The sequence below is a fragment of the Pinus tabuliformis genome, chromosome 1_1, assembly GCF_031772625.1.
Source record: "Pinus tabuliformis cultivar Carrire ecotype Pingquan chromosome 1_1, CPIR1, whole genome shotgun sequence".
In the NCBI taxonomy this organism is placed as follows: domain Eukaryota; kingdom Viridiplantae; phylum Streptophyta; class Pinopsida; order Pinales; family Pinaceae; genus Pinus; species Pinus tabuliformis.
Genome location: NC_142297.1, coordinates 454,882,551 through 454,954,639, shown reverse-complemented (window position 1 = coordinate 454,954,639; position 72,089 = coordinate 454,882,551). Strand labels below are relative to the sequence as shown.

The 72,089-nt window shown below is 39.1% G+C and overlaps 3 protein-coding genes and 1 pseudogene across 4 annotated transcripts; 3 read left to right on the top strand and 1 right to left on the bottom strand.

Annotated features, from left to right (window-relative positions):
• Positions 1–22,574: 22,574 nt before the first annotated feature.
• LOC149213703 (uncharacterized) lies at positions 22,575–23,915 on the top strand (annotated as a pseudogene).
• A 7,441-nt stretch (positions 23,916–31,356) lies between these two features.
• LOC149213702 (uncharacterized) lies at positions 31,357–32,494 on the bottom strand. The gene has a single exon (XM_089392096.1). It carries the CDS (start codon positions 32,163–32,165, stop codon positions 31,560–31,562), a length of 606 nt encoding a protein of 201 aa, XP_089248222.1. The 5' UTR covers positions 32,166–32,494; the 3' UTR covers positions 31,357–31,559.
• Positions 32,495–32,854: 360 nt separating this feature from the next.
• LOC149213701 (disease resistance protein Roq1-like) lies at positions 32,855–34,736 on the top strand. Its single transcript, XM_089389118.1, has 2 exons — positions 32,855–33,638; positions 33,740–34,736. Exons 1-2 carry the CDS (start codon positions 33,070–33,072, stop codon positions 34,734–34,736), a joined length of 1,566 nt encoding a protein of 521 aa, XP_089245244.1. The 5' UTR covers positions 32,855–33,069.
• A 28,260-nt stretch (positions 34,737–62,996) lies between these two features.
• Positions 62,997–65,867, top strand: LOC149213700 (uncharacterized). Of its 2 annotated transcripts, XM_089390794.1 has the most exons (5): positions 62,997–63,245; positions 63,346–63,639; positions 63,764–63,878; positions 64,692–64,993; positions 65,130–65,866. In XM_089390794.1, the coding sequence occupies exons 1-3, from the start codon at positions 63,042–63,044 to the stop codon at positions 63,869–63,871; spliced, it is 606 nt and encodes a 201-aa protein (XP_089246920.1). In that variant the 5' UTR covers positions 62,997–63,041; the 3' UTR covers positions 63,872–63,878; positions 64,692–64,993; positions 65,130–65,866. The 2 variants fall into 2 exon arrangements, with proteins under 2 accessions (XP_089246920.1, XP_089246919.1); XM_089390793.1 differs by having other exon boundaries at positions 63,764–64,993; positions 65,130–65,867.
• The last annotated feature ends 6,222 nt before the right edge of the window (positions 65,868–72,089 follow it).

Below are 72,089 nucleotides of genomic sequence, written 5' to 3'. Positions count from 1 at the left end.
ACACATTTAGCAAGGGGGTGATGATGAGCCCCAAATTGGGTAACTTGTTGGGCTCATTTTGCCTAATTGTTCTTGATCAATCCGCCATTTTTCATAGTTTATGCATGTTTTTTTGAGTATGTTTATGTTAGTTGAACAAATGAGGGTGATCACTTTACCAAGATGGCTAATATGTGGTTATTTCAGGTTTTTTGGACAAATTTTGGAACAAAGCCAAGCAATTATGAGCCAAATGACAGCCAAGCATGAAGGAGCAGGGGTGAGGATTTGTAGGGAGGTTGTCTTTTGCAGTAAATGACCCTTCCTCGAAATCTCCACCCTCAACTCAGAGCTCAGCAGGCCACCAAAACGAATCCTAAAGGCAACCGAGCAGCTTTGTGAAGAGTGACTGTTCACTGGTAGTTTGAATAGCCGAGTCCCTTGAGTTAAGGAGGGCTGCTAGGACCCTCGTAGTGCATAAATAGGAAGGCCTCAACCTTCGTACTTTACTTTTGGAACTGTTGGGTTTTGCACTATAGTGCTATCATTATCTCAGCTCATTTTTATAGCTACTGTTGTATAACTTTCTTGTGACATGATTATTTTTTAGGAATGAAGAGCAGCTTTACTTGGCATCAGTTCTGAGTTTTCTTTAGGAGCCTGTAGCTCTTGGGGTTGGGCCCAACCCAAGTGCCAAGGCTTCCTTTATGTACTGTTATTTGCTTTTTATGTCTTTGCAAAATAATTTCTGTTAAGTAGATTAAAATCTTGCTGATTACCTAGGTCATTGTTGATGATTAGAAAGGCTTTTTATGTTTAGATTGAGTTGATAGGTTATTAACAGGGAAGAGCTTCAGAAAAAGGCCATCAAGCACCTCTGATTTCACCTCTCCCTCAGTGGGATCAGGAGCTGGGATCAAGGTGACCTTGCTGCCCCCAAAAACACTGTCTTTGCTTCGCCATGCAATCATTAGTGTTTGATTTTTATTTGCAGAAGTTGGTTACATGTTCAGATTCTTGATTGCTTCATTGCATAGTTATTATACATGGTTTCATTGCAAATAAGCTTTTGTTCATTCTCTTTACTGTTAGCTAGATCAGATTAGGTTAACGTAACTAGGTCTTTGATTTTCCAAGTCTTCGTTGGTTCAATTGAAGAAACAACTTGGAGAGCACCCGTGCCACTTCTCTATCTACCCATACTCCATGAATCCCATCTCCTCCATCCCCTAACGCAGATTCTTGCCTCACGTTTGCCACATTTGCTCACATAACCCTAATTTTTGTCCAACATTGCTTCACTCCTCCTTGAACAAATCCAGCCATCTTCATCTCTCCTCAGCTCCATCCACCAAGTCTTGGACCCCCTCACACCCTTATCCTACCTCTATACTACTTCTCCACCTTTCTCCCTCCATCCACCCTCCAAAATCCCATTTCTGAACATCCTGTAGAAAATACAGAACACCCTGTAGAACCCCCGCAGACTTCCTGTAGAAGATCACGAACGCGGTTTCTTGATAGCCAAACTTTGTGAAACGCTCTGGAAGGGTGCTAGGGACCCCTTAGGCCCTCTTTGAACCTTCCCAACTGTCTGCAAGCATTTCCTCTCGCCAATCCACCTCTGCACAGTCAATCCAGTCAAAGCACATGCATGATAATTCTGACAACTTATTCAAAAATACAAAAAGATGTTTCTTTCAAATGTTACTGTAGAAGTAGCTTAGACACATGCATTTTACCTTCCGAGAAGTCAATGGCATCTCTTTCAGTAGCTTGCGTCCTCTTTCTTACATCAGTAGGGCTAGCTGGTAAAATTAGGGTTTGCTAGGGTTTGCGTTTCCTTTCAGCTTTCCAGTTTCTTTCTGCAAGTAGATTAGCCTTCTTTGAGTTAGCTTTCGTCCATCAGTTAAAAATATTCTTCTAAGAGCTCATAGAAGTTGGCTTAAGCTCCTAGCGGACTTGTGCTAGCTGACCAAGTGACAGCCGCAACAAGAGCTAGTATTCATGCATACAGCACCGTCGCTTCCAAGTTTGTTACGAACTACCGAGTTGATAAGATTAAAGAAGGGAGTCCCAGGAGTTGCAGCATTATTGCTGCAATACTGGAGCCCACCACCTGGGGCATCTACTATATGTAATTTTTCTATTTAATGAAAGATTGCGATTTTTCCTTTGGAAAAAAAACATGAAAGTTTATTAGAAGGACATTATTTATTATAAATATTTTTTATATAAAAGAATTTTTATATTGAAAAATAATTAAGGGTTTATTTATAAGGATTTTAAAAAAAAAGGGAGTTTTGCAAGCTTATAGAAAAAGAAATTTAGGTTTTTTCTAAGAGAAATTTTTTGAAGGAAGATGGATTTATCAAATTTCCAGCCCCAATTTCATCTTTCATAGGGAAGGATTATGATGCGTGGGCCATGAAGATGGAAACCACGTTGCAAGCTCATGATGTTTGGGATTATGTCCAGTTTGGGTTTTCAGAGCCTAAGGATGACGTAGAAGAATGATCTCTCACTAATGCAGAAAGGGAACAACCAAAGAAAGACAAGAAGGAGAATGCACAAGCATTGTAGCTTATCCAACGAGGAGTGGACCGAGTAGTGTTCCAGAAGATTATGATTACTTCTTCAGTAAAGGAATCATGGGATACTTTGGTGACAAACTATAAAGTTATGGACAAAGTGAATACTCTTAAGTTGCGTAATACTAGGAGAGATTTTGAAAGTCTGTAGATGAACGAGACAGAGGACATCGATTCTATCATGAATCAGGTCATAAATGTTGTAAAGATTTATGGTGAAGAAACCAAATATCAAACAGTGGTTGAGAAGGTCCTTATATCTTTGTCTACCTAATTTGATGTTGTGGTGGTTGTTAGCCCCTGAGGTGTAGCGCTGCTATTTTTAGCATAAATGTCCCCTATTTCAACTCTGAAGGCCACATCTCCTCTTGCTCCACTTTGGCCATAATCCAAACTTCCAAATATTACTCTCGCATTTCCAAATGGGTCCAAATATGCTATTTAAGTCTTCAAAGGCCAGTAAAATCATGCCAAAGACCAAAACCAATGCAGGAGAAGAACCCTTGGAATGGTGGAAAAGCACTATCGGGAGGCAAAAGCACATAAAAACAGTGAAAAGCCAAGTATCGGAGGCATAAACACTAAAATGCATAATAGCTATCCGATCTGGCCGATCAACGGTCTAGATCTAATCGGTGGGTTGCAATCGACCAAGGTAGTTGGAGGATATCGGAGGCGGACACACGATAGGACCGGGCCGACGCAATATCGGCGAATCACAATCCGCAGAAAGGCCATTTTTAATGCATTTTCGCAGTTTTTCGTTATTGAACGAAATACAAAGGGAACCTTGGGGTAGTGCCATAGCGATAAGACCCGGACACGAAAGGGTTCGGGAATGAAAATATATAAAATTTGAAGTCTGCAGAAAAGGAATTTTCCTTTGTATTTGTGTATTTGGTTTATTAAACGAAATACAAAGGGATCAAGCATCGATGCGATAAGCCAAACCCGAAAGGGTTCCTTAAGGCTAATGGATAATATTTTAAGGTCCGCCAAAGCCAATTTTTCATGATTTTTAGTGTCTTTCACGTATTTCAAAATCCAAAGGGAAGCCACGGAAGGGGCATTGCGGCTTGTGATAAGCGATCACAGGCAGACCCGATGGGAGAATAGATCATATTTAAGGACTTTTGAAGTCTGGATGAGCAGTGTTTTGGGCAGGATTTCACAGTGTTACATTGTTTTCTATGTAAAAACATAAAATAGACATTGGAAACATTTAGAGGGAGAACAAAGGCCCGAAGACCCATTCCACCACATAACAGAGGCTGAAAAGGGAAAAAGGGAGCCACAGCATGATGCAGCCCGAAACAAAAGCGATCATGGAGCATCAACAGCGCAACACAGTCAAAACCGACAGAAGTGATCGTGGGGCATATCTGGCATGAGCAAGTTCCCTACCAGCGCAACAAATTACCAAAATGAGGTTACTCTGCTGTTAGAGAAGAAACCTCTGAGCCATGTGTGCCTAGTTAGGGCATAAAGTTGTTGAAAAGATAGAGAGGATAGATTAAGACACTCCGAGCCTTTGAGATCTTAGGAGCATTGTAAAAGGCCTATAAATGGCTGAAAGTTAAATGTATGAAAGGTTCAACTTTTGGAGACAGTGGAGACTCTACTCCTCTAGCTTCTCATCTTCATTCCAACAATATAAGCTTCTTTTGTTGTTACATGTTCAATAACCATTTTATCTTCTGACGTATGCTTGCACTTGAATAGTTTATTCATGTTTCTTCTATGTTTAATGCCAGATAATTGTCATCTTATCTCTGCATTGATAAATTAGATTTGCAAGCATCATTTTCTTTCTGTAGCTAGCCATTCATATGTGTTTATGTATGCATCTGCTGGTACAGTCAGTATTGTCCATTTATCCATTGAATCTATAAACCATTGAGTATTAGTGGTCTAAAGTATTATATTGTTGAGGGTGTTCATGCATGTCTTGAGTGAGAATAGAGCTGAAATGGCTATCTAACTTGATCCAAACCATCATCCATTCCAATAGTTCCGAGAACAATATTGAAGATTATATGTTACCAGGAATCTCCGAGCTACAACCTAGGAGAGCTTCCTGGAGTGATAACATAATTGGCACCATTGCCGGGGAGAGGAGATTGAAGCTCAGCTTCCCTAGGAGACGACACAGATCCAGCTTTGATGATAGACAAAGTCTGGGCACTTTTTCGGTTGTAATCATCTATCTGGAGACTCTACTGAAGGGTGAACCTCTTGGTGACTCCACTTCATAGTTCTGGCTCAATTTGTGAGGCATACTAGGAGAAATCCTCAGAAGCCACAGGCTGACCCAATATCTGATCCTAAAAAAATCATCAAAGAAAGAAAACTATTACAGAAAGGAGCATCAGGTTCAGGTAAATATAAACAATATTCTATATCTCTTCAAGAAAATCTTGTAATAGAACAAATACATGTTGAGAGTATAGCTTCTAATACTATCAGTGAAGAAAAAATCTCAGAAATTCATAAAGCTCCCTATTCTTTAGGTTCTCCTTTTGTTGTAAGGCCAAAGAAAACCTCACCTCCTATCCATCATACTCCTTTAGTCCTATCAATCACTCCTCAGCCCTCTGTCATTCAGACTTCCAGTACCCTTATAACCACCACAACTACGACAGGTCCACAAGCACCTACCAAAATGGAAAGAATCATAGCTGCTAGGTATGGACCTCTAAAACTGCCCACTCCTTTAAATGCCATGCCTACTAGAGACTATCAGAAGTATAGGCCTAAGTTCACTGGGACTGAAGGTGTTACAGCTGAAGAACACCTTGAATCATTCTATAGCTATGTTGATAACTTGGACATTAGTGAAGATGATTGTCTGGATGAGAGTCTTTGTCTAAAGCCTAGATGGAGAGGCTAGAAAATGGTTCAAAGAACTGACCCCAAGATTTATAGCAGATATTGAGGCTTTAGATGATGCATTCCAATAGCAATGGGGGGATAATAAGGATATACTTTACTACCACACCGAGTTTGGAAACTTAAAGAGGGAAAATGGTGAGTTGTTGTCTGATTTCAATAAGAGATTTAACCACATATACAACAAAATACCAGTTGAAGTAAAACCCACCACTACCTCTGCTAAACTTGCCTATGCCACTGCCTTTGATTATGACTTCTATCTACTATTGAGGGAAAGGTGATGTGCTACTTTGGCTAATATGCGGGATGCAACCTTGGAAGTAGAATCAAACATCATGGCTGCAAAGAAGCTCAAGGGGAATGTTGATAGAAGGAGGCAGAGGGGGGAGTGTTCATCATCTTCATATCCCAATATAGATAAAATGACAAAGATGATAGAGTCATTAGCCTCTGAAATCTCCAAATTGAAGGTTGAGTAGCAATCTGGGAAAGGAAGAGTTCCTAATACCTTTGCTCCTAGAAATCCGAATCCATATAGAAGAGCTAATGATCAGTTGCAGATTTTGCAAAGAAGCAAAGATGCCAATGAAGACCAAAGGGTGAAGACCCCTTTCCAAGACATAGTCATGGAAGAAGAGCAGTTTGAAGAAGATGATGAGATCCATTGTATGGAAGACAAAGGGAGTGCTTCCTTTTTTACCTTAGCTGCCTATGAAAAGTCATTATTCAATGACCAGATCAGCCAAGAGTGGGACGGTGAAGCTGTTCTGCAAACTGAAGGTTAGCACAGATATAATCTAAGGCCAAGATGAATAATACCAAGGAAAATCTTGTTCAAAGAGCTATTGTCCCTACAGTACAACAAGCTAATAAGTAGAAGCAACTAGCAGTTGATCCCATCATACTCAAAGCTCTAGCCCATGAGGTAAGAGGCCTTGACAAGTCTCCTTCTCCTTTCAGTTTTCAATCAGAAATTTAGAAGCTGAGAATACCCATACCTCTGATTGAACTAGTGAAGAATGAGTCCTTCAAAAGATCCATCCTCGAGGTCCTTGAGCCTAAAGCCATCTAAGCCTCCACTGACTATGTAAATCTGCAAGATGACAAACCAGCTATTATTCTCAGCCCAATGATTGAAAATTGTGAAGACAGCTCCCAATTCATTCTATGTCTCACTAACTATTCATGAGAAAATCCTTCATAACTGCCTTCTGGACACAAGAGCCAGCCATAATCTAATGCCCAATGTTGTCATGGATGAAATGGGTCTTGACATTACCAAGCCTTATCATGACATGTTTTCTTTTGACTCTAGAAAAGTGAAATGTTTGAGATTAATCAAGGACATAGCCATCACTTTGTCTCAGCTGCCCATGAAGAGCATGGTGATGGATATTGTGGTAGCAAATGTACCCCCCAAGTTTGGCATGCTGCTTTCAAGAGGTTGGATCAAGAGATTAGGTGGAACATTGCAAAAGGATCTGTCCTATGCTACTGTCCCGGTTTTTGGACGTGAGAGTAAGAGATTATACAGAGAGGCTTAGTTGGCATATATCATCAGTGATGAGAAGAATCCCACTAATAATCCCATCTATGCTGTTGACACTGATTTTGGGGCCTGTATTCTTCATATTGAAGAATCCCAGTTGGCCTCCATGCAGCTTAAAAAACCAATTTGCCAGATCGCAGAGGAAGAAGGCCCACAGATTTGGGACATGTTCTTTGATGGAGCTTGCTCTAAGGAAGCTGTAGGGGCAGGTGTAGTCCTTGTGTCCCCCACATAGGAATGCATTCATTTATCTTTCAAATTAACTTTTCAAGTCACAAATAACATAGCAGAGTATGAAACCTTAATATTGGGCTTAAACACTGCTAAAGAAATGGGCATCAAAGGTCTGAAAGTGTTTGGAGATGCAGACCTTATCATTTAGCAGGTCAACAAAACTTTCCAAGCAAAGCATCCAAGGCTGAAAGCATACAGAGATGAGGTATGGAAGATTATGGACGCTTTTAATATTTTTAGCATTTCTTACATCCCCAGAATGAAGAACCAGCTTGTTGATTCCCTTGTTCTGACTACTAGCACATTTATTCCTCCTTTGCCTCCTAAATTGACTTATGAAGTTCAGGTGAAATATAGACCATCTCTGCCTGACAATGTCAAATACTGGAAAGTTTTTGAAGACGATGATGAAATTAACAGGCTTTTGCAAGTCATTGATGAATTTTCTGAAATGCACATCAACCAAGAAAATGAAACCATGGAAGAATGCAAACAGTCCAAGCTAAAGGACGAGATTTGTCATAACAACATTGTTCAGCTGCCTAGTAATCGTATACCCAAAGGATTGGTTCCCCTAGAAAAGTTGTTTGATCATAATGACGTACCTTATAAGCCTGCTAGAATAGAAATTGAGTCTGATGTTCATAAACATAACGTAGGGAGTCCAGCCCATCCAAAATACATAAATTTGTCCACTCACTTGTCTTCTGCCTAGAGTTTTGAGTATTGCACCCTCATGAAACAATTTGCTGATATTTTTGCTTGAGTTCAATGATCTTAAGACCTATGAAACTAACATAATTCAACATAAGATTCCGCTAGAGAAGAACACCATTCCTTTTAAGAAGAAATTAAGACCTATCAGCCCTCTCTTATTGCCTTTGATTGAGAAAGAAATCAAGAAGCTGATGGATGCCAAGATCATAGTTCCCCTAAGGTATTCAAAGTGGATAGGTAACCTTGTGGTAGTAAGAAATAAGAATGGAGAAATCAGGGTTTGTGTTGACTTCAGGAATATGAACAAATGCTCTATAAAAGACAACTACCCCTTGCCTAAGATGGAACACTTGCTGCAAAAAATTTCAGGGGCTAGAGTCACGTTTTTCCTAGATGGATTTTCAGGTTACAATCAGATTGATGTACATCCAAAAGATCAGGAAAAGACCGCCTTCACTACTCTTTGGGGCATTTTCATGTACTCCAAGATGCCTTTTGGACTCATGAATGCTAGGGCTACTTTTCAGAGGGCCATGGACATAGCTTTGTGGGAGAGAAGGACAAGTTTGTCCTTATTTACCTTGATGACATAATAGTCTTTTCCAGCACTCACAAGGACCATTTGCAGCATTTGAAGAAGGTGTTTCTAAAGTGCAGATAGTTTGGAATTTCTGTGAACCCAAAGAAGTCGTAATTTGCTATAGAAGAAGGCAAACTTCTAGGATGTATTGTTTCTGCTGAAGGTGTGAAGATTGATCCAACAAGAGTTCAAGCAATCCAGACATTGTCTATCCCAAGATTAAAAAGGGACATTCAATCCTTCCTGGGTAAGATTAACTTTGTAAGGAGGTTCATTCCAAACATTGCAGAGCTAGTGAAGCACATCACTTCCATGTTGAAGAAAGGATCAAAAATAAAATGGACAGATGCTGCAAGAAGCTCTTTTGAAGCCATCAAATAAGCCATCATGGAAGCTCCCACTCTAATTAGCCCATATTACACCAAGGCATTTTATATCTTCTCTTTTGCCTCTTATGATACACTTGCAGTAGTTCTATTGTAGAAAAATGATGAAGGTGTAGAGCACCCTGTGGCCTTTTTTAGCAAAACTTTGAGGGATGCTGAACTGAGGTATGACCTTATTGAAAAACAAGTTTATGCTCTCATAAAATATTTAAAGGCATTCATAATTTATATCCTTCATTCAAAAGTGATTGCATATGTACCTTCGGCCTCAGTAAAATATGTTCTAACTCAGCCAGATATCGATGGAAAGAGACCTAATGGATTGCAAAATTCATAGAGTTCAACATAGAGGTGAAGCCCACCAAGCTTGTCAAAGGCCCAAGCTTGGCTAAACTTATGGCTGAGGAAAATTGCAGCTTGTTAGGCATAAATTGCATGGGTTCAAATTCAGGTGATGAGCAGACAGAGGAAGCAGCAGAAGAGCAAAATAAAAATCAGTCTTTGGCTGAAAATCTAGCCACCTGAGAATGGTATTCCAGCATAGTTCATTTTTTGCAGAAGCTAGAAGTCCCTCCAGGACTTAGCTCAAGTCAAGCCTAGACCATTAAGCTCAGGTCAACCAAATTCAGCATTAATGAAAACCTGCTCTATTGGAAAGACCCATCAGGAATCCTCTTGAGATGTCTAGATAAAGGACAATATGTCGAAGTCATGCACTAGTTCCATTCTAGCATCTGTGGAGGGCATCATTATTTGAAAACTACAGCCCACAAGATCCTAAGAGTTGGGTATTATTGGCCTACTTTGTTCTCTGATGTGTGTTCTTTTGTGAGGTCTTGTGACAATTGTCAGAGGTTTGTAGGAAGACAACAGCTAAAATCTCTACCTTTGAAGCCAGTACACACCAATGGTCCCTTCCAGGAGTGGGGCTTGGACTTTATAGGTGAGATAAACCCACATTCTAGTGGCCAGCACAAATGGATCTTGGTAGCAACAGATTATTTCACCAAGTGGATTGAGGCTATACCCACTAAGAATGCTAACCATCAAGTTGTCATAAAATTATTAAATGAGAACATTTTCACTAGATTTGGGTGCCCAACCAAACTGGTCACTAATAATGCAACAACTTTCAAGGCAAAAGAGTTGGTGGACATGACTGATTCCATGGGCATTCAATTGGTGCATTCTACCTCATATTATCCTCAAGGCAATGGCCTTGCAGAATCATCTAACAAGAGTCTTGTAAGGATAATCAAAAAATTGTTGGAGGACAACAAAAAGAGCTGGGATTCCAAGTTGAAGTTTTCACTATGGGCTGACAGAGTTACCAAAAAGAATTCCATAGGAAATTCTCCATTTATGCTGGTTTATGATGTTGATTTTGTTTTTCCTATCCAGCTAATTCTCCCTGTGGCCAAATTCCTTCAAGAAGAACAATATGAAACAAAAGACATGGTAAGGAGAATGAATAACCTGGTTGAATTACAACAGATCAGAGAGCAGCTAGTTGAGAAGTCAAAATTTCATCAGAAGAGGATCAAAGAAACCTTTGACAGGAAGGAAAAAGTGGACAATTTCCAAGTTGGTGACTGGGTTCTCAAATGGGATGCATTGTAGGAAAAGAAAGGTAATCATGGTAAGTTTGACTCCTTATGGACAGGTCCGTTTATCATCACTCAAAATCAGCAGAACAATACCTTTATTCTGCACTATCTGGAAGGAGAAGATATTTTTGGTGGCCCAGTCAATGGGCAGTTCTTGAAACTTTATTTCATTTGAGGCTTCAAAGCCTTGATATTGTAAATATGTTTTTCAGTTTTTATTTTTTATGCAAAATAAACTCCATGCCCAATGGAACACTAGAAGATAGACTTGATTTTGATTTTACAGGAAAGGCATCGGTCTGTGACTCTTGAAACCTTACAAGGAGGCTTTCATCCCTAGAAGGAGCCAGTGTTAGCCCCTGAGGTTCAGCACTGCTATTTTTAGCAGAAATGTTCCCTGTTTTAGCTCTAAAGGCCACAACTCCTCTTGCTTCGCTTTGGCCATAAGCCAGAATTCCAAATATTACTCTCGCATTTCCAAATGGGTGCAAATATGCTCTTTAAGTCTTTAAAGGCTAGTAAAATCATGCCAAAGACCAAAACCAGCATAGGAGAAGAACCCTTGGAACGATGGAAAAGCACTATCGGGAGGAAAAAACACATAAAAACAGTGAAAAACCAAGTATCGGAGCCATAAACACTAAAATGCATAGCATTCGTCCAATATGGCCGATCAATAGTCAAGATCTGATCAGCGGGTCAAAATCGGCTAAGGTAGTCAAAGGATATCAGAGGTGGACGCATGATAGGACCGTGCCAATGCGATATCGCGATCTGCGATATTGGCGAATTATAATTGGCGAGGGCATAGGCCAATGTTATATGGAAAGACCTCAGGCTTGGACGATATGCGATAGCGACAAGTCACATCTCAATATCGCGTTGGAACATTGCAAAGGAGTAGGGCGGTTATATATTTATTCGATCCAATGAACTAGACCCGATGGCTATATAAACCTCATTGCATAAAATTTGAAGTCCGTAGAAAGACCATTTTTAATGCATTTTCGCAGTTTTTCGTTATTGAACAAAATACAAAGGGAACCTTGAAGCAGTACGATAGTGATAAGACCCGGATTCGAAAGGGTTCGGGAATGAAAATATATAAAATTTGAAGTTCATAGAAAAGGCATTTTCCTTTGTATTTGCGTATTTTGTTTATTAAACAAAATACAAAGGGATCAAGTGTCGATGCGATAAGCCAGACCCGAAAGGGTTCCTTAAGGCTAATGGATAATATTTCAGGTCCGCCAAAGCTAATTTTTCATGATTTGTAGTGTTTTTCACGTATTTCAAAATCCAAAGGGAAGCCACGGAAGGGGCAATGCAGCTTGCGATAAGAAATCATAGGCAGACCCGATGGGAGAATAGATCATATTTAAGGACTTTTGAAGTCTGGATGAGTAGTGTTTTAGGCGGGATTTCACAGTGTTGCAGTGTTTTCTGTGTAAAAACAGAAAACAGTCATTGGAAAAATTTAAAGGGATAACAAAGGCCCGAAGACCCATTCCACCACATAATAGAGGCCGGGAGACAAATTGCTGAGAAAAAGAGCCCTGAAAGGGAAAAAGGTAGCCATGGCATGACGCGGCCCGAAACAGAAGCGGTCATGGAGCATCAACAACGCAACACAATCAAAACCAATAGAAGTGATTGTGGGGCATCTCTAGCATGAGTGAGCTCCCTGCTAGCGCAACAAATTACCAGAATGAGGTTACTCTGTTGTTAGAGAAGAATCCTCCAAGCCATGCATGCCTAGTCAGGGCATCAAGTTGTTGAAAAGACAGAGAGGATAGCTTAAGACACTCTGAGCCTTTGAGAGCTCAGGAGCATTGTAAAAGGCTTATAAATGGCTGAAAGTTAAATGTATGAAAGGTTCAACTTTTGGAGACTATGGAGACTCTACTCCTCTAGCTTCTCATCTTCATTCCAGCAATATAAGCTTATTTTGTTGTTACATGTTCAATACCCATTTTCTCTTTTGTTCTATGCTTGTACTTGAATAGGTTATTCGTGTTTCTTCTGTGTATAATGCCAGATAACTGTCATCTTATATATGCATTGATAAATTAGATTTACAAGATTCATTTTCTTTCTGTAGTTAGCCATTCATATGTGTTTATGTATGCATCTACTGGTATAGTCAGTATTCTCATTTATCCATTGAATCTATAAACCATTGAGCATTAGTGGTCTAAATTCTTATATTGTTGAGGGTGTTCATGCATGTCTTGAGTGAGAATAGAGCTGAAATGGTTATTTGACTTGATTCAAACCATCATCCATTCCAATAGTTCCGAGAACAATATTGAAAATTATATGTCACCAAGCATCTCCGAGCTACAACCTAGGAGAGCCTCCTAGAGTGATAACAGTAGCATCCATAGAAGAAGCCAACTATTTGGCATTATTAACAATTGATGCATTTATGGGATCACTTCTATCGCATGAGGCAAGGATACAAAGAAATAAGGATTCCACTTTAGAGACCACCTTCAAAAGTCGGTTTCTATTTCAAGAAACAGAGGTCAAGATGGAAGTAGGTAGAGAGGTAGAGGAAGAGGTGGAAAATATGGTGGTCAGAGAGATGGTCGAAAAGAGCATGAACATGAAAGTGGAAGAAATTGTAGAAACTTTAGAAATTGTGATATGTTATTATTGCAATAAATTTTGTCACTATGCTCATGATTGCGAGAAGAATATAGTTGATCAAGAGAACCAGAGAGCTAATATGACTACAAATAGTACTAAATCCATGTTCCTAGTTTGCCATACCATGCATGAACCTTTTGGTAGTGTGTGACTATTAGACAGTGGTTGCATTAACAACATGATAGGCAACAAGAATTTGGTTGCAAATTTGGATCAATTTGTGAAAACAGTGGTAAAGTTGGGAACTGACAAGACTTTGGATGTAGATGGAAAAGGAGTGGTCAACATTCTAACCAAGCAAGGTAAGTCGAAGACAATATGTTCCTAGTCTCAAAATTAAAATTAATTTGATAAGTGTTGGTCAATTGACACAAAAAGGATACATATTTATCTTTCAACGACAATTCCTCTAATTATGAATTACAATGATCAAGTTAGTTCTTTTATAATTGCATGTTCTAATGATTATTGGTTATAACAATTCTAATTTGGACACTTGCACTTTTCTGGTTTAATATTGTTGCAATAGAAACAGATGGTCAGAGATTTCCTCCCATCGAAGAACCTACTAGTACTTGTGAGTGTTGCATCTTGGGAAAGAAGCACCGTGAAAGTTTTCCAAAGGGAGTTGCAAACCGAGCAAAGCAACCTATTGACCTAGTGCATATAGATTTGTGTGGACTTATAAGGACATAGTCGATTGGTGGAAGTAGTTACTTCCTCACTTTCATTGATGAATATAGCGGAAAGACGTGGGTTTACTTCTTGAAGAAGAAGTCTGAAACTTTTGCAAGGTTTAAAGAATTCAAATCCTTAGCAAAGAACCAAAGTGATCGATAGATCAAGGTATTGAGGTCAGATCATGGTGGAGAATATGACTCAAAGGCATTCCATTATTATTGCAAACAACATGGAATTGGAAGACAATTTAAAACCAGGTACACATTGTAGAATAATTGTGTAGCAGAGAGAAACAATAGGAAAATTATGAACATGGCAGGAAGCATTTTGAAAGGCAGAAACTTGTCTAAAGAGTATTGGGTAGAAGCAATTGCATGTGATGTGATGTGATCAACGGATCTCCTACAAAGAGTGTGATGAATAGAGTACCATAACAAGCACGGTTAGGTATGTCTTGCAGCATATCTCATATCAGAGTATTTGGATGTGTAGTTTATGCACATGTGCCTAAAGAGCGAAGAAGAAAATTGGATGATAAAACTGAAAAATGTGTATTTACTGGTTATAGTGGGCAATCAAAAGCTTACAAATTATATAAACCCTATCACCAAGAATACCATAATTAGCAGAGATGTTTTGTTCAAAGAACAAGAATTGTGGAATGGTAGTATAGACAAAATAGTTGATGCACAAGTACCACTAATGGAAGAAGATGATGTAGCAGAAAAGGAGCAGCAAGAATCATAGGTGAAGACACCAAACATAGACACACCAACAAGGACTCCAAGATTTTATGAGTAGCATGGATCTTCAAGCAGATCAATAGATTGAGGTTCTCTTAACAATCAATTAGGTGATGAATCAAGAAATGGTAAGAGAAAGATGAGAAGTCTGAACTATACTTACAATGATTTGGATGTCAGTTCAAATTTTTCATTGTTGTCATTCCAACCTTCTTCATTTTAAGAAGCAATCAGAGATGAAAACTAGGTGCAATCCATGGATGAATGGATTGAAGCTATTGAAAACAATGATACATGGGATTTGATTGATTTACCAAATGACAAAAATCTCATTAGCGTGAAGTGGGTGTACAAGACAAAGTTGAATGAGAAAGGTGAAATTGACATATTGGATACTGTAAGAGAACTTCTAGCCATAGCAACTCATAACGAGTGGAAATTATATCATATGGATGTGAGATTAGCCTTCTTGAATGGAATTCTAGAAGAGAAATTTATGTGTAGCGGCCTCCAGAATATGAAGTTGAAGGTAAAGAAGATCAAGTTTGCAAGTTGAATAAAGCGCTCAATCAATTGAAGAAACCACATAGAGCTTGGTATAGCATAGTCAACAGCTACATGATTAAGAATGGATTTTGCAGAACCAACATTGAGCCTACCGTGTAAACAAAGGTAAATGAGCATGGACATATTTTGATTGTTTGCTTATATGTTGATGACATGATTTTTACAGGTGATTTTGAGTTAGGTGAAGTTAAAGAAGCCATGATGAAATAATTTGAGATGACAAATCTTGGTCTCATGAAATATTTTCTTAGCATAGAAGTTGAGCAATCTAAAAAAGGAATTTTTATTTGTCAAAATAAATATGCCAAAGATTCGTTGAAAAGATTCAAGATGGAAAATTGCGAACTTGTCCCTACAACAGTTGCAGGAGGTACAAAGTTAAGAGAGGATGATGAAGGATCATATATCAATCTAACTCTATTCAAAAGATTGGCTGACATCCTCATGTATCTCACATCTGCAAGACCAGATACCATGCAAGGAGTGAGTTTGATTCCTAGATTTATGGAGACTCCAAAAAGCATGCATTGGAGTGTAGGAAAAATAATTATGAGATACATAGCAGGAAGTAGAGATTGTGGCATAATGTATGCAAGCAAAGAAGAGAATGATTTGATTGGATACATAGATAGTGATTTTGCAGGTAGTTTGGATGATAGGAAGAGAACTTCTGATTTTTTGTTTCATATTGGTTCGGGTATGATTTCATGGGAATCTAAGAACCAACCCATTGTGAGACTTTCGTCAGCAGAACCAGAATATGCAGCAGCAACATTAGTAGCATGTCAAGCAGTTTGGTTAAGAAGAGTATTTGATGGACTCAAGCAGAAACAACAAGGATAAACAAAAATATATTGTGCCAACACCTTAGCAATTGCACTATCCAAGAATAGCTTTTTTCCTCAAATGAGCAAGCATATCGATACTAGATATCACTTTATTCGAGGACTTGTGAGCAGTGGAGAAATTCCCTTGAAGCCTTGTAAATCTAGTGATCAATTGGTTGATATATTTACTAAGTCATTAGAAAAAGGTGTGTTTGAGTTCCATAGAAGATGCTAGTGTGTTGTAAGCCTAGTTAAGACAGAGATCAACAAGCATGTTTGAGTTTTTATGAGTCAATTTTAGTTTAACAGTGGTAATTAAGGAGGAGTGTTAAAATAAGCTAACTACTCCTGCATGAGGATTTGGCTAAAGTTAGAGAATCACTTAACTAAGTGTTGAGTGTTGAGTGTTGGAGTGTTGAGTCAAGTCGAGTTAAGTGATAGACAACTTTTAGTGTGTTGTCGCATGTCAAGATATTTTAGGAAAGTCACTAGTTGGAAAAGGTTAAATACCCTTCACTAGGTTCATTTTAAGAATCAAGTTTTTTGTGATCAATAGAATAGCTGCAACTCGTGTGTTTTGAGTGTGAATTTGTGTTTAATCTTCTTTGCCTTTCCAATAAATTGGTATCGGAGCCGAAGAAGCATCACAAGATCCATGATGCCTATAGTGTCAGTGAGAAGAGAGCCTAGAAAAGAAAGCTGGCAATTTTCTTTTATAAATTTGCATTGCAAATTTATAGAACTATTGAAAAGCACGTAGATTCCGCACTTAGTTAGTACAAAAACCATGCAATTCAGGTGTACCAGATTCCGCACTTAGTTAGTACAAAAACCATGCAATTCAGGTGTACCTTCGAATCTCTGGAATTTTGGGTTAAGTGCACAAGTTTTATGCAGTCGAGAGAGCATAGGCGATTAGTAAATGTTGTGGCCGTGACTCAATAAGGAGTCAACACTTTTTTTTGAAGGTTGAAAGTCACGAGGGGTAGTGACGTGGGTTTTTTGAAAAATCACGAACTTTTTTTCCAAACTCCAAATAGTTAAGTGGGTTTTCATAAAAGTTTTTTATTTAAAAGGATTTGGCTTTATGGTAATGTGAAAGTTTATTAGAAGGACGTTACTTATTATAAAGAATTTTTTTATATATAAATATTTTTTATATAAAAGAATTTTTATTTTAAGAAATAATCAAGGGTTTATTTATAAGGAATTAAAAGAAAAAAGGAGTTTTGTTAGGGTTTTTTAAAGAGAATTTTTTTTGAAGGAATATGGCTTTCTCAAATTTCCAGGCCCAGTTTCCACCGTTCACAGGGAAGGATTATGCCCTGTGGGCCATTAAGATGGTGATCACTTTGCAGGCTCATGATCTTTGGGATTATGTCCAGTTTGGGATTCTAAACCTAAGGATGAAGCAGAAGAACAAGCTCTCACTAATGCAAAGAGGGAAGAATTGAAGAAAGAAAAGAAGAAGAATGCACAAGCGTTGTAGATTATCTAGCAAGGAGTGGACCGAGCAATGTTCTAGAATATTATGATTACATCTTTAGCAAAGGAAGCATAGGATAATTTGGTGAGAAAATATAAAGGTATGGCCAAAGTCACTATTGTTAAGTTGTTGAATACTATGAGAGATTTTGAAAATCTATAAATGAAGGGGACAGAGGAAATTGATTCTCTCATGAATCAGGGCAAAACTGTCGTAAATCAATTTAAGATTTATGGTGAAGAAATTAAAGATCAAATAGTGGCTAAGAAGGTCCTCAGATATTTGTCTACCAAATTTGATGTTGTGGTAGCATCCATAGAAGAAGCCAAGGATTTGTCATCATTAACAGTTGATGAGTTGATGGTATCACTTCTATCACATGAGGCAAGGATAGACAAAAATAAGGATTCCACTTTAGAGACCACCTTCCAAAGTCAAGTTTCTATTTCAAGAGACAGAGGTTGAGGTAGAAGTAGGTTGAGAGGAAGAGGACAAGGTGGAAGATATGGTGGTTAGAGAGATGGCCAAGAAGAGCAGGAACATTAAATTTGAAGCAACTGCAAAAACTTCAGCAATAATCAAATATTTGACAAATCAGAGATGAGATGTTATTATTGCAATAAATTTTGTCACTATGCTCATGATTTCAGGAACAATATAGTTGATCAAGGGAACCAGAGAAATAATGTCATTATAGAGAGTACTAACTCCATGTTTCTAGCTTGTCATACCATACACAAATGTTATGATAGTGTGTGGCTATTAGATAATGGTTGCAGTAACCACATGACATGCAACAAAAATTTGGTTACAACTTTGGTTCAATCTGTGAAAACCGAGGTAAATTTGGGGACTAACAAGACTGTGGATGTAGATGGAAAAGGAGTGTTCAACATGGCACGACTCCAGGCTAGATCAAATGCTACCCGCTCGATTCTCAAACCTGGCATTCAATTCGGTACCAGTGGGACTAGAATTATTTTGCAATGTTGATTCCAATGTGTGGTGGGGATATTGACTCAACCATTCATTTTGGATGGCTAGAATAGTAAAATTGTATGAATAGAGCGCCAATCGAACTCATTCTGACCGACGCCGACTAGATCCAGCACTTGGTAAAGTCCAATTCCAGGTCAAGGTTTATGGTGGGAGATCATCCGCAGGAAGCAGTTCCACCAAGAAAGCTTACTTCAAGGGCGAAAACAGGGAAATCGCTCATTCACAAATGTTTGGTCAGGGCAAGATGGAGGTGAATGTCGTTAAATTAAACTTTGTGCAGATGGATGAATCGCTTCAATGAGGCTCTCCAAACTTTGTCTTAACGCAAGGATTAAGATCCCTAGCACATACAGTGAGTCAATATGGCTCCTACGAACATCGTATTCAACTATATAATGGCTCTACCAATAACCACAAAACTTGGCTTCCTGCGAAATTATTTGGAGTTCTTGATGCAACACATACAAATCATACCTTCTACTTATGTATCACATCATCTCTGCACTTTCGCTTTGCAAATTGCACCAGTCACACCTCTTATTTAACCCAATTAACCAGTCGACCAAACCAACGGGTTAGAACATTTCAACAATTTTTATTTCTTCGGAGGTGAGTCTCCCCGAATGCTCAGGTCTTACCCTCCCCTTTTTAAATATGGAATATTGTTCACAAATGAGGGATTTTGACTCTCATATTTGAGGTTGATCTAACTAATTCTTTGACTTCTGTGTTAATATTTAAGCTCTAAGGTGTTTAAGGTTTATGAGAGATTTTTCGGTGTAAATCACATGATATTTCATTTGTCGACGTGTTTCGAACCAACCAGTGTGGTTTATCGTCAGGACAAGTTGAAGAATCAGATCCAATTTGCATGCTAAATAGTCAGAGTAGAACATCCAATGGCTATAATTTTTGACCAAGCAACAACTATATTGACTAACAGCTAAATTTGACTGGGAAACGGCTAGTTGGACAGGAATCGAGACATAACTATATTTAATTAAAATAACTTAATTTAAATTAATAATTATACTATTATTAAATTAGTTATACTATAGCGAGGTGCGGCACCACTGACCCTTTTCTTTTCACCAATACTCACGGTCATGGACTATGCCTAACATTTGTACTTAGTTTATTTCTTCGTTACCAAGTATTAAGTTATCCTTTATACACGATGAAAACCATAAACATTCATCATAACAGCATTAACATGTATAAATGCACAATAGTATAAAGGGAGGGGCAACTCCCCGATGTGAGTCTACTCATATATCAATATATATAAGTTAAATCTTGAGGAAACCCCAAATTTACACTTAGCCAATTTTACAACTTCGGAAAACTCGGTTGCCCAGCTCGTCGACACGCCTGAACGGTCACCGCACATTCTGCCCAACTCTCCGTTTACCCCTGAATGCATTTGTTCAACTCGTCGTGTTGTTTGCCCAACTTGGGCGCCCTTCCCGTGTCACCATGCACGCCTACCCGGCACATCCGCACATCGGTCACCTTTGTTCACAACCCGTCATACTTCACTTCGTTCACTGATTCTTTCATAGTTCCTTTAGCGAGCGCCCTCACCGTGTTACCCTGCCTGACATTATCGTTCAGCCCAACCGTGCCTTCGTTCAACGGGCGCACACGCACCCGTGTCGCCTCTCGCCCAAACTCTCGTTCACAATCTTGACCTCCCTTCGTTTGGTGGGCTGCACGCAGTACCACCTGCACAAACCCCTGTTTATGCCCTCCGGTTCACCTGCTCTTTGTTCAGCGGACGCCCTCACCATGTCGCCCTACACGAACCTTTGTTCGATGGACGCCCTCACCGGGTCGCCCTACATGAACCTTCGTTCGACGGACACCCTCACCAGGTCGCCCTGCACGAACCTTCGTTCAGCGGATGCCCTCACTGGGTCACCCTGCACGAACCTCCCAAACGACTCCTGAACGATGCCTTCGCATGCTCTGTTCAGTTCGACTAGTTCACGATATGCTGCCAAGTTACGGTTCGACCTGCCCGTCGTGCGGGCACATCTACACACTGAACTGCACCTCAAATGTAGACTTCGCTCACACTTCCAACTCGTCGTCCGAATTGCTTGTCTTCTCCACCAACTCGCCTCCCTTATGTATACGTGTTTCACCATGCATTTCGCCTCTCTTATGTATATGTGTTTCACCAACCAGTATTTAAGGTTTCTGAACTATTTAGCTAACCTCAAACCTGAAATCGACCTCCACAAAACTTCAATCTACAAGATAAAAACCTTAACTCTTAAACCATTACGAGTTGCCATAGATCTGTACTCGAATAAGCTTAATCTTTGAAGTGAATGATAGATCTCAACCTCTTGGATTGAAAATAAGCTTGATTTCTGAAAGGGGCAATAGATCTCAACCCTTGATAAAAGCTTGCAAAATCTGCAAAATCTTCTACCTTAAGGCACAAATAAACTGATTGATGGATATGGAAATTTTTATGCAAATATCAACTAGGGTGAATGTGAATAAGCCACCAAAATTGATAGATAACTAGCTAGGGTGATTACGACAGATCACCGAAAACTAGTCCCTCTTGGAACCCTTGATTGGTATTAAAAACTAGTCCCTCTTGGAACCCTTGATTGGTATTAAAATTATTCTGCCATAGACCGTCAAGCTAGTAAGATGCACAACTCAGATACCACTATAAGATTCTAAACAATAAAAAATCAAATAGATCTAGAACATCTTAGTGTTTTGATTTAAAACAAATTCAAAACAATAAAAAATCAGATAGATCTAGAACATCTTAGTGTTCTGATTTAAAACAAAATTTTGAACATCTTAGTGTTTTGTTTATTATTATTATTATCCAATTTTAATGTCACCACCAAGTCAGACACCAAATTGGTGTATGAGACCCCTTGTTTGAGGAACATCTTAGTGTTTTGATTATTATTATTATTATCCAATTTTAAGGTCACCACCAAGTCAGACACCAAATTGGTGTATGAGACCCCTTGTTTGAGGGACAAGGGACCCACCTTCATGCAAGGTTTTGACTGCTAAATCTACGAAGGCATACATATTCTACCCCCTCTGGTTTTGAACCTTTGACCTCTTAAGAGGAAACACATGCTTTTAATCATTAGGCCCACTCAAGCTGTATCCACTAGACAAATTCACCATGGGGTTTTCGTCTCGAGATCAGAACTGGAACTCACCACGGGGTTTTCACCTCGAGATCAAAACTAGAACTCACCACGAGGTTTTCGTCTCAAGATCAAAACTCGAACTAGCCACACCAAGTTCTCAAGAAAACACAATAGGATAGATAAATCAGAATGATCCAAATGCCTAGCTTTTGTCCACTTTTAAAGGCTTGATCGACTCTCTAGAACCTTATTTTATTATTTTCCCTCGAAAACTGAAGGCAAATACCATGAGTTGATACGATGGGAAAATACCATAATAAATATCTCGTCAAATTTGACCATATCAAAAAAATATATTACAACTATCCTATCATTGATTTGACAACTAAATTATAATAAAGCGCTACAACGCTGAAGTAACCCATGCCATACTCCCAGGAAAAGCTCGAACGACCTTCAACAAAAGGGTACCTGTACCCGAAACCGACACAGGTAGGTAGGTAGAGAATACCTAGGGGCGCGAGACAACTCTCTCTAAGGAACTCGGCAAAATAGCCCCGTAACTTCGGGAAAGGGCTAAGTGAGACCTTCTCACACCAAGAGCGAGTTACTACAGCTCCTGAGATACGATGAACCTGTTGAGGATCATATGCAACTGACAATGGCTGTATGAACCAAAAAAGGCCTAGAAACCTAAGGGAGAGGGGCTAGGTTGAGCCATTCAGGCAGGGCAGGATAGTGCCTGAATGGGGGGGGGAGGGGCAGAGGAGCCAGGGAGAGGAAGGATGGCTCATATGGGTGAGCCATTCAGGCAGGATAGTGCCTGAAATTACAACTATCCTATCATTAATTTGACAACTAAATTATAATAAATTTTCCATATTATATTATATTATATATATATATAATTAATTAATAAGCATTTAAACTACTCTTTAAATGGAGTAGTCTACCTAGGCGGTAGAATGGCCCGTTTTCCGTCACCGGCCTGAAAATCTTCCGGCTCCGGCCACCGGGAATGTCTCCGCCCTTCGCCCCCTCCCCTGGCTCCGCCACCCTCCTTCTCCGCCACCCTCCCCTGACATTCCCTGCCAGGCCTGACAAAAAATCCGATTCGGATCAGGGAATGGGGCCTGACATCCCCTGATAGACTACTCGATCGGGGACGAGCTATTGCAGCCGCGGAGTATTGCTCCTGGGAGCTCCTTATTCCAGTTCGAATTCGAATTGTCACCCATGCGCTGCAATGCATAATCGCTCTCCTGTAACTCTGCACCTAGCTCAGAAAAAAACACAGAAATGAATAAGTCCAGTACTAGCTACTCACTACTTCGCAACATAAAATTATGTTACTGTTACAAAAGGGGAAAATGAAAAACGCACACGCCATTATTAAAGATTCCCACGACTTTGGGCTGAGTTTTCTGGATTTGACCGCCTTTATATAGCGATCCCGGTTTATCCGATATACAGATCGATGGGTTGCTGGGTTTACAGTACTCATTCTCACAATGCTTCTGATAAATTTATCAAAATTCCAAATATGGGGAGCTGCATTTCTTCAAATGCCATCTCTTCTGTGCCAGCAGCTACTGCAAAGCTCATATTGATGGACGGGAGCATCCTGGAGTTTTCTGAAATGGTGAGAAGCGAAGAGATTTTGCAAGAATATCCGGGCCACTTTATCTGTGATTCAGAGGGTCTTTATGCCGGTCGAAACATCTCCCAGGTTCTGTGTCACGATGATAGATTGCAGATTGGGCAGCTATACTTTCTTCTTCCTCAGCGGAAATTGCAGTTTGTGTTAACAGACTCCACATGGCTTCTCTTCTTTTCAATATTAGCACTGCTTGGGAGTCAGCGCAGAAGAAGAGGCAGAGCAAAAGATTATCGCGTGGGTTCGTTAAAGCCCAAGCTCAAGTGCAGTGCTTTTTCAATATTCAGAGCCAAGATGAAAGTGAAACAGAGTACGACTCTTCTTCTGTTTGTTGTTTGTCCAGGCGCCCTAATAATCTAGTTTCAACAGATAGAGGGTGACTCCATTTTCAACCCATGTTGGAGACTATTGTGGAGACTGTGTGATCGATGGTGATAGTGATTTTCATGTAACAAATATGTATAAATCAAGAAACAAAGAATTTTTTGAACTTGCTCTGGTTAATAGGATTTGGAAATATTTTTGGAATTTGCAATCCAGTTAAATTGGAAATATTTTTGGAATCGATGGTGAGAGTGATTTTCATGTAACAAATATGTATAAATCAAGAAACAGAGAATTTTTTGAACTTGGTTCTTTTTGAACTTGTTCTGGTTAATAGGATTTGGAAATATTTTTGGAATTTGCAATCCAGTTAAATTGGAAATATTTTTGGAATTTACAATTCAGCTAAAGACATCTTTAAATCTGGAAATATTTTTGGAATTTACAATTCAGCTAAAGACATCTTTAAATCTGTCCAATGACAGATTATTTGGACAGATTCGAGTCTTTTTGACATCCCAGTGGAACTCCTAAGTGTTAGCGTGCAATACTTCCTAGTGCACAATTTTCGTGAGAATTTAATTTAAAAAGGGTTAGGGAGATTCTGTGGGTAATTCATTTTGTATCTCTCTATTGTTAGTCCGGTTCTAGTTACTCTTTGTTCTTATGTTGTTTTCAAGCTCGTACTTATAGCGTTCCTTCATCCATATGAACACAATCTCTATATTATTGTACTGTATAGCTTAATTTTCACTTAGGAAGAGACATTTATGTAAATCTGGATTGGAGATAGTTATCTCTTTCCGGTGTTATTACATTATCATTTTTACTCAAAGACTTCTTATTATGAAGGTATGTTCTTTCCTCTTTGTTCCCTATCTACATCGACAGTAATGTATACCATAATTGAAGGTTTACCAATATTTATGTATATATGCTTAATTCTCATCCTCTACATCATATTACTGAAGCTACTATTTCATAATTGTGTCCCTGTCCCTGAAACTAGGTTGAACATTGCTGTTTTCTAAATATTTATTATGGAAAAAAATATGGAAAATATAATCATTTTAACTTCTTTTTTTTCCCTTTTGATCTCCATATCATGTATACTTTTTCTTCTATTTCTTTGATTTTGTTCTTGCAAATAAACATATTGTCTTGTAATCTACTTGTAAAATTTATTCGTTCAATGACTTGTTTGGGTCTGTCTAATTTTACTTGTTCAAGACCTTGTTTTGGTCTCCCGTATCTCATCCGATCTCGATCCGGAAATAGAATGCAAAGGTCAGGGGAAGGTTCTGTACTGTAATCAGAAGTATCTTTCCTTTCCATGATTGTAGGTGACTTCGATCTGGATGAGTTCTAACCTATAAGCAAATCCAGTAACTGTGCAGAGTTATGTTGCCTAATTTTGGGTAAAATCTCTGGAAGCTTATGATAATGTTCTTTTTCTCCAAAATGAACTTGTTGCATCTTTATGTTGATGGTAGTAACTATATATCTATATGTTATCATTGATGAAATAACAATATTAAGTGTCTGGTTGAGCTTCTATTATCCGATTTAACATTCTTATAATGCTTTAAGCTTTTGTTGCCTTGGAAACCTCTGATATCCTTTGAAGTGAAGGCTACTCTTACTAGTAGTCAAAGATTCTATTTGTGAATTCCTTTCACATGTAACTCTAGCTTTTAATCTCTTTTTTGGAATGGCATTGGAATGATTGAATGTTAGATATTGCTGATTTATGGAGTATTTAGGAAGACAATGTGGAAGGACCTAGATGTTCACATCCATGGTTACTCATTGGTCATTTGTTTTTCTATTTAGGACATCCATGTATGGGCACTTTTGATTTTGTGAACACTAGGATCCCTTGTGTTTCTGAGATGTGCTTTCCCATTCAATTGGTTGAGTTCCTTCTCTTCCTTGTTTCTCGTTTCCATCTCATTTCGAGGCATAAAACTTTTAAGTAAGTCTAACGAAAAGCATGATTTTCACCATCCAACCTTTCATTCTTTATTTTGCTCATTTCGTATCTGGTTTTACACTTATCTAGGTGGCTGTAATGCTGGCCTCCTTTTCCCACTCACCTTGAGATACTTCAACCAACAACCTTTTATTCTGTATTCTGCTTATTTCGTATCTGTTTTTACCTAAGTCATCTGACACTGGGACACAAGACATGCAGGACACATAAATATGAGAGTCTGACACAGGACACACAGACCCCCAGATATATATTAAAAAAATTAATAACTATTACACAAATTCTCAAGATGATACAAATTCAATCATACATGTACATTGTAACATTATGCATACAATCATGATTCATCAATGATACAAGTTTACAACTAGCACTTACTATTACATTAATGACAAATACAATAAATTGACATTGGACAAACACAAGAAATCAACCATAAACTGCAGTTTTCTCATAAAGTCATAAAAATCAAAATGTATTACATAGGTGCTGAGTCCTGAGAATCCTGACTAGGAATTCTAATGGAAAATAGAAAATACAAAACAAGGTAGACACTAGAGTTCAGAACTGTAGAACAGAAAGGAAGAATCTCATAGGCTACTGCCAGCAGGCTATACGCTATACCTATAGCTCATCAACATTAAAATCAGCATCAGTGCCACCACTGCTCTCTTCTGCATCCTCCTCTTCTGTATCCAATGTAATCTTTGCATCTGTTGGTGTGAGGATGACTCCTCAAGAGTATCACCATCATCAAAAGTAACAGGCTCTAGCACTGTTGTCCAAACCCATATCATCAGGGAACACATCGCACATTTTTGTCTTCCTTTCAACCACTCCTCCCTCTGCTTGTAAATATGACAAAAGTTGGTGTGTTGGTGTGCACATACACCATTGTCTCTGTCCTATACTGAGAGGGGCGGCATTACCAATGGGGACACTTCTTTTGCACCTTCCCCGTTGTCCTTCACTGACCCATGAATATTGTAAAAAAAAGGAAAACTGCTGTAAGGTTGTGCTTGTAAACAAAATGGACAGGTAGACTGTTGTAGCAAAACTAGAAATAAATGGAAGGGAAATCCACTTACCTATCTCTTGAATCACCTCCAAAACACTCCTATCTCTTTTGTTGGTCGCTCCCACAGTCCCACAACACCCAAACAATGAATGCAAATGGACAAATGTGGCCCAATTTTGGATTTTATCAAGCCCATGGGTCACTTTTCGATGGACACATGTCCGAAAATCATGATTCTTTCTGGGCATGAATCAGACTCCTTTCTAACACGAATCCTGAAAGTCGGACACGCACCAACAGCGAATCAGACACGTGTCAGCAGCGAATCGTGTCTGACACGCAGGATTCGTGACACATGGGGGGGAGGATTAATCCGGTGACTTAGGTTTTTACACTTATCTATGTGGCTCTATACCTGTCTCTTGAATCACCTCCAAAACACTCCTATCTCTTTTGTTGGTCGCTCCCATAGTCCCTCAACACCCAAACTAAGTCACAGGACATGTCCTCCAAGGTCCCATGTCCCGTATTTTACGTGTCGGACACGAAAACGGCCCTAAAACACGTCGAAAACGTTTTTCATCGTGTCTTGTGAAATGTAAAACGTATTTGCTGGTTTTTGTCGTGTCCTGCATCTGGAAAACGCGTATTCCGTTGATAGAAAACGTTGCCTGCATCAGCTGCAATTTTTTTTTGAAAGAAACAAATAATTTTTGAGTGGGGCAGCTTAATGATCAAGTCTAGGCCCTAGTATTGATATGCTATTCATGGTAATGTTAAATTCTTAAAGTAAAAGGATGAAAATGAAGATTAATCTTCATTTTCATCCTTTTACTTAAATTTTTAACATTACCATGAAATGACTCAGGATGTTTGAGAGTGGTTCTGGCCTCATTGGATTTCATATGGAGAAAGTAGAATTTTAGATTTCATTCAAAATGCAGCAGACTTATTAGTTTTTCAGGATTTTAGGATTGGGAGATTGTAATGTTTCCAGGTGACACCACCTGCCCAAGCTACCCTTGCCACCAGTAGAGGACGTGATCTACCTCCTATAGCTCCTATTCTTGTTCTTCAGCTTCTAGAGCATAGGAAACTCCACTACCAACTCCACCAGCACTAGCATCTACATCTAGAGGGAAAGGGAGAGCTGTGGCATTTTCTCGCAAGAGGGGCAGAGGAAATCAATAGGATTAGTCTTTAGTTATTTTCTTATGTGCTTGTAAGTTGTACATGAACAATGAACATTGAATATTCAAGAATCAAGACCAAGCATATCACATTCTAATTTCTAAATAGTAAATTTTGATTCTATTTATTTTTTTAAAGTGAACTATGAACTTTGAGAAGTAATTATATTTTAATTTGATTAGATAAGCTGCAACCTGCAATTTAATATGGATAAAAAACTATATTTCGGTATATATATATATATATATATATAAATATATATAAAACATGTCCCCCATGTCCTGTTTCCAAGTCGTTGCGTTTCATATTGAATACTCGTATTTACGTGTCCTCCGTGTCTCGTGTCCTCGTGTCATGTGACTTAGCACCCAAACAATGAATGCAAATGGACAAATGTGGCCCAATTCTGGATTTTATCAAGCCCATGGGTCACTTTTCAATGGACACATGTCTGAAAATCATGATTCTCTCTGGGCACGAATCGGACTCCTTTCTAACACGAATCCTGAAAGTCGGACACGCACCAACAGCTAATCAGACACGTGTCAGCAGCGAATCGTGTCTGACACACAGGATTCGTGATACATGGGGGGAAGGATGAATCTGGTGACTTAGGTTTTTACACTTATCTATATGGCTCTAACCCTTGCCTGCTTTTCCTACTCACCTTGAGATACTCAAACCAACATGGGAGAGCAAAAGTTTAGGTACACTTCTGTGTGGCTGCAATCATGGCCTACTTTTCCCATTCACCTTGTAGATACAAAACCCAGGTTCGAAGAGGAAAAATTTACTAATCCTGTACATATGCATTCTTTCTTGTGCAGTTTGTTGATATCCTTTGTCACTGTTTATTTTAAATTATTATAGGCATACTAAGGATCATACATTGGATATTCTTGCAGGTAGTTTGGATGGTTTACAAATTCATTCAAATGAACTCACCTTTGTGGAATCAGTCTCGACTGGTGGTATTGATAGGCATGTTGAGTCCCCAGTTGACAAGCTGAAAATCTTTAATAATATTTGTTCTTCAAAGGACCAGGACACGGAACACATCTCTATATACATTGGGGACAGTTTAGGTGACTTGCTTTGTCTTCTTCAGGCAGATATTGGAATAGTGATTGGTAAAAACTCAACCCTAAGAAGGGTTGGAAAACGTTTTGGAGTATCATTTGTTCCTTTGTTTTCTGGTCTTCTCAAACAGGAGAGAGCATATGTAGAAGGTTCTAGTTCTTGGACAAAACAAAGTGGAATTCTTTATACCGTCTCTAGTTGGAGTGAAATACATGCTTTTATTTTGGGTTCTTCCAATTGATTGGAGCTCTCTTTCAGTGCATGACATTTGCTGTGGCAATGTGTTTTTGTGAAGATACAGTTATAAAAAAGTACATACATCATACAAGAATGTATTCACACATCCTATTCAATAGCAGGGCAAGTTTTGCAGAAAAACAACACCCCAAAAATCAATTAAACTCAGAAGTTTTGGTCGAATGTGCCATTCGAATGGTGAATCAAGATCTACAATTTTTCTTTTCCTTTTCAGTTGAAAAAATTGTTGAGAGTCTACATGTTCTAGTTTAGCATGTATATCTGGAACAGTGAGTTGAACAGTAACTGCAGGCCCAGTGAATTGATGATCATGCCTCCATCCTTTATCTGCTAATGTTGTAGAAACATGCAGCATAGCATGAATTTAATCTGGCTTCAATTTGCAGATCTGGTTTCAGTGCTACAGTTCCAGACCTCAGTTAGGAATCCTGATAAGAAGCAAGTCTTTACAGGATGTTACAGTAATTAATTGAACACTGGAGGGGAAACATGTATAAATTAGGGCCATTATTAGTTTTCAAAGCAGGGTAATATCTTGTGACAAACCTTATTGAAGATACATGGCATATGCTGCTGACTTGGGTTATTTCATTATAGCATGCAGGATGTAACAGTCTGAAACTCAATATATTTTTGAAGCAGCTGTATAAATATTTTGAAGAAATTTCTGAAAAAAAAAAAGGTTGAAGAATGTCAAGCAAAAGTGTAGTGGGCTATGCAAGAAGTACTATTGTTTCAAGCAGTGATCCCAATTTCTAAGTGGAAATATTTCTTTTGCAGATACAATTGTTCAGCTTTCTATTTTGATGGATAGTCTTCTTTCAAATATGATTTCTTTTGGACATAATTCATAAAATTTGTGGCACTGCGAGTTGAAACCATCAACGAATTCTGTTTCTGCAGCTCTGGTCAACAAATTGATCTCTTTATTCAATTAGATCCTCATTAACCTAAATTATGCACTTTAACTGCAATATTTTAAAGCTCCTTAGCTTCTCAGTCAAGTGGTCACCTTTGCTCCAATACTCGTTCATTAAAATCCTTAACTAGCACAGGGGTCCTTTGAAGTGAGTAATTAAAAGTGTTTTATATTTCTATTAACCATTTGTCCAGTCCACCCAAATGTTGGCTGTCCGTCATCAACTGTTAACATTAGCTGAGCTGTTATTGATATTGTTGCATTTCTGCGTTTTAAGAAATTTCTTAGATATGAATGTTTCATAAAGTTTAGACATATGCGGATGGTTAATGGGAACAATTTGTTTGTTATACATGTTATTTCATGGGCATTTGTATATTGTTGGTTGGTTATGGGTGAGTACACATGAAACTGTAACCAAATATCTCAATCGCATATTAGGAGGTAATACTAGGAGGCAGGCCTGGAATGAAGGTATGATCTAGTTTGTGCTCAGATTTGATTCCATTCATATAGTCTTCGAGTCCGGTTTTGACTATTTCTCCATATATTCAGCCAAACATGCCATGGAAAGCATTCATGCCTTGACAGAAACATAGATTTGGTGTAAAAGATGTGTGCCTATGGTAATTGATATGCAAACAAGCGTCAGATTTTCTAGAGTAGACCGATAAAACCTGTGAATAAGATTAGGGGGGCTTTACTTAAAGGCTAAAGCCAGGTGCATTCCATTTCATCATTTCCAGATTTCCTGTAACATGCCAGAGATTGTTTTATTTTTAGTTTATTGTTAGGATTTAATTCCTTAAAGCTAGTAGCTTTATTTCTCTGTAAAGTTGATCATTTTCAATGTAATAGGGGTTGGCTTTTGTTTCTCTGTAAAGTTGATCATTTTCAATGTAATAGGGGTTGGCTTTTGGCATTTTGTTGATAGTGAGAAAAAATTTAGCTGTATTTGACCTGCAAATCGTCCTGTGACAACAAATTTGCCAGTTAAATTTCACCATTCTCATTGCCTTGGCTTTCTTATCAACTTTATATCTAATGCCCATTTTGAAAAGAAAACATTTCAGCCACATTTAATCATCTGAATCTATGACAGATTAATTGGACAAATTTAAAGACAACATGACAGATTATTTGGACAGATTTAAAGATGTCTTTAGCTGAATTGTAAATTCCAAAAATATTTCCAATTTAACTGGATTGCAAATTCCAAAAATATTTCCAATTTAACTGGATTGCAAATTCCAAAAATATTTCCAAATCCTATTAACCAAAACAAGTTCAAAAAATTCTCTGTTTCTTGATTTATACATATTTGTTACATGAAAATCACTCTCACCATCGATTCCAAAAATATTTCCAATTTAACTGGATTGCAAATTCCAAAAATATTTCCAAATCCTATTAACCAGAGCAAGTTCAAAAAATTCTTTGTTTCTTGATTTATACATATTTGTTACATGAAAATCACTATCACCATCGATCACACAGTCTCCACAATAGTCTCCAACATGGGTTGAAAATGGAGTCGCCCTCTATCTGTTGAAACTGGATTATTAGGGCGCCTGGACAAACAACAAACAGAAGAAGAGTCGTACTCTGTTTCACTTTCATCTTGGCTCTGAATATTGAAAAAGGGCTGCACTTGAGCTTGGGCTTTAACGAACCCACGCGATAATCTTTTGCTCTGCCTCTTCTTCTGCGCTGACTCCCAAGCAGTGCTAATCTTGAAAAGAAGAGAAGCCATGTCGGAGTCTGTTAACACAAACTGCAATTTCCGCTGAGGAAGAAGAAAGTAGAGCTGCCCAATCTGCAATCTATCATCGTGACACAGAACCTGGGAGATGTTTCGACCGGCATAAAGACCCTCTGAATCACAGATAAAGTGGCCCGGATATTCTTGCAGAATCTCTTCGCTTCTCACCATTTCAGAAAACTCCAGGATGCTCCCGTCCATCAATATGAGCTTTGCAGTAGCTGCTGGCACAGAAGAGATGGCATTTGAAGAAATGCAGCTCCCCATATTTGGAATTTTGATAAATTTATCAGAAGCACTGTGAGAATGAGTACTGTAAACCCAGCAACCCATCGATCTGTATATCGGATAAACCGGGATCGCTATATAAAGGCGGTCAAATCCAGAAAACTCAGCCCAAAGTCGTGGGAATCTTTAATAATGGCGTGTGCGTTTTTCATTTTCCCCTTTTGTAACAGTAACATAATTTTATGTTACGAAGTAGTGAGTAGCTAGTACTGAACTTATTCATTTCTGTGTTTTTTTCTGAGCTAGGTGCAGAGTTACAGGAGAGCGATTATGCATTGCAGCGCGCGGGTGACAATTCGAATTCGAACCGGAATAAGGAGCTCCCAGGAGCAATACTCCGCGGCTGCAATAGCTCGTTCCCGATCGAGTAGTCTGTCAGGGGATGTCAGGTCCGGGGATGTCAGGTCCCATTCCCGGATCCGAATCGGATTTTTTTGTCAGGCCGGGCAGGGAATGTCAGGGGAGGGTGGCCGAGCCGGGGAGGGGCGAAGGGCGGAGACATTCTCGGTTGCCGGAGCCGGAAGATTTTCAGGTCGATGACGGAAAACGAGCCATTCTACCGCCTAGGTAGACTACTCCCTGTTTAAATTAGCTCCAATGACATAAGCGCACATGTACTATATAGCCTTTAAACAAGTCTTTAAATGACCTCCACTGACCTAAGCGCACATGTAGTCAACGCGTGGTCGGTAGCCAGACGCGTGATTTCGTTGGGAAATAACCATTCTCGAGATTCATTTATCTTTGAAGGAAGAATTGCTGTTTTGATTTCAGCGATTGATTTGCACGCATTGAAACAGAAGAGACGGTGCCACAGGCTGTGCGAGTAGGTAGCCACATTGCAGTTTTGAGATCTTCCACACCAGAAGGAATTAGAAGATATTGAGGTTGAGTGCGCATTTCCGATCTTTTACTTACATCTTCATCTTACGTTTTTGCTACCCGATCCATGGAAAACCATAACCTGCCATCTCCATCCTCGTGCCCCTCCACCTCTGCATCAATCTCATATGCCCACAACAACTCCTATGTATATGATGTCTTTATAAACCACCGTGGGCCTGATTGCAAGAAAACTTTGGCCACCGATCTTTACAAACGCCTTCGCGGATACGGTTTGCGAGTGTTCCTGGACGAGCAGGAACTGCAAGAAGGAGACGCCTTACCTTCTCAAATCAAAGGTGCTATTCAAAAAGCATCCGTTCATTTAGCGATTTTCTCTCAAAATTATGCCCAATCGAGCTGGTGCCTGGACGAGCTCGTACTCATGTTCCGGTCTGGGGCAACCATTCTTCCGGTCTTCTACGGCAGTGTCAAGCCTTCACATCTTCGGTGGGTGGAGGTCAATCCTGAAGGACAGTATGCTCGAGATCTGCTCGAGCTCGAGCAGAAGACAACATTCGACATTGAAACCCGTCAAAACAAGCCACGTTACCCACCTGACACTGTAAAAGAATGGAGGCAGGCTCTTTCTCAGGCTGCAGACATAATCGGTTTTGAACTGGAGAATTATAATGGGTGAGGCCTTGTCTTAACATTAATTCGTTGGATTGTTAGGTCTATGACATTTTATGTTATAAGCATCTCTGACGAGTAATTGAACTGTCAATATTTTTCAGTGACCAGCATCAGCCCATCCAACGGATCGTGGAAAGTGTGTTAAAAAACGTTAAACGACCAGTCCATGTGGCGAAATATCCAATTGGTTTGGATCAAAAAATAGAAGATTTTGAAAAGGCAGTGTCATTGCAGCCGCAAAGCAGCGAGAGTAGGGTTATAGGAATTGTAGGGCTGGGCGGCGTTGGCAAAACCACCCTCGCAAACGAAATCTTTAACCGTCGGCAATCAAAGTATGATCGAGCTTGCTATTTATCTGATGTCAGTGGGAAACCTGTTGAATTCTCGCAGAGAAAACTTCTTGAGGACTTGGCTCGACATTTTGAGCAAATAGCGGACATTAAAACTGGTATAGATAAGATCGAAACCTATCTCGCATCTCCTCTTGCTCTCCTAATTTTAGATAATGTGGATCACATTAACCAGCTGGATGCATTATTTGTACCATTGAAAGATAAGCTTAGTCCAGGTAGCTTAGTTTTAATTACATCTCGCAATAAGGATGTTCTTATAAACTCGGGGATTGAAAAGTCGTTTATTTACGAGTTAGATGGCCTCGATCCACAACACTCCCAAGAGCTCTTCTGCTCTCATGCCTTCGGCCAGCCTAATCCTAGAAAAGGATTTGAAGAAATGGTTAAAAACTTTTTGGATGTCAGCCACGGATTGCCGTTATCTCTTCAAGTATTTGGCGCGTCTCTTTATGGGGAAGATGATAAGAAGGTTTGGGTAGCACACTTCAAAAAAATCTCCAAAACACTTCCCGATGATATAACAGGGCGGCTTAAAATTAGTTACGATAGTCTCGATAATGAAGAGAAACAGATGTTCCTAGACGGCAAGTGCTATTTCATGGACTATAGAATTATAAATGCTCTCTTAACAGAGTCTAAGGACAGTCTTGGGAGACGGGTTCTGACTGTCAACCCGTGTGCATCCTTTCCCGACGAACAGATTCCGATCGATGTCTCTGTATGTATTCGCATTCATCCACCATGACTCATGCATCCATACGCCATACTTTGATAGGTTAACGCATGGAGCATACATGATTGTATACGCTCAAGTTTTTAAATTATGCGCGGGGTAATGAAATTCAAATTTGAATTCAACAGTGAAAATCAACCCCGCCCTCATTTCCTTCAGAAACCCAAACCTCTATGCGAACGATGCCCATTGTGTTCCATCCAAAGTTCCCTCCACTGCAGTGAAAATCATAAGGCTGTATAGCAGCGTCCAGGAATTCAAGAAGCCCATGAAGGCCGCAGAGTTGATGCTCGATAATCTCGAGCATTTCGTTTGCCATTCTACGGCCTTAGAAAACGGGCGCCGAATCTCAGCGCTTTCAGCGGACGAGGAGCTAGAATCGGGGCATCTCTATTTTCTTCTCCCCATGCATAAACTCCACTCGTCGCTCTCGCCTTCTGAGATGGATTCCCTCGCGTTGCAGGCCGATTTGGCTTTGCGCAAGTCGACTTCGAAATCCATGAGGCTCGCCAAAATTCTCCCCGTGTTGGGCACTCAGTTTCGCGCCGACAGAAAAGTAAGGGCCATTAATGGCGGAGATGAATCGAATGGAGGGACGAAAACGGCCGAAGCGCAGGATCTTAAAGTGTCGAAATCGGAAGTCGACGATGGGGATGATCTTGTGCAGCTGAAGAGATTGAATCTGAGGAACTGCAAATATTGGAAGCCTGTGTTGGAGACAATTGTCGAGTCCCCCAGGATTGTCCAGAGGACTATTGGTGCCTCTAGTCAGCCAGTTAGATCTTCCCTATTGTATGTACATTATATTAATCGCCCCTGTCCAACAACAACGAAAAGGGGCGATCATTTTTTTAGAGGGAATCTGTTTTAAAAATGTGTAGCAGGTAAGTTTGACTGAACTACAGGGGTTTTGACGGCCAGTTATGGTTAATAGCTACTCTATTTTATACACTTATTCTATTTATATCTGCAAGCGGTCTCTCTGTGTTTTTGTTTTCGAATTCTTTGGTGCAGAAAGGGATTATCCCATGGTTACGAAGTTCAAAATGGGTATGAAAATTTTTAATTCTAATAAATTCAACCTTCAATATTGGCAAGATTACACTTTTATTATGTTTATCTGTAGGGAATTGAATCAGTAATTTTATATTAAGAAATATCTTAACAGGACAAGACTCTATCTAAAACCCACATTTTAAAAATTAAGAAATATCTTAACAGAACAAGATTCTATCTAAAACCCACATTTTAAAAATTAAGATGTATATAGTTATAGTTTTTTCTTATAATAATAATAATATATGTTATTGGTGTATCTGACTTTTTTGTTTGTGAGATAAATGACCCACTTTCATACAATGATTTTGTTGCTAAACCTATTAAAACATACATACTCTACTCTTCTGATTTTAAACCTGTAATTTTTTAATAAGAAACACATGCTCTTAACCCTTAAGCTTAAGCGCACTCAAACTTTATCTAAATCTCTCCATGATTAATTGTCTCAGATTCGGCTTATTTTTTCTAATTTCACAATTTCTTCTCTATAAACCCAATAACTTTCCATATCAGTTTCTTCCGCATAGACAGTAGTATGTATTTGTGTTCAGGCCGGTACTCTGCCTTAGCTACGCCTGTCAAATAACGAATACGTATGGGGTTAACTACGAACCATGAATATTTTCGTGAAATAACAAATCCGTATTGGGTAAACTACGAACCATGAATATTTTCAGACGAACTGATCGAATTTAATTGACTTATACGGTATTATTTGCATTGAATGGTCATATTTTTGTATTTTTTCCCCTGTTTCGCGCGAATTTGGTAACTGATAGATTATCCCGCAGACGCATATAGGCCAGAGAGGGATAGTTAACATTGGATAGTGTTTTGCTGGACTTGAGAAGCTAACAACGGCTTAATGCAAACAGTACAAGGAGTTTGTATGATACTGGTATTTGCGCTGGCTGTTATACAAGATGGCCCCTCGGTTGACAATCTCAGAAGATTGTCGTTGGCTTGGAAACAGGTTATCGCGCAGAAACATATAGAATGATGTGGACTGTGCCGAGCGTAGATGTGGCGCCCCAATTTTAATCTATTTACGGTTAAATTACAACCAAAAATGTATGCGATCAATCTTTGGATCGAAAAATTTGTGTTTCTAACCATTTAAACGCATGGATGGAAACAATATGTTTTGTGATTAAACAAATTGTGTCATGTGCATAAAAGGCTCTTCGGTAATAGTATGATACAATTAATAATTCAACGTAGATTGGTGTATACTAGGGTACACCCCAGCACCATGTGATCTGTGATAAAATTTAAGCTGAGAAAAGTTCCGAGTTGACTCATTAATCAAGAGTAAGTGGTCAATCACATGGTAGGGGTTTACTTTGTTGGCATTATGATTCAAGTGTTGTCCTTGATGGCAACTCACTCAGAGGCTGGTACAGGTGCTCAGAGGTTGGTACAGGTGGTACAGGTGATGGCAACTTAATCAGAGGACAGATCTGAGTATAGCAGGCCAAGACAATTCTTACACGCAGGTTTGTTAAGCCCAAGTCGCGTGTACACGCAGGTTGGCTTCAGTAAAAGCGCGTGTATGTGAAAACGTACCTTTGGTCCATGGCGGTTAGTCCTTGGAAGTTGTGCCTATGGTTTTGGACCATGGCGTCTCGACGGACGTGTTGATCCCTAGTTTTGAAGTTGATGGTATTGGATTTCTATGGTTTTGGCTCTTGGTATTGTAAAGGGCCTAAGGCTATATAAGGAGAAGATCATTAGGCAAATGAAGGTAAGCAAGGTGCAAGAGTGTGTGAGTGATGAAGATCTGAGGAAGTGTGAGATCCAAGTGCTGGTTATGGGTTGGTGATCTGAACCAAGGTTTCACTCATGTGGAGGATGATGAATGATGGAACGAGATCTCAAGGCTTGGAATGATTATCTTCATATGGTTTGCCTGTGGATAGATCAGATCTACTGACGCATGTTTATTATTATGATCTGGGTATGTTTTGATGTCTGATATAGCTGCAGAGTTATAAGTTAGAATTTGCAGATCTGTACGCGGGTTGGCTTTGGTAAAATAGCGTATACACGCAGGTTGGGTTCATCCAAGTAGCGTATACAATGTGAAGTATGATATTTGAAGATGAAGTTGGATCTGGTTGTTGTTATGTTGTCTGGTTGTTGTTGACAGGGTTACAGTGATTCAGAATTGGGTGTTTCAGTGATTGATGATGCAGGTTGTTCTACAATGATGATTGTTTCATGGATCCAGTATGAAAATGTATGAAACGTGGTCCCGGGAAGATCGTAGGCCGGCACCTACGTACTGGTAAACATATCAGCCAGTACAAGAGCCAAGGGGGTTGTAGCTCCCTTCCAAGAGCAGCTGGAAAACGAGTGAAGGTTGTAGCCTTTTGTAGGGTTGGCACCTACGTACTAGTAAATGGATCGGCTAGTACAAGAGCTATGAAGGTTGTAGCCTTCTGTAGGGTTGGTACCTACGTACTAGTAAATGGATCGGCTAGTACAAGAGCTATGAGGGTTGTAGCCCTCTGCAGGTTGCAGCCTGCGTGCTGGTAAATGACTGCACCAGTGCATTGTAAAAGAAGTTTCTTATTAAAGAAGAAAGAGACGAATTGCAGCAGGTGGTTTTCACCCACATTGGGTTTCCACCTTATATCATGGTGTTCATGTGTGTGGCTCTTGTGTGATGTTCTGTTCTGTTATTCTGCACCTGTTTACTGTTAATATGCTTAATAATGATCTGATGCATTTACTGAAGATTAAGCTAACTGAATTATAAGATCTCTGGATATACGCGAGTTTCATTAGACACAGTAGCGTGTACACGCGGGTTCACTTAATTGAAGTAGCGTATATGTTTCTGAGCATGAAATTGAAAAAGTTTGATTGATCTGATAATACTGATTCACCCCCCCTCTCAGTATTATTTCCAACAATTGGTATCGGAGCCGGTCCTTCAGAGAAGCTTGATCGCTTGAAGGAGATTCGTAGAACAATGGGGAAGAAAGCACGTCAGAAGAAGAAGACAGCTCAAAGGAACAATGACAACCTGCCGTTGAGTGGAAGTAAGAATTCAGATCCTGAATCACCTCAGAATGAAGATGGACAAACAAATGAAGTATCAGATCAAACCATAGATCAGCAAGATCTACCTAGCAAAAAGGAGAATGCCCTCAAAGAAGAAATCATCAAATTAGAAGATCTGTTGGAATGTGCCTCCAGAACTCGACAAATGCTGCTAGCACTGAATAAAGAGCAAGAAAACGAGATCCTCAAACTAAGACATCAGTTGGATGAAGGAAGGAAAGCTGAAGAGACCTTCAAGAAGCAATGTCTAGACAAAGAAGAGCAACATCAAGTTGAGGTAAATATCTTGAAAAGTAAATTAGAAGAAAAGGATAAACTATTACGATTTCAAGATAGTACTAAGATCTTGGATGATATTCTTAGTAATCAAAGGTCCCCTACTATCAAAACTGGTCTTGGTTTTCATGAGTCTATTGAAGGTGAATCTGGTTCACAAAGTAAGACAAGAATCTCTAATGCAAAATCTGAAAGGCTCTACAAGGAAATGAAAGGTCAACCTCATCAACAATCAAGGAAAGAGACTCCTCAAAGAAAATCTTTTACTCCTCCCATGAATAATGTTGAATGTTATGTATGTCATAATCTTGGACATGTTGCAGCCATATGTAGAAAAAGAAGGTTTCAAGACCATCATGCAGAAAGATCATCACATTCAAGGTACTTTAATGGATATTGCTTTTCTTGCAATATGTTTGGTCACAAAGCTGCTGATTGCTATAGGAGGAATATGAAACATGTAAGATGCTATGCATGTAACAAGTTTGGACATAGAGCAAGGGATTGCAGGAACAAAGCTCATGATAAGAAGAAATCATCAACATGCTTGAAGATATGGAAGAAGAAGGAAGTTCAGCCAGAAAGATGTGGCACAGCACAGGGTACTCAGCACAGCACAGACATAACAGACTCAGGGGGAGCTGAAGGCATAGAACTTCAGTGTTCTAATTCTAATACGCAAGTTTCATGAAGAAAATCCGCGTATATACGCGAGTTTCACACTACAAAGTCGCGTATATGTCAGTTTGTGAAAAAGCAGTGGGGACAGACTCAGAAAAGGGGTCTGATATGATCCAGTCCAGTATATGTTCTATTGGTTAACAGTTACAGTCTGCTGAGGTTGTCTGGAAATGTCTTGATACTTATGGCATAGGCTCAGGGGGAGCATATACTTCAAATAATGCATTGTTGGCATTATGGTTAGAAGCTGTTGATAAAGTCTATGATACATCTTGCTGTTTGATCAAAGGAATGGTATTGCAGGCTGATGCTTATGGTACAGATCGTGATGCTGCTGGTGGCCTTCATAAGTCCTGGTCTAGATATTTCATCTCTATGTCATGTATCTCTTTTATGATGTCAAGGTCATGTAACGACCTATGTTGGTTTCCCCACTATGCCTGGGATGAATGATGTAATGTTCATGTCTTATCATGAGTAAACTCTTAATGTATCTCCACATGGTTAGGTAGATGAGTCAATATTGGTATATCCCCACTAGGTTGGGTGATGAATGTATGTATTGAGTCTTTTGGTGATAGGAAGGTCTTCTATGATGTATAAGTCCTTGTTCTTTTTGAAGAACATCTTTTGCAGATCTTGCCTACAGTCAAGGGGAGCATGAACAGCTCAATTCAGCAAGAGCAGGATGGATAGATTGGTACACTTTGGCATACACAAAGGGGGAGCACATTTGGAGATTGTAGCAGGTACTCAGGGGGAGTATGGACAGCAGAAGGTATACCAAAGAAGAGGATATCTTGGTACGCCCTTTGCCCTTGATGTCAAAGGGGGAGAGTGACTTGGTGTGGTGGTTGCCATCAAGTCCAAAGGGGGAGATTGTTGGCATTATGATTCAAGTGTTGTCCTTGATGGCAACTCACTCAGAGGCTGGTACAGGTGCTCAGAGGTTGGTACAGGTGGTACAGGTGATGGCAACTTAATCAGAGGACAAATCTGAGTATAGCAGGCCAAGACAATTCATACACGCAGGTTTGTTAAGCCCAAGTCGCGTGTACACGCAGGTTGGCTTCAGTAAAAGCGCGTGTATGTGAAAACGTACCTTTGGTCCATGGCGGTTAGTCCTTGGAAGTTGTGCCTATGGTTTTGGACCATGGCGTCTCGACGGACGTGTTGATCCCTAGTTTTGAAGTTGATGGTATTGGATTTCTATGGTTTTGGCTCTTGGTATTGTAAAGGGCCTAAGGCTATATAAGGAGAAGATCATTAGGCAAATGAAGGTAAGCAAGGTGCAAGAGTGTGTGAGTGATGAAGATCTGAGGAAGTGTGAGATCCAAGTGCTGGTTATGGGTTGGTGATCTGAACCAAGGTTTCACTCATGTGGAGGATGATGAATGATGGAACGAGATCTCAAGGCTTGGAATGATTATCTTCATATGGTTTGCCTGTGGATAGATCAGATCTACTGACGCATGTTTATTATTATGATCTGGGTATGTTTTGATGTCTGATATAGCTGCAGAGTTATAAGTTAGAATTTGCAGATCTGTACGCGGGTTGGCTTTGGTAAAATAGCGTATACACGCAGGTTGGGTTCATCCAAGTAGCGTATACAATGTGAAGTATGATATTTGAAGATGAAGTTGGATCTGGTTGTTGTTATGTTGTCTGGTTGTTGTTGACAGGGTTACAGTGATTCAGAATTGGGTGTTTCAGTGATTGATGATGCAGGTTGTTCTACAATGATGATTGTTTCATGGATCCAGTATGAAAATGTATGAAACGTGGTCCCGGGAAGATCGTAGGCCGGCACCTACGTACTGGTAAACATATCAGCCAGTACAAGAGCCAAGGGGGTTGTAGCTCCCTTCCAGGAGCAGCTGGAAAACGAGTGAAGGTTGTAGCCTTCTGTAGGGTTGGCACCTACGTACTAGTAAATGGATCGGCTAGTACAAGAGCTATGAAGGTTGTAGCCTTCTGTAGGGTTGGTACCTACGTACTAGTAAATGGATCGGCTAGTACAAGAGCTATGAGGGTTGTAGCCCTCTGCAGGTTGCAGCCTGCGTGCTGGTAAATGACTGCACCAGTGCATTGTAAAAGAAGTTTCTTATTAAAGAAGAAAGAGACGAATTGCAGCAGGTGGTTTTCACCCACATTGGGTTTCCACCTTATATCATGGTGTTCATGTGTGTGGCTCTTGTGTGATGTTCTGTTCTGTTATTCTGCACCTGTTTACTGTTAATATGCTTAATAATGATCTGATGCATTTACTGAAGATTAAGCTAACTGAATTATAAGATCTCTGGATATACGCGAGTTTCATTAGACACAGTAGCGTGTACACGCGGGTTCACTTAATTGAAGTAGCGTATATGTTTCTGAGCATGAAATTGAAAAAGTTTGATTGATCTGATAATACTGATTCACCCCCCCTCTCAGTATTATTTCCAACAATTGGTATCGGAGCCGGTCCTTCAGAGAAGCTTGATCGCTTGAAGGAGATTCGTAGAACAATGGGGAAGAAAGCACGTCAGAAGAAGAAGACAGCTCAAAGGAACAATGACAACCTGCCGTTGAGTGGAAGTAAGAATTCAGATCCTGAATCACCTCAGAATGAAGATGGACAAACAAATGAAGTATCAGATCAAACCATAGATCAGCAAGATCTACCTAGCAAAAAGGAGAATGCCCTCAAAGAAGAAATCATCAAATTAGAAGATCTGTTGGAATGTGCCTCCAGAACTCGACAAATGCTGCTAGCACTGAATAAAGAGCAAGAAAACGAGATCCTCAAACTAAGACATCAGTTGGATGAAGGAAGGAAAGCTGAAGAGACCTTCAAGAAGCAATGTCTAGACAAAGAAGAGCAACATCAAGTTGAGGTAAATATCTTGAAAAGTAAATTAGAAGAAAAGGATAAACTATTACGATTTCAAGATAGTACTAAGATCTTGGATGATATTCTTAGTAATCAAAGGTCCCCTACTATCAAAACTGGTCTTGGTTTTCATGAGTCTATTGAAGGTGAATCTGGTTCACAAAGTAAGACAAGAATCTCTAATGCAAAATCTGAAAGGCTCTATAAGGAAATGAAAGGTCAACCTCATCAACAATCAAGGAAAGAGACTCCTCAAAGAAAATATTTTACTCCTCCCATGAATAATGTTGAATGTTATGTATGTCATAATCTTGGACATGTTGCAGCCATATGTAGAAAAAGAAGGTTTCAAGACCATCATGCAGAAAGATCATCACATTCAAGGTACTTTAATGGATATTGCTTTTCTTGCAATATGTTTGGTCACAAAGCTGCTGATTGCTATAGGAGGAATATGAAACATGTAAGATGCTATGCATGTAACAAGTTTGGACATAGAGCAAGGGATTGCAGGAACAAAGCTCATGATAAGAAGAAATCATCAACATGCTTGAAGATATGGAAGAAGAAGGAAGTTCAGCCAGAAAGATGTGGCACAGCACAGGGTACTCAGCACAGCACAGACATAACAGACTCAGGGGGAGCTGAAGGCATAGAACTTCAGTGTTCTAATTCTAATACGCAAGTTTCATGAAGAAAATCCGCGTATATACGCGAGTTTCACACTACAAAGTCGCGTATATGTCAGTTTGTGAAAAAGCAGTGGGGACAGACTCAGAAAAGGGGTCTGATATGATCCAGTCCAGTATATGTTCTATTGGTTAACAGTTACAGTCTGCTGAGGTTGTCTGGAAATGTCTTGATACTTATGGCATAGGCTCAGGGGGAGCATATACTTCAAATAATGCATTGTTGGCATTATGGTTAGAAGCTGTTGATAAAGTCTATGATACATCTTGCTGTTTGATCAAAGGAATGGTATTGCAGGCTGATGCTTATGGTACAGATCGTGATGCTGCTGGTGGCCTTCATAAGTCCTGGTCTAGATATTTCATCTCTATGTCATGTATCTCTTTTATGATGTCAAGGTCATGTAACGACCTATGTTGGTTTCCCCACTATGCCTGGGATGAATGATGTAATGTTCATGTCTTATCATGAGTAAACTCTTAATGTATCTCCACATGGTTAGGTAGATGAGTCAATATTGGTATATCCCCACTAGGTTGGGTGATGAATGTATGTATTGAGTCTTTTGGTGATAGGAAGGTCTTCTATGATGTATAAGTCCTTGTTCTTTTTGAAGAACATCTTTTGCAGATCTTGCCTACAGTCAAGGGGAGCATGAACAGCTCAATTCAGCAAGAGCAGGATGGATAGATTGGTACACTTTGGCATACACAAAGGGGGAGCACATTTGGAGATTGCAGCAGGTACTCAGGGGGAGTATGGACAGCAGAAGGTATACCAAAGAAGAGGATATCTTGGTACGCCCTTTGCCCTTGATGTCAAAGGGGGAGAGTGACTTGGTGTGGTGGTTGCCATCAAGTCCAAAGGGGGAGATTGTTGGCATTATGATTCAAGTGTTGTCCTTGATGGCAACTCACTCAGAGGCTGGTACAGGTGCTCAGAGGTTGGTACAGGTGGTACAGGTGATGGCAACTTAATCAGAGGACAAATCTGAGTATAGCAGGCCAAGACAATTCATACACGCAGGTTTGTTAAGCCCAAGTCGCGTGTACACGCAGGTTGGCTTCAGTAAAAGCGCGTGTATGTGAAAACGTACCTTTGGTCCATGGCGGTTAGTCCTTCGAAGTTGTGCCTATGGTTTTGGACCATGGCGTCTCGACGGACGTGTTGATCCCTAGTTTTGAAGTTGATGGTATTGGATTTCTATGGTTTTGGCTCTTGGTATTGTAAAGGGCCTAAGGCTATATAAGGAGAAGATCATTAGGCAAATGAAGGTAAGCAAGGTGCAAGAGTGTGTGAGTGATGAAGATCTGAGGAAGTGTGAGATCCAAGTGCTGGTTATGGGTTGGTGATCTGAACCAAGGTTTCACTCATGTGGAGGATGATGAATGATGGAACGAGATCTCAAGGCTTGGAATGATTATCTTCATATGGTTTGCCTGTGGATAGATCAGATCTACTGACGCATGTTTATTATTATGATCTGGGTATGTTTTGATGTCTGATATAGCTGCAGAGTTATAAGTTAGAATTTGCAGATCTGTACGCGGGTTGGCTTTGGTAAAATAGCGTATACACGCAGGTTGGGTTCATCCAAGTAGCGTATACAATGTGAAGTATGATATTTGAAGATGAAGTTGGATCTGGTTGTTGTTATGTTGTCTGGTTGTTGTTGACAGGGTTACAGTGATTCAGAATTGGGTGTTTCAGTGATTGATGATGCAGGTTGTTCTACAATGATGATTGTTTCATGGATCCAGTATGAAAATGTATGAAACGTGGTCCCGGGAAGATCGTAGGCCGGCACCTACGTACTGGTAAACATATCAGCCAGTACAAGAGCCAAGGGGGTTGTAGCTCCCTTCCAGGAGCAGCTGGAAAACGAGTGAAGGTTGTAGCCTTCTGTAGGGTTGGCACCTACGTACTAGTAAATGGATCGGCTAGTACAAGAGCTATGAAGGTTGTAGCCTTCTGTAGGGTTGGTACCTACGTACTAGTAAATGGATCGGCTAGTACAAGAGCTATGAGGGTTGTAGCCCTCTGCAGGTTGCAGCCTGCGTGCTGGTAAATGACTGCACCAGTGCATTGTAAAAGAAGTTTCTTATTAAAGAAGAAAGAGACGAATTGCAGCAGGTGGTTTTCACCCACATTGGGTTTCCACCTTATATCATGGTGTTCATGTGTGTGGCTCTTGTGTGATGTTCTGTTCTGTTATTCTGCACCTGTTTACTGTTAATATGCTTAATAATGATCTGATGCATTTACTGAAGATTAAGCTAACTGAATTATAAGATCTCTGGATATACGCGAGTTTCATTAGACACAGTAGCGTGTACACGCGGTTTCACTTAATTGAAGTAGCGTATATGTTTCTGAGCATGAAATTGAAAAAGTTTGATTGATCTGATAATACTGATTCACCCCCCCTCTCAGTATTATTTCCAACATACTTCATTGACCATGTCACAATGTCTGTATTGGTTAAGGAATCAGTTAACCTTTTCCTGGGCTTAATTTTACTATCCCTATCGTGCACATTTTATTTCATTGATTTTCTTTCTTAATTTTGTACATATAGCTTGGGTTATAGGCTTTTATCGATACATTATTGATTTATTAAGGATGGAGCGTCTCACTGCTCATTGAGGTTGGGATAATAAAATTTTCTTCATTTAGATTGTTCGTGCAATAGCTAAGAATTTGGTGAGCACTAATAAGGGGTGTTGATTTTTTCCCTGTATTTCAAAATCAGGTTTATGTTTAAGATCATAACCACAAACACACTGAAATACCACAACACTAGCATTTTGTATAGCAAAAAACATATAGCAATGAATCAACTCAGTGCACAAGACAATTTTAACTCAAAAAGTGTTATATTACAAATCTTAATACAAGAAACATAGGTTTCCCATGCCGGGGATCATGGCCCTTACAATCAGCCCTGATACAAGAAAGGCGATGGCTTGGAGTCAACAACCTATGACTACAAATCTGTCTGTGAACAAGGTACACTCGACTTACTTGTTGAAGGTGCACGCTACCATGGAAAATTTTAGGGGCTAATGTTCGCCCAGTGAGCTAATTTTCCCCACACAAAAGATTCGCAAATTTCCAATTTTTATAAAAGATGATTTGCCCAAATTTTAGATATAAAATTATTTTACCTTAAAAATCGCCAACATCATATATAGACTATATATAAAATCATTATAAATTTGAAATTTTTTACTAATATATCAATAAACATTTTATAGTTTGCATATTAGGAATTAGTGAGATTCGCCAATGTTTTTAAACTTCAAGAAAATTTTCCATCCTTAAAATTTTCCTTACACATTGCTCGGCCCTTTTGGTCCAAGTACCTTGAACACATTATGAAAGTCCTTTGCTACCTCTTCTATTTCTCACAAAACTTTTGCAACTTCAGAATGCTTGCATCTTCATCCAACCAATCTGCCACTATCAACCTTCTTCCTGCTACAAGAGTGACTAAACATATGCTCATCAAACTTCCCTCTCACTTCTCTCCTACTCCTCCAAGATAGCTAGCTCATAGTGTCTTCAACAAACTACCCTCTAGCAATGACAAGGCTACTCTGTCATCACTACTTATAGGGTGTTCATACTTAGCCCTCTTATTAGTGATTTGCATCATCGAAACCTTGAACAAGGGAATCTGCCTTCTATTAATAGTGTGACTCTTCAAACATACTAAACATAAGGACTTCATCAACCATCCCACACATCAAGGATATGCCTCCTATACACACTAATCTTAGGGATCCAAAGATAGCCTTCTTAACAATGAAATGTCTACACCTTGATCACTACAGTAGGGCACAACATCAACCAACCCTCTTGAATGATTTCTGCTCCTGAAAATATCAATCCCTAGGGCACATAATTCTCCCCACATAGTTGCACAAACTAATTTATTTAGGGATTACTTCATCACACATTTTTGCTTGATTTTTCCCATGTCCCTTCACTTCATGACAATCATCCTGCAATCAACATATAACCCTATCTCTTTCCACACTTGCACACTCTTCTATCCACACTTTGATAGTATATGACCCCCTTGGATATGATCTCCCACAAACCTACGCACACAAACTGAGGTACAATGACTCTCAAGCCAGGGATAATCAAGCTCCCTTAGTGTCTCAACCCTCTCCACTTGTACCCATAACTAGAGTGCAATTTATTATGACATTAGGATAGACTCTCACGATGAACTTAGGCTATTGTTCATGCATTGATATACACCTAACTAGGGCATCAAGGATTGTTGTTCAAACCATATGAACAAACCCTAAACAAAAAAATACATCTCCAACCCTATCTAACAACCCTCCCACAGTCCTAAACTCCTCGACCTCCTTGTCCAAAACAAAAGCAACCCTGGATAGACACCCTACCTCAACTTTTAGGGTTGTAACACATCATACTAGGCCACATAGGTGTCTCCATTTGTTGCGTTATGGTGTAAGGGTACTCAACCTTCCTAGTCACAGTCAACTTCGGCCTTTAGGACTATTATATTGCACACCAAGTTTGCTTCTCCCATTTATGTGGTTTGTAATAGAGATTTAAGCCTCTCGGCCCGTCCTCCTTCAAATAACCCAATGAACAATACTGTGATCCCCTCTTTGCAAGGTAAATCAGGCCATTCATCCACCCTATTCATGCCCAATACAAGCATGCAATATTCCTTCCAATGTCCAGCAAACCCTACGAGAACTCAATTACTTTAGGATAGAAGGAGACCTCGTCAAGTGCTAGAAAACTTAGACAAAGACTTTCCTCTCTTGCTATGACTTTATGAGTGTCCTTCACTTGCCTTCTTTATATGATATTTCTCTTGCGTGGATGATCAAATGACTTGACCTTTCTTCTTCTTATAGTATTCATGAGAGAATTGATTAGCCCTAAAGGTCCATGAAATAAACCCTAGTCAACTTTCGTTTGCTTCGTAAAACCCTTATTATCATTATAAAATAGGTTTCTTTCATTTGATCAAGACACTCCATGGTTGCCTTAGGTCCCCCTTGCTCCATTAAGGGTTCCCTCATGTAAACAATGAATAAAATTTATTTCTTCACTTGGTTTCACTCCCATAAATTTGGGCACAAAACCCATTACTTGGATTCACTTCCCACGTAGCCATTTTGTGGGTCAACTCCTCACAAACCTAGTACCCCAAGGGTTGTGGGAGTGCCTCCAAGATACACAAATCAACACATCCACTTAGTGAGGGAGGTACTTCCACCACTTGGAAGTATCTTGTCATCATCGATGATAATAGCACAATATCTAACATTCACCACTATAACATATGTTATAGAATGAACCACACTCATCTCAGTAGTGTATCTACCTCGACCTTGTTAGAACTTGAAAAATCACACTTCCATAGGGAATCTCCCTATGAAGCTATACTCCCTCTGAGTCTACACAACCTACATTAGCTTACACTTTTACTGAATTTATGTCCTTCCAAGGTCAGTTCAAGCTATGGTTGAACACTAGGCCTCATCAAGCCCGCAACCCAACTAGACAAGTGATCTCATCTTCCTGGGTCAAACCCCACATGTGAACATGACTCCAATATTTGATGTCCAACGTCATGAGCTAGTGAAGATACTAGCCTACCATCATCTCATCCTTCACGTGGAGCCAACTCTTTCATGCCAAAGCATCCCTTGAGCACTCTCATTGATCCATGAAAAGTCATTGGAAGGCCATGATTTGCAACCTTTCACACAACAAACCGTTGTTCACTAAGTTCTTCATTAATCCACCAGAACTCCAAACCGTCTCACCACCTAGCCAGTCAAGGCCACATTTCCATGTCTTAACCTAGACCTTCTTCTCCATGTTTTAGACAATTTCTCAACTCCCTCTAAGTTGCTTCATTGTGCACAATCTGATCCACTCTCCCTTCAAAGTATCTCTAATACCAGATAGAAATTTCCATGACACTTTAGAATTAGGTTTATGTTTAAGATCTTGATCACAAACACACTAAAATACCACAACACTAACACTTTGCACAATAGGAATATTATATAGCAGTGGATCAACTCAGTGCACAAGACAATTTTTAACCCAAAACTTGTTATATTAAAAATCTTAATACAATAAATGTACGGATACCATACCAAGGGTCACGACTATCATAATCAACCCTAATACAAAAAATACCAGGGCTTGGAGTCAACAACCGATGATTACCAATATGTCCCTGATTAAGGTACACATGGCTTATTTGCTGAAGGTGCGCACTACTCAACCCTTTCAACCCATGCACCTTGAACACATCTTGTAAGTCCTTTTCTACCTCTTCTGTTGCTCACAATATTTTTTTAACCTTAGAGTGTTTACATCTTCCATTGACCAATCTATCACTATCAACCCTCCTACTGCTCAAAGAGTGACTGAACATAGGCTCATCAAATTTCCCTCTAGCTGCTCTCTTGCTCCTCCAAGATAGATTACTCATAGGGTCTTCAACAAACTACCCTCTAGAAATGAAAAGGTTGCTTCATCATTACTGCTCTTAGGGTGGTCAAACTCAACCCTCTTATCAGTGATCTTCACCATCAAATACCTGAATTTGGGAATCTTCCTTCTATCAATAGTTTGACTCTTCAAACATAGTAAACATAAGGACTTCATCAACCATCCCACACATCAAGGATATCCCTCATGTACACGTTGATATTAAGGAATCAATTAAAACCCTATTAACAATGACAAGTGTGCACCTTGATCACTGTATTAGGGAAAATTAACAACCAACCCTCTTGACTGTTTTTTCTCCCCAAATTATTAGTCCTTAGGGCACACAATTCTTCCCTTACACAGTCCCACAAAATGGCTGATCTAGGGCTTACCACATCACACATTTCTACTTGATTCAACCCATGCCTCTTCACTTCATGATAGTTATCCTACCATCAACATATCACCATATCTTTGTTTACACTTGCATGCTCTTTTATCCACACTTTGATAGTATATGTCCCTCTTACATGGATCTAATATCCCAAAGACATGTGCACACAAACTAAGGAACAACATACCTCAAACCGGGGATAATCAAGCTCCCTTAGGGTCGCATCCCTCTCCAATCCTAACCAGATGTAGACTTCACTCCATCAAGGCATTAGGACATACTTTAGGGCTAAACTTAGGTTGTTGTTAATGCATTGAAATAGACCTAACTAGGGAATCAAGGAATATTGTTCAAACCCTATGAAAATACCCTCAACATTGCAATACATCTCCTACCCTATCTAGCATCCCTCCCACAGTGCTAAACTCTTATGCTTCCTTGTCCAAAATAGAAATAACCCTGGCAGGGACATAACCTCACCTTTTATGGATGTAACAAATAAAAATAGGCAACATAGGCCTCTCCACTTGTTGTGTTGTGGTCTGAGGGTACTCGACCCTCCTAGTCATAGTCAACTTGGGCCATTAAGCCTCTTATCTTGCACACTAAGCCTGTAAATTTCTTTTCTACAGTCTGAAATAGAGCCTTCGGCCTCTCAACCCCTCCTCCTTTAGACAACTCAATGAACCATATTGTGACCCTCTCTTTGAAAGGTAAATTAGGAATTTCGACCACCCTATTCATGCCTAGAACATTCTTATGGTATTCCTTCTATAATCCAGTAAAATCCTAGGAGAACTCGGCTACTTTAAGATAGAACCTCCTCCATTGCTACCAAACTTAGAAAAATACCTTCCTCTCTTGTTTTGGCTTCATGAGGCTCCTTCACTTGCCTTCTTAAGATGATATTTCTCTTGGACGAATGATCAAAATAGATGATTTGACCTCCCATCATGACTATAAGAAGAAGAGAGGTCAAGTCATGTGATCATTCGTCCAAGAGAAATATCATCTTAAGAAGGCAAGTGAAGGAGCCTCATGAAGCCAAAACAAGAGAGGAAGGTATTTTTCTAAGTTTGGTAGCAATGGAGGAGGTTCTATCTTAAAGTAGCCGAGTTCTCCTAGGATTTTACTGGATTATAGAAGGAATACCATAAGAATGTTCTAGGCATGAATAGGGTGGTCGAAATTCCTAATTTACATTTCAAAGAGAGGGTCACAATATGGTTCATTGAGTTGTCTAAAGGAGGAGGGGTTGAGAGGCCGAAGGCTCTATTTCAGATTGTAGAAAAGAAATTTGCAGGCTTAGTGTGCAAGATAAGAGGCTTAATGGCCCAAGTTGACTATGACTAGGAGGGTCGAGTACCCTCAGACCACAACACAACAAGTGGAGAGGCCTATGTTGCCTATTTTTATTTGTTACATCCATAAAAGGTGAGGTTATGTCCCTGCCAGGGTTATTTCTATTTTGGACAAGGAAGCATAAGAGTTTAGCACTATGGGAGGGATGCTAGATAGGGTAGGAGATGTATTGCAATGTTGAGGGTATTTTCATAGGGTTTGAACAATATTCCTTGATTCCCTAGTTAGGTCTATTTCAATGCATTAACAACAACCTAAGTTTAGCCCTAAAGTATGTCCTAATGCCTTGATGGAGTGAAGTCTACATCTGGTTAGGATTGGAGAGGGATGCGACCCTAAGGGAGCTTGATTATCCCCGGTTTGAGGTATGTTGTTCCTTAGTTTGTGTGCACATGTCTTTGGGATATTAGATCCATGTAAGAGGGACATATACTATCAAAGTGTGGATAAAAGAGCATGCAAGTGTAAACAAAGATATGGTGATATGTTGATGGTAGGATAACTATCATGAAGTGAAGAGGCATGGGTTGAATCAAGTAGAAATGTGTGATGTGGTAAGCCCTAGATCAGCCATTTTGTGGGACTGTGTAAGGGAAGAATTGTGTGCCCTAAGGACTAATAATTTGGGGAGAAAAAACAGTCAAGAGGGTTGGTTGTTAATTTTCCCTAATACAGTGATCAAGGTGCACACTTGTCATTGTTAATAGGGTTTTCATTGATTCCTTAAGATCAACGTGTACATGAGGCATATCCTTGATGTGTGGGATGGTTGATGAAGTCCTTATGTTTACTATGTTTGAAGAGTCAAACTATTGATAGAAGGAAGATTCCCAAATTCAGGTATTTGATGGTGAAGATCACTGATAAGAGGGTTGAGTTTGACCACCCTAAGAGCAGTAATGATGAAGCAACCTTTTCATTTCTAGAGGGTAGTTTGTTGAAGACCCTATGAGTAATCTATCTTGGAGGAGCAAGAGAGCAGCTAGAGGGAAATTTGATGAGCCTATGTTCAGTCACTCTTTGAGCAGTAGGAGGGTTGATAGTGATAGATTGGTCAATGGAAGATGTAAACACTCTAAGGTTAAAAAAATATTGTGAGCAACAGAAGAGGTAGAAAAGGACTTACAAGATGTGTTCAAGGTGCATGGATTGAAAGGGTTGAGTAGTGCGCACCTTCAGCAAATAAGCCATGTGTACCTTAATCAGGGACATATTGGTAATCATCGGTTGTTGACTCCAAGCCCTGGTATTTTTTGTATTAGGGTTGATTATGATAGTCGTGATCCTTGGTATGGTATCCGTACATTTATTGTATTAAGATTTTTAATATAACAAGTTTTGGGTTAAAAATTGTCTTGTGCACTGAGTTGATCCACTGCTATATAATATTCCTATTGTGCAAAGTGTTAGTGTTGTGGTATTTTAGTGTGTTTGTGATCAAGATCTTAAACATAAACCTAATTCTAAAGTGTCATGGAAATTTCTATCTGGTATTAGAGATACTTTGAAGGGAGAGTGGATCAGATTGTGCACAATGAAGCAACTTATAGGGAGTTGAGAAATTGTCTAAAACATGGAGAAGAAGGTCTAGGTTAAGACATGGAAATGTGGCCTTGACTGGCTAGGTGGTGAGACGGTTTGGAGTTCTGGTGGATTAATGAAGAACTTAGTGAACAACGGTTTGTTGTGTGAAAGGTTGCAAATCATGGCCTTCCAATGACTTTTCATGGATCAATGAGAGTGCTCAAGGGATGCTTTGGCATGAAAGAGTTGGCTCCACGTGAAGGATGAGATGATGGTAGGCTAGTATCTTCACTAGTTCATGACGTTGGACATCAAATATTGGAGTCATGTTCACATGTGGGGTTTGACCCAGGAAGATGAGATCACTTGTCTAGTTGGGTTGCGGGCTTGATGAGGCCTAGTGTTCAACCATAGCTTGAACTGACCTTGGAAGGACATAAATTCAGTAAAAGTGTAAGCTAATGTAGGTTGTGTAGACTCAGAGGGAGTATAGCTTCATAGGGAGATTCCCTATGGAAGTGTGATTTTTCAAGTTCTAACAAGGTCGAGGTAGATACACTACTGAGATGAGTGTGGTTCATTCTATAACATATGTTATAGTGGTGAATGTTAGATATTGTGCTATTATCATCGATGATGACAAGATACTTCCAAGTGGTGGAAGTACCTCCCTCACTAAGTGGATGTGTTGATTTGTGTATCTTGGAGGCACTCCCACAACCCTTGGGGTACTAGGTTTGTGAGGAGTTGACCCACAAAATGGCTACGTGGGAAGTGAATCCAAGTAGTGGGTTTTGTGCCCAAATTTATGGGAGTGAAACCAAGTGAAGAAATAATTTTTATTCATTGTTTACATGAGGGAACCCTTAATGGAGCAAGGGGGACCTAAGGCAACCATGGAGTGTCTTGATCAAATGAAAGAAACCTATTTTATAATGATAATCAGGGTTTTACGAAGCAAACGAAAGTTGACTAGGGTTTATGTCATGGACCTTTAGGGCTAATCAATTCTCTCATGAATACTATAAGAAGAAGAAAGGTCAAGTCATTTGATCATCCACGCAAGAGAAATATCATATAAAGAAGGCAAGTGAAGGACACTCATAAAGTCATAGCAAGAGAGGAAAGTCTTTGTCTAAGTTTTCTAGCACTTGACGAGGTCTCCTTCTATCCTAAAGTAATTGAGTTCTCGTAGGGTTTGCTGGACATTGGAAGGAATATTGCATGCTTGTATTGGGCATGAATAGGGTGGATGAATGGCCTGATTTACCTTGCAAAGAGGGGATCACAGTATTGTTCATTGGGTTATTTGAAGGAGGAGGGGCCGAGAGGCTTAAATCTCTATTACAAACCACATAAATGGGAGAAGCAAACTTGGTGTGCAATATAATAGTCCTAAAGGCCGAAGTTGACTGTGACTAGGAAGGTTGAGTACCCTTACACCATAACGCAACAAATGGAGACACCTATGTGGCCTAGTATGATGTGTTACAACCCTAAAAGTTGAGGTAGGGTGTCTATCCAGGGTTGCTTTTGTTTTGGACAAGGAGGTCGAGGAGTTTAGGACTGTGGGAGGGTTGTTAGATAGGGTTGGAGATGTATTTTTTTGTTTAGGGTTTGTTCATATGGTTTGAACAACAGTCCTTTATGCCCTAGTTAGGTGTATATCAATGCATGAACAATAGCCTAAGTTCATCGTGAGAGTCTATCCTAATGTCATAATAAATTGCACTCTAGTTATGGGTACAAGTGGAGAGGGTTGAGACACTAAGGGAGCTTGATTATCCCTGGCTTGAGAGTCATTTTACCTCAGTTTGTGTGCATAGGTTTGTGGGAGATCATATCCAAGGGGGTCATATACTATCAAAGTGTGGATAGAAGAGTGTGCAAGTGTGGAAAGAGATAGGGTTATATGTTGATTGCAGGATGATTGTCATGAAGTGAAGGGACATGGGAAAAATCAAGCAAAAATGTGTGATGAAGTAATCCCTAAATAAATTAGTTTGTGCAACTATGTGGGGAGAATTATGTGCCCTAGGGATTGATATTTTCAGGAGCAGAAATCATTCAAGAGGGTTGGTTGATGTTGTGCCCTACTGTAGTGATCAAGGTGTAGACATTTCATTGTTAAGAAGGCTATCTTTGGATCCCTAAGATTAGTGTGTATAGGAGGCATATCCTTGATGTGTGGGATGGTTGATGAAGTCCTTATGTTTAGTATGTTTGAAGAGTCACACTATTAATAGAAGGCAGATTCCCTTGTTCAAGGTTTCGATGATGCAAATCACTAATAAGAGGGCTAAGTATGAACACCCTATAAGTAGTGATGACAGAGTAGCCTTGTCATTGCTAGAGGGTAGTTTGTTGAAGACACTATGAGCTAGCTATCTTGGAGGAGTAGGAGAGAAGTGAGAGGGAAGTTTGATGAGCATATGTTTAGTCACTCTTGTAGCAGGAAGAAGGTTGATAGTGGCAGATTGGTTGGATGAAGATGCAAGCATTCTGAAGTTGCAAAAGTTTTGTGAGAAATAGAAGAGGTAGCAAAGGACTTTCATAATGTGTTCAAGGTACTTGGACCAAAAGGGCCGAGCAATGTGTAAGGAAAATTTTAAGGATGGAAAATTTTCTTGAAGTTTAAAAACATTGGCGAATCTCACTAATTCCTAATATGCAAACTATAAAATGTTTATTGATATATTAGTAAAAAATTTCAAATTTATAATGATTTTATATATAGTCTATATATGATGTTGGCGATTTTTAAGGTAAAATAATTTTATATCTAAAATTTGGGCAAATCATCTTTTATAAAAATTGGAAATTTGCGAATCTTTTGTGTGGGGAAAATTAGCTCACTGGGCGAACATTAGCCCCTAAAATTTTCCATGGTAGCGTGCACCTTCAACAAGTAAGTCGAGTGTACCTTGTTCACAGACAGATTTGTAGTCATAGGTTGTTGACTCCAAGCCATCGCCTTTCTTGTATCAGGGCTGATTGTAAGGGCCATGATCCCCGGCATGGGAAACCTATGTTTCTTGTATTAAGATTTGTAATATAACACTTTTTGAGTTAAAATTGTCTTTTGCACTGAGTTGATTCATTGCTATATGTTTTTTGCTATACAAAATGCTAGTGTTGTGGTATTTCAGTGTGTTTGTGGTTATGATCTTAAACATAAACCTAATTTTGAAATACAGGGAAAAAATCAACACCCCTTATTAGTGCTCACCAAATTCTTAGCTATTGCACGAACAATCTAAATGAAGAAAATTTTATTATCCCAACCTCAATGAGCAGTGAGACGCTCCATCCTTAATAAATCAATAATGTATCGATAAAAGCCTATAACCCAAGCTATATGTACAAAATTAAGAAAGAAAATCAATGAAATAAAATGTGCACGATAGGGATAGTAAAATTAAGCCCAGGAAAAGGTTAACTGATTCCTTAACCAATACAGACATTGTGACATGGTCAATGAAGTAAACCCCTACCATGTGATTGACCACTTACTCTTGATCATTGTTTTACGAAACGACCGTACCGAAACGGAAACGGCCGTTTCTGACCGTTTCATTGCAGTTTTTTGTGACCCGGCCCATGACCCGGTTCGGCTGGCCGAGTCAGCTATGACTCGGCCGAGTCAGCCAATGACTCGGCCGAGTCATAGCTGACCCGGTCAACCCGGCCGGGTCCCGTCATGACTCGGCCGTTTCACTTCAATCCGGCTGGGCAGCGTATTTACCAGAAAAAAATGAATTTTTTGCTGATTTTTGATAAAGTTAGTTAGGGTTTGTGGAGCTGAAAGGGTTATTGTGATTTGTTTAATGCTTTTGGGGTCCATTTCCCCCTCCCAAACTCTATTTAAGACAGCCAAATGCTCTCATTTCACTCACAGCAGTCTTATGCATTTGAGTGAGAGTCTTCTTTGAGAGTTAGTGAGCAGTTCTTGAGCTTGTTTTGGAGCAGCAGTGAGGAGTCTTGGAGGAGCATTGTAGCTGGAGTGAGGAGCTTCTTGGGCAGCCATTTGGAGCAGCATTGAGGAGCTGATTTTTGGAGCAAGCTTGAGGAGGCAGTTTGTGCCTGGAGGTATTTTTTTCCACCCTTACAAATCTGTTTTTGCTTAGTAAATTTTAGTTGCATATCAAGAAAGCTTAGAGAGTGTTTTTTGTCAAATAAATGAACATTGAATCAATTTTATTTTTTTTTTCATTTTCAGATTGTTTTCCTAGTCAAAAAATGGCACCTAGAGCAAAAGATCCTGCTTGGGCATATGTTGAAATGGTTGATAATCAGATGTGTTGCAAGTTTTGCCATAGGAAAATTAAGGAAGGTCCTGGGGGGATTAATAGGCTGAAACAACACTTGGCAGGGATTAAAGGCAATATTACTGCATGTAAATCTGATCAAATTGGGGAGATTAGAAAGAATTTGTTGGAAAGCTTTGAAAAATTTAAAGAAGAAAAGACTAGGCAAAAAGATATACAGGCTGAAATTGGGAGGAAGAGGGAGATACAAAGAATGATGGCTGCCAACCCCCACTATGAGTTTGAGGGTTCTTCCTCTATCCCTCAAACTGATGCATCAAACCCTTTCCGTTATGTTCCTCCCTCTTTTGCTTCTGTTCAAGATAAGGGAAAGGGTAGAATGAAGGGTGATGGGACTATCAAAAGTTTTTTCACTCACTCAGGCTCCTCTCCATCAGATGCACATGGTCCTGAAGTTAGTATTAGTAAAGGTCTTGCTCAGCCCACTTTAGATGACCATTGGAAGAAAGAATTGAGGGAGACTGCTTGTGACTACATAGCTAGATGGTGGTATGATGCTGATATCCCCTTTAATGCTGCTCGTTCACCATATTATGAGCCTATGTTTGAGGCCATACATGCTGCTGGAAAAGGCTTCAAAGGCCCTACTATGCAAGAGCTAAGGGGGTTTCGTTTGCAGAAAGAAATTTAATCAATTAATGAGTATTTGCAAGATTTCAAGGAATCATGGGCAAGAACAGGGTGTACCATCATGTCAGATGGATGGACTGATCAAAGAAACCGTACCATCATAAACTTTCTTGCCTTCTGCCCACAGGGAACCATGTTTTTAAAATCAGTTGATGCATCTGATAAGGTAAAAGATGGCCACTTGTTGTTTCAGCTATTGGATGAGGTTATTGAGGGTGTGGGGGTGGCTAATGTTGTTCAAATCATCACAGACAATGCCTCTAACTATGTTCTTGCTGGTAGACTGTTAGAGGAAAAACACAAGACCATCTTTTGGACCCCATGCGCTGCACATTGCATAGACCTCATGCTTGAGGATATTGGAAAATTAGATTGGGTCAGAAACACTGTAGATAATGCCAAAAGCATAACAAAATTTATCTACAATCATACACTAGTTTTGAGTCTCATGAGGAAACACACTGGAGGCAAGGATATCATTAGGCCTGCCATCACTAGATTTGCTACACATTTTTTGACATTGCAATCTATGCTTTCCCAACATAGAAACTTGCAAAAGATGTTTTCCAGTGATGAATGGAATCAAAGCAGTTGGTCTAACAAACCAGAAGGCAAAGAATTGAAAAGGAAAGTCCATGATGAAACTTTTTGGAGAAAGGCAACAGAGATTGTGAAGCTTGCTGAGCCACTAGTTAAGGTGTTGCGGTTGGTGGATGGGGAAAGGTTGGCTATGGGCTTCATTTATGAGGCTATGGATCAAGCAAAGGAGCAAATAAAGACAGCATACAAGGATAGAGTGGCAAAGTATGGGCCCATTTGGGCAATCATTGATGAAAGATGGAACAATCAACTCCATCGCCCTATACATGCAGCTGGGTATTTTTTGAACCCACGGTATCATTATAAAGCTAAGGAGTCAGGAGCTTTGAGGGGGGAGGTCAGAGATGGACTGGTTGATTGCATTGAGTGCATGGTCCCATCGGAGTCTGATCAGCTGCTGATACATCAGCAGGTCACATCCTTCAGCAATGCAACAGGTACCTTTGGGAAGAACCTAGCAAAGATTGCAAGAGAAGCAGATGAGCCAGGTAAACAAAAATTTCAATTTTCAATTTCTTAATGGTTTTACTTTTTTTATTAAAGTTTGTTAAATCATTTATAATTTGAAAGTTAGATATAATTTGTAATTTTGTTGAGCTTCAGCCTTCATCTAACTCATAATTCATTACACTCCTATGTTTTTTGCAGCACAATGGTGGGAGGCCTTTGGTGGCCAGTGCCCTGAATTGCAAAGGTTTGCAATTCGTATTTTGAGTCAAACTTGCAGTGCGTCTGGGTGTGAGCGCAATTGGTCTGTCTTTGAGAGGATTCACACAAAGAAGAGAAACCGTTTGGAGCAAAAACGGTTGAATGATCTAGTTTTTGTCCAATACAACCTTCGGCTCAGACGGAACCAATTGCTGAACAAAAGACCTGATTCAGATCCCATTGTGTTGGAAGACATTGACCCAACATCAGATTGGGTAGTGGAGAGTCGTCTACCAGAGTTTGATCCTGATGAAGATCTTGATGAAATTGATGTTGGAGATCCACTGCAGCGTGTTCAGTTGAATGCAGATCCCAATCCACCAGTCTCAGTCTCACAGCCAGCTAGTAGGACTCCAGTTGTAGGTGCTTCCTCTGCTCAGCCACGACAGAAGCGCAGCCGCATTTGTACTCTATCTCAGCTTGCATCTGCTGCACAGCCTAGTGGTACTGGCACCACTTCTACAGTTGCAGTTGGAGACGATGATGATGAGGAGGAGCCATGGGGCCCCTTGTCTAACTCTGATGATGATGATCCAGAGATTGGTCGAGATGATCTTGGCTCCTCTGGCAGTAGCGACTAGCCTCCTTGGTTATTTGTATTTTGTTTTGACTCTTGAGTCTTTGATCATGTATGACAGACTACAGTTGACTATGTATTTACTATTGCCATTGGGTACACCGTACCATTTTGATATAATGGATTGGTTCATGAGCCTACTTTGATCATATGTTGTCTTCCATGTATATTATAATGTTGTGTGTTTGGAAACTTGAATGAAAATCTTTAAAATTATGTTTAAAATATTTAAAATTATGTTTTTTTATAAAAAAAATAAATATTTAATGTATTTTTTACAACGACCGAGTCATTGAAATCGAGCCGGCCGAGTCATTACCGAGTCCGAGTCCGAGTCCGAGTCGATCCTCGGCCGAGTCCGAGTCCGAGTCCGAGTTGTAAAACATTGCTCTTGATTAATGAGTCAACTCGGAACTTTTCTCAGCTTAAATTTTATCACAGATCACATGGTGCTGGGGTGTACCCTAGTATACACCAATCTACGTTGAATTATTAATTGTATCATACTATTACCGAAGAGCCTTTTATGCACATGACACAATTTGTTTAATCACAAAACATATTGTTTCCATCCATGCGTTTAAACGGTTAGAAACACAATTTTTTCGATCCAAAGATTGATCGCATACATTTTTGGTTGTAATTTAACCGTAAATAGATTAAAATTGGGGCGCCACATCTACGCTCGGCACAGTCCACATCATTCTATATGTTTCTGCGCGATAACCTGTTTCCAAGCCAGCGACAATCTTCTGAGATTGTCAACCGAGGGGCCATCTTGTATAACAGCCAGCGCAAATACCAGTATCATACAAACTCCTTGTACTGTTTGCGTTAAGCCGTTGTTAGCTTCTCAAGTCCAGCAAAACACTATCCAATGTTAACGGATAATCTATCAGTTACCAAATTCGCGCGAAACAGGGGAAAAAATACAAAAATATGACCATTCAATGCAAATAATACCGTATAAGTCAATTAAATTCGATCAGTTCGTCTGAAAATATTCATGGTTCGTAGTTTACCCAATACGGATTTGTTATTTCACGAAAATATTCATGGTTCGTAGTTAACCCCATACGTATTCGTTATTTGACAGGCGTAGCTAAGGCAGAGTACCGGCCTGAACACAAATACATACTACTGTCTATGCGGAAGAAACTGATATGGAAAGTTATTGGGTTTATAGAGAAGAAATTGTGAAATTAGAAAAAATAAGCCGAATCTGAGACAATTAATCGTGGAGAGATTTAGATAAAGTTTGAGTGCGCTTAAGCTTAAGGGTTAAGAGCATGTGTTTCTTATTAAAAAATTACAGGTTTAAAATCAGAAGAGTAGAGTATGTATGTTTTAATAGGTTTAGCAACAAAATCATTGTATGAAAGTGGGTCCTTTATCTCACAAACAAAAAAGTCAGATACACCAATAACATATATTATTATTATTATAAGAAAAAACTATAACTATATACATCTTAATTTTTAAAATGTGGGTTTTAGATAGAATCTTGTTCTGTTAAGATATTTCTTAATTTTTAAAATGTGGATTTTAGATAGAGTCTTGTCCTGTTAAGATATTTCTTAATATAAAATTACTGATTCAATTCCCTACAGATAAACATAATAAAAGTGTAATCTTGCCAATATTGAAGGTTGAATTTATTAGAATTAAAAATTTTCATACCCATTTTGAACTTCGTAACCATGGGATAATCCCTTTCTGCACCAAAGAATTCGAAAACAAAAACACAGAGAGACCGCTTGCAGATATAAATAGAATAAGTGTATAAAATAGAGTAGCTATTAACCATAACTGGCCGTCAAAACCCCTGTAGTTCAGTCAAACTTACCTGCTACACATTTTTAAAACAGATTCCCTCTAAAAAAATGATCGCCCCTTTTCGTTGTTGTTGGACAGGGGCGATTAATATAATGTACATACAATAGGGAAGATCTAACTGGCTGACTAGAGGCACCAATAGTCCTCTGGACAATCCTGGGGGACTCGACAATTGTCTCCAACACAGGCTTCCAATATTTGCAGTTCCTCAGATTCAATCTCTTCAGCTGCACAAGATCATCCCCATCGTCGACTTCCGATTTCGACTCTTTAAGATCCTGCGCTTCGGCCGTTTTCGTCCCTCCATTCGATTCATCTCCGCCATTAATGGCCCTTACTTTTCTGTCGGCGCGAAACTGAGTGCCCAACACGGGGAGAATTTGGGCGAGCCTCATGGATTTCGAAGTCGACTTGCGCAAAGCCAAATCGGCCTGCAACGCGAGGGAATCCATCTCAGAAGGTGAGAGCGACGAGTGGAGTTTATGCATGGGGAGAAGAAAATAGAGATGCCCCGATTCTAGCTCCTCGTCCGCTGAAAGCGCTGAGATTCGGCGCCCGTTTTCTAAGGCCGTAGAATGGCAAACGAAATGCTCGGGATTATCGAGCATCAACTCTGCGGCCTTCATGGGCTTCTTGAATTCCTGGACGCTGCTATACAGCCTTATGATTTTCACTGCAGTGGAGGGAACTTTGGATGGAACACAATGGGCATGGTTCGCATAGAGGTTTGGGTTTCTGAAGGAAATGAGGGCGGGGTTGATTTTCGCTGTTGAATTCAAATTTGAATTTCATTACCCCGCGCATAATTTAAAAACTTGAGCGTATACAATCATGTATGCTCCATGCGTTAACCTATCAAAGTATGGCGTATGGATGCATGAGTCATGGTGGATGAATGCGAATACATACAGAGACATCGATCGGAATCTGTTCGTCGGGAAAGGATGCACACGGGTTGACAGTCAGAACCCGTCTCCCAAGACTGTCTTTAGACTCTGTTGAGAGAGCATTTATAATTCTATAGTCCATGAAATAGCACTTGCCCTCCGGCGAGGGGCGAGAGAACTCCGCGAAATGTCACATTCGGAAAATGAGAAAATTCAGTTCGCCGAGAATCTCAAAAAGTCGCATTATAGACTACTCCAAAATTGAAAACCGCGGAAAAGATCCAAGTCCACAAGGAAATGGGTATTTAATGAAACCACTCTGCAAGTTCCGAGACGGGTGTAAGTACATAGAGTCTTACCTGCCAGCAGTATTACCGCGGAAGAGATCAAAAATTATAGTGCCAACTCCAGTCAGGGAATTGGCTAGACATATTGTGAGACAAGATTCACGCTCACGTAAAATGCCACTCCGTCTTAGTTGCTCAATTGATATAGAAAAAATGTTGAGTCAGGTATGTCTAGCTGGGCCTCATCCATTTATTTTCTGAAACAGCAGACAATTTATTTGTTTTCAGAGCATAAACTTATTTTGTATTTGAATATGCTTACCAGGACGGATCAGAGTCCCGTCACATTCGCGGCATTGTTATCCCTACAGGTCAGGATCCGCCTGAACTCACTAATACCTTAGAGGGTGTGCGTTTTCTGGTTGTTGAACATCCAATAGATCTGACTGCGTTTTTTGGTTCGGCTATCAAGTCTGGGAGTTTGGTATGGCTTCGCTTGCGTGATTTTGGCTCTATCTGCATTCCTTCTACCATTTCAATAAAATGGTTAAGGGTGTTGGAGTTTCAGGGTCCTACTGATCACCTTGAAATTTTATTCGACCATATCAGAAACCATGAGGTAAGTGGATCTATATTTTAGATCATTCAATCAGTTGGCGATGGTAAAGAGATTATGACATTTCGTGGTGGTAAGATTCATGAAGCCAGTTCTTGATGATTAACATATTGTGTGTTCATTACAGGTACCTACAAAGTTGCGTGAGTTGAGAATTGATGCGAAAGGGGATGCATCTGCAAGTATTTCCAGCACCCACGACAGCGTCATGCCTTCCTTTCACAGCTTTTTGTAACGGATAGGTATCAAGTTGAAAGATTTGAATAAGATAGTGTTGAAAAATATCCCATTGCTACCATCACTTCCAATTGAATTTTCCAATCTTGTAAGCCTAACGCACTTAGATCTATCTTTCTCCGCTAATCTGACGAAATGGCACACGCTCCCAATTGATTTTTCCAATCTCAGAAACCTAAGGTATTTAGATCTATCCGGGTCTACTAATCTGACCGAACTGCCCACTTCCTTCTCCCAGTTACTGCAATTAGAACATTTGGCATTGCGTGACTGCGAGACGCTATCCATCCCAACAAATATTCTGGGTGGAATTTCCACACTTGAGTATGTCGACTTTAGAGGCTGTGCTCAATTGAATTACTTGCCCGAGCGAATCGCATCTCAAACCTATTTAGGATACTTGAATTTACTAGAAACTGGTTTACAAGATTTGCCTTCGGACTTACGATTACTAGACAAGTTAGAACACCTCAGAATAGGTAGTCCACATTTAAAAAGCTTACCACGTTCTGTGGCCTCTTTGAAGGGCTTAAAAGAGTTGATTATGTTAGGATGCCTAGAATTAGATAACATCACACCTGTAGAAGAGTTAAATCTTTTGGAAAGATTATACATCCTTGAATCGCAAGTGAACACAATCTCACCAAGGTGGAAAAATGTCAAAGTTTTGAGTATATCCGAATCTCCTATAAGTGAATTTAGTTTTCAGACTGATGTCATGGAAGCTTTAAGAGATTTCACTTTGAGAAACACAGACATATCCAACATATGCATTCCTTCAGATGTTTGCCCTAAGCTTGAAGAAGTTGATCTTTCAGGTAGCACTAAGTTGGAGGAGGTCCAAGGTTTTCCACCAACACTTGTAAGATTGACACTGGAAGGTTGCATACTATTGAAGACGTTGAAAAACCTTTCAAATCTTGAGCACCTTAAATTTCTCAACATAAATGGGTGCACTAAACTGGAAACCCTGAATGTTGAAGGACTGAGATCATTGGAAGAAATTAGCGCGGAAAGGTGTTGGAAGCTGGAGAGCATGGAAGCACTTAATGACTTGAAACGCCTAAATTTTCTCGGCGTTTCAAGAGACATAGACGGAAGACATTTCTCGAATGCTGCGGTAAGTACCTCTTTTGTGTGTATATATATATACAAAAACCGTGGGTAGAAGCGTGTATAGGGGATGGTAGATCATCCGTTATTAAAGTTATCAATGTTTGAATTTTAAAGCGATGCATTATTTGATTATCGTGCAGGGCTTTGAGGCATTAATGCAATCTCTGATGAGTGCTTTTGAGCATGTTACAGCAGTACAGGGTGTCACTGCGACCACCACAGTTAGATCTCCCGCAAGGCTAAACGATGTCCTTTCATATAAAGCAGTAATCATATGCTTTATCACCAACAAAGGCAGTAGCAACGCCTTCCGTGTACGTTTTGAACCAAGTAACCACCATGCACAATATGTGGAGTACACAACCTTCAGTGGGGGCGGATCAAGCGGAAGAATGCTACATATGTATATGTGGACAAAAGACTCAAAATTATTCCAAAATGAAGCTATGTACACCAAGGTCGTTGCTTATCACATTGGTAGTGGAAATGAAGTGGATGGGGAAAAGGGATGGATAGTGACGCTTGCCAGCGAAAGCCAGGTTTTAGAAGTATGCAAACTAATCATGTTTTAAGGTATTTACAATTGTCAAGGCACGTCTTAACCGAAGCTTGAGTTATTGAATTGTATTCCTCGAGAATACTCCAGGCGCCCTTTGTTTTTCTATCTCGTATTCTTTCAAAGTATTTTCGTTGTGTTGTTGCGTCCTAATAAATTGATAGATCTCTATGAACGATATATGAATCTCTATGAATGATACGTTACAGAAACTATTTTACATATTCTTTAATTATTAACGTTTCGCTTTTGCATGTGTTTTATGTTGGCCCTTTAATATTGGAAGTTGGCACATTGATTTTTATATCGGTAGTAATACTATGATTGGCACATTTAGCTGCAAAATATATGACATGGATGTAAAATTTCTTTTTAAATCTCCGTTTATATGTTTCAGCTAAAGAGTTGTTTGTTAAAGGAAAAAAGTAAAAGGTATATAACTTGGTGAAATATTTGTATGGTTTGAAACCAGCAAGAGCAAGAAAAATTAATTAAGCATTTTTTCAAGTTGAATTATAAGCATTTCAATTTAGATGATGCAACTTTATTTGTCAAGAAAGTTGGAAGATTAGTTGTATATTTAGTTATTTTTGTTGATGATTTGTTTATCTTAGGGAATAATGATGATTATATAGCATCCATTAAAAAGGAGTTGTAAAAGGTTTTTGATATGATATATTTGGGTTTACTTCATCATTATTTAGGAATTGAAGTTGATCAGAAACCTAAGTATATTTTTATTGGAGAGTTATTGAGTAAATTTGGTATGCAGGATTGTAATTTTGTTTCTACTCCAATGAAGTAGAACCTAATGCTTACTTCAAATGAAGGCAGTACATTTGAAGATCCAACAAAGTACATGCAGCGTGTTGGAAGTTTGATTTATCTTAGTACTACTCGTCCTGACATAACTTTTGTTGTAGGAATACTTTCCAGGTTTATGCATCAGCCCTGTGAAGGTCAATGGGTCGCAACAAAACGAGTGCTTAAATATTTAAAAGGCACTTAGCCATATGGAATCAAATATTCTAAAGTCTCAGACTTTCAACTCACTCGTTATTCAGATTCAGATTTTGATGGAGATAAAGAGCATGGGGTGTCTACTTCTGGTTATTTGATAAATCTCAGATCAACAACTATCACTTGCAAATCACGAAAGAAATATGTTCCTATTGATTCTACCACTGAAGCCAAATATGTTGCAGCACCTCAAGCTACAAAAGAAATCATTTGGCTTCAGAACATACTTGAATATTTGTAGGAGAAACAAAAGACTTCAATGCTTCTCTTTATTGACAATATTTCTACAATTCAATTGGCCAAGAATCCCAAATTCCATGATCGAATCAAACATTTTGACATCATGTAGAGACCAAAACCATTCATCTGACAAATTATCTTACTTCAGAGAAAATCACAAATATCTTTACCAAAGCATTGGGATGTGAAAAGTTTGAAAAATTCATAATGTTACTTGGCATGTCAGATGTCCCTTTAGATTAAAGGGGGGATGTTGACTAATCCTTCAAGATTACTTTGTATATTATTAACTAGATGAAGAAATTATTGAGACATAAGAGTCTCCTCTCTACTCTTTATTTGTATAAATAAATATTTTCAACATCAATATTCGATTGTGGAGTTTATTCATGGGCCTCTCTACGCTTTCTCCTCCAATTTCTCGCAGCAAATTGTTGCCTTTTTCATGTTGCCCTTTGTACTCGATTGTTCAAATGTTATTCTCAAGTGGCATTTGGCAAATGGGAACTGTCTAACTATTCTGCTTTTTTAGACCTGATCGAATATTGACATTTTTATTGATGATTTGAGTTGTAAATGGGTTCAAAAATTAGAATAGTTAGACTACTTTCTATGTATGCTCTGCCATTAAAAAATAATTATTCTACGACTTCGTCTTCCTCTACATATATTTTTTTTCCGCTTCCTCAAAATTCTTGGCCAACTTGTTGGTATGCAACCTCCATGACTATATTCTCATAAATGTTGCACCATCCTAAAAATCTCTGCATACTATTTTCCTCACATTTTACGGAGTGATTATCATCAATGTTAGCAAATGGGGGAGTTAACAAAAATGTTCCTCCATATTTCAACCTCTCGATGCATGCTATCAACTGCATGTTGCTTGGATGATTTCATTTGTATCTGTAACTTTTTTTAATGTTATGATGTTGGTGTGGTTTTTTGCCTGTCAAGAATTTTGCTTCTCTTCCAACTTTGCTTCACTCTCCACGTTGGCCAAATACACTCTTCAATTGTCGGTTTCTTCGTCAAGATACCTCTCTCAGTCATCCTCTCTTTGGCTTCTCTCAACAATTCACTCGCTAGGAACCATTGTCGTGAGTCTTCTAGTCCTCCCTATGAACTATTCACTCATTACCTGCAGTCATGTCTCTCAATGCCAATCCGATGTCCTCAGGCATTCAGCAGCACCATAGTACTTTCTGATGTCCTCAGGCATTCAACAACACCATAGTACTTTCTAATGCTCCTCCGAGCATGCCAATGATTCTTTTCCTTGAACGAACTCTTTAATTAAGAAAATAAACTCTTGCTCTAAAATCTGCCTCGATTGTCAACATGATTCTCCTCCTATTTGAGATAGGGTAACATCACAATGCTCAAAACATTAAATGTTATACCTTATTACATTATTTTATATTGTGCTTATTATTTTTTAAGAACGTCTTAGAGAACAAACATTTTAATAGGTGGAACTTTCTAGTAACTCTTATTTTCTAAGAACACTAAATTGTAAATGTATATCTGTTATAAATCCCTTGGATATCTCACTAGGTACCCTATATTACCATCCATAGATATGTACATTTCATTCCCCTTCAAAAGTTTCATCCTTGAAACACGAAAAGAAATCATACAATCAATGTAGCCATATGGCACCAAGTACTGACATCCATCCATCCTAATGACAGGTGATCAAGGGGTTCTATTGTTTGCTTGCTAGGTTGAGCTAGAATTATGGTGCTCCTTACTATGTTGCTCTAATGTCTCCACGTGGTATTGTGATGCCTCCATGTGTCTCGTCTTCTTGTTGTTCTAGTGCCACATTGGTCCATGATAAACTTGTTGATGCTCACACCTATGCCTTATTGATTGATGTTTCACTGAGTGGTTTGTGTTACATTCTTTCCACGTAGCTAACGGGGGTTTGAAGGGCACCCGTAACCCCACTTTATGGGGTTCGGGGCAGCGCCCCAGAAAATTTTGGTTTTGGACCCTATGTTAGGTTGGGCGGACCCACCTATGGTTTTGTGCATGATCTTCGCACATGTTTTTTGGACGCGATGGTTTTCGGTCCATGGTTTTGGATGCTTTGGCATGTATAAATATGTATTGTAACATTGAAAGGAACATAATGAAAAATCAAGCTGGTAGTCCCGTTTTGGGATCCAAAGGAAACTCTCCGTGTATATGTGTTTTATGTGTTATGCTCTCCCATTATTTATTTTTTGTGTTTTAGAATTCATATGCAAGTAATTTCTGTACGGGGTCAAAACCTACAATTTGGGTGGTGATATACAATAGCCTTAGCTCTCAATTCCTCTTGCTTGGACTCTTCAACCCGAGGTTTCCTTAGCTTCTTCTTCCTGTTTATGGCCCTCTTGTGGTGGTTCTTCAAGTGCTTTTGTATGCTCTTTTGTTGTTTCAACCTTGGATTCATTCTTTATAATTATGTTCCCAATAGAAGACTTACACATGTGGCACTTTCAACCCCTTTTGTTTAGCTAGAGACAACCTACAATGTGATTTTTTTTCTTATACCAAATCATCATAAATTTCTTTTGAACATTAATATTAATAGTACCAATTGATTCCATCCAAGAATTTCCAAGAATAACATGCACATCCTTCACATCCATGGCATAAAAATTAGAATGCAACACATATTTATCCATGATATCAACATGTGTGCTAGGAACATTATATGTAGGTACTTCCAATTTTCTAGCCAAATTAGCATTGATGAAATTATATGATCTGTTGGGCTTATAGAAACAATAATTTTATTTTGCTAAATCCATCCATGATTTGTTATATAGATTTTCCACATGAAAATAAACTATGGATGCTCTCTTTATCCTTTTTTCTCAACATAAAACCACTTATCTAAAAATAGTGTTTCATAGCCTTTATTTGATAGTACATCTATATCTTCAAAGTTAAATTCACCCCACCAAATTTGAGAGCCCTCCCTCATATACATATGTAGAACATTTCTACAAAAATAATAAATGTTGAAATTTTATTCAATTTATGTATTCATTAACTGTCATCTTTGTCACTAAAATCCATCTTACTATACATAACTTGAAAATAAAACTTGGGTCACTTATGTGACTAAATTAAAATGGCAATAAGCGTGCTTACACTACTCCAATTTTCACTTATTATTACAATTATAAAACACACTTATTGTGCATCTAATAGTTGTAGTAAGGCTAAAATCTTGTTATTCATTAGAAAAATATCTAATTTGCACTTCACACAAATCTCAGAAATTTGAACTTGTAGATAAATAATTATTTATTTATCTATTTATTTTTGTAAGTTTGGATATTTTTTCTAAAGAATGATTATTTATTTATTTAAGTTTGAGTATTTTTTTGAAAAGATTTTATATCTATAACTAGTTTTCTCAAATTTTAACTTAAAATTTTCAAAAAATAATTTTAAGCATGTAGCCCTCTTTTCCCATACATATATATAAAAATTAATAAAATACTCTAACAAATACAACTCTCAACATATAATGAAACCATATATTATTCGCTAAAAGAATAATGCACTTCAACTAATATTCCATATATTTACAATAATTTTCAACATACATATTTCATTACATGACTTAAATTTTTATTTCTTATATAATGCTCTCTATTTCCTAAACCATTATATGAACTTTGTTTTTTTATTTTTTTAAATAATTTGAGTTAAATCCACATTATTATAATTCCCTAAATACTCCATATTATTCTATATTGTCCTATAAATATCTTACATCACTAAATGTTTAATAAACCTATTATCTATCTAGCTATTAATGTATACCTTCATTTCAATAATAATAGTTAAAAAGTTCTTGTCACAGGGCAGCACCAATGTTCATTTGTATTAATATGCACATTTCTATTAATGGCAGCTACCGGACTTCCATGGAAGGAAGCACAAAACGTACTCTAGGATAGCACAAATGTCCACCAGGGCTGGTGACTCATGTATAAATATACCCCGACTTCCCAAATCTCCATTGGACTTCTGTGCTCATGGAATTTGAAAAGGATGCTATATGGCTACTTTACCATTAATGTTAGATTATGATGAAGGTGCGCACCATAAAAGCTCAGCATAGAATCAAATATTTAATTAAAAAACATGACTGTAGTTGAGATCATTATAGCAGAACAGCTTATAAGAGAAGAATTCGTTGTTTCAGCCGGTCATTTTAAAACAAGCGGAACAAAAATTAGAAGACTCGATGCAAAATTTAGAAGACTCGGTGTAATAAGTGTCAAAAAGATCAAGTGCCATACATTTTGGTCATTAAGAGAGCTCCTCTGCGGCTTGCACTAAGAACTGTGGCCACTGGCAACAAAAAGTAATTTAAAAAAATAGAAGTTTACTCTTCCTGCCATTCACAAGACCAGAATGAAGAGTAAAGATAACGGGCACAAAAACAGCTGTTGTTGTTCGGCAACAAAGGTAATAATTTGAAGTGCTATTACTACATAATTGCAGAGGTAACTGCTTTTCATTTGATGATGCAACCATTCAGTTGTTTGTCTAGCTGCTCCAGCACTCCCGAACCCCACTGCAGGTTGGGACAACCAGCGGCGTTAAGCTTCTCCAACGACATCAAATGTTCAACACCTGACAGCTCTTTTAAGCCAGAGCAATTAGCAACGTCTAGTCTTCGAAGCTTTGTCAGCTGGGCCAACCCCTGTATGCTCTTCAAATTGACACATTCACGTACCTGCAACTCCTCCAAAGATACCAATTCTCCCATTTCTAACAGTTCTAGGCAAGAGCTTTCCAAATGCAGAATTTCCAAATGGCTTAGCTCTCCAATAGCACTCGGCAATTCTTTTAAGAATGGGCAAAACAAATACATTTCTCTCAAGAACCGTTGATTTGTGATTTGGGGAGGCAATACTTCAATTCCATAACAACCTGAGATTTCTAATGCTTCAAGTGTTCGGATCTGTCCGAGCGTCTCGTCAGAAATGCTCAATTCGTAACATTTTCCCAAATACAGGTGTTTAAGTTGTATCAAATTTCCAAAGGAATTTGGAAGTATTGGCAAATTGGAGCACCCAGACAAGTTAATATGCTGGAGGTTCGTTAAGTTGCCAAAGGAATTTGGAAGCATCTGCAAGTTCAAGCACCAGGACAAGTCAATATGTCGAAGGTTCCTTAAGTTTCCAAAGGAATTTGGAAGAGTCTGAAAATTGGAGCACCAAGACAAGTTCATGTATTGGAGTTGCTTTAAGTTTTCCAAAGAATT

Bases quoted from the DNA above. Each gene is read 5' to 3' on its own strand.
- LOC149213702 (XM_089392096.1), bottom strand. From the start codon at position 32,165: ATGGGTTGCTGGGTTTACAGTACTCATTCTCACAGTGCTTCTGATAAA.
- LOC149213701 (XM_089389118.1), top strand. From the start codon at position 33,070: ATGGAAAACCATAACCTGCCATCTCCATCCTCGTGCCCCTCCACCTCT. The intron at 33,639-33,739 runs GTGAGGCCTTGT...AATATTTTTCAG, and splicing joins GAACTGGAGAATTATAATGG to TGACCAGCATCAGCCCATCC.
- LOC149213700 (XM_089390793.1), top strand. From the start codon at position 63,042: ATGAAACCACTCTGCAAGTTCCGAGACGGGTGTAAGTACATAGAGTCT. The intron at 63,246-63,345 runs GTATGTCTAGCT...TATGCTTACCAG, and splicing joins TAGAAAAAATGTTGAGTCAG to GACGGATCAGAGTCCCGTCA. The intron at 63,640-63,763 runs GTAAGTGGATCT...TGTTCATTACAG, and splicing joins ACCATATCAGAAACCATGAG to GTACCTACAAAGTTGCGTGA.